This window comes from Leucopleurus acutus (assembly GCF_964270905.1).
Source record: "Leucopleurus acutus genome assembly, chromosome: 7".
In the NCBI taxonomy this organism is placed as follows: Eukaryota; Metazoa; Chordata; class Mammalia; order Artiodactyla; family Delphinidae; genus Leucopleurus; species Leucopleurus acutus.
In genome coordinates, this window is record NC_139150.1 from 88,497,228 (window position 1) to 88,569,316 (window position 72,089).

Here is a 72,089-nt window from a genome sequence, read left to right on the forward strand (position 1 = left end):
ACTAATCAAACCTGGAGCTATTTTACAGAGACAGCACTGCACATATGCAAGACGGGAACCCACGTCTCCTGAATGACCCCAGGACCAAGAATCTCCAGTCTACAAAACTCAAATAATAGAAATGTTGCCACTGGAGCCCTTTATGAAGTTAGAAGTCCTTCAGTAAGGAAAATCCAGCTTCCAGCAGCTGATTACCATATGTGGACTGATCTAAGACTCGCCAATTAGCTTATTCCCCTCACCCCTTAAATTTCACCTGGAACTCTGGAGGAGGAGACAGATTTGAGCCCTGCCTCCTGTCTCCTTACCTGCTGACTTTGCAATAAAGCTCTTTCTTTTCTCAAAACCCTGTACCATTGTACTGGTTTTTATGCAGGTCGGGCAGCCAGCCCTTGCTCGGTAACACTTTTTGTGTCATATCTAACAAATCTCTGGCTAATCTGAAGTCACATGTACTTTCTCCTAGAAATTTTATAGTTTTCGAGTTCACATTTAAAAGTTGATTTTTGTAGATGATGCAAGGTATGGATCCAAGTACTTTTTTTTTTCATACAAATATCCAAATTGTCCCAGCACAATTTGTGGGCAGACTATCCTTTCTCCATTGCATTGCCTTTCCACCTCTGTAAAAAAGCAGGTGTTCATGTATGGGTGGGTCTATTTCTGTCCACTTTTTCTCCTCCATTGATCTATTTGTACAAAATACCACTGTTTTGATTAGTGTAGCTTTATAATAGTCTTGAAATCAGATAGCATTAGCCTGTCAGTTTAGCTCTTTTTCAAAGTTGTTTTGGCTGTTTGAGGTCTTTGCCTTTCCATATAAATTTTGGTTTTGGCAGTCCTGGCATGCGGGATCTTAATTCCCTGACCAGGCATTGAACCCATGCCCCCTGCAGCAGAAGCACCTAGTCCTAACCACTGGAGTGCCAGGGAGTTCCCCTAAATTTTAGAATCATTTGTCAATTTCTACAAGAAAAGCCTACTTGGATTTTGGGTAGGATTGTGTAGAATCTGGAGGGAAATGACATTTTAACAATATTGAGTCCTTTGACTCATGGACAGGTATAACTTGTCTTAATTGGGTGTAAGTTTCTCTTGGCAATATTTTGTAGTTTTCAGTGTATAGGTGTAGTGAGCTGAATCGTTGCCCTTCCATCCCATCCCCCAAGATATGTCCACATCCTAATCTCCAGAACCTGAGAGTGTGACTTTATTTAGAAAAAAGTTCTTTGTAGATGTAGTTAAGGGTCTTGAGATGAGGAGGTCATCCTGGATTATCTAGATGGGCCCTAAGTTTAATGACAAGTGTCCTTATAAGAGACATGTAGAAGAGAGAGAGAGCGGAGGAGAGGGCAATGTGAAGATGGAGTGATACGGCTACAAGCCAAGACACACCAAGGGATGCCTGAAGCCAGCAGAAGCTGAAAGAGGCAGGAAGGATCCTCCCCTAGTGCTTTTGGAAGGAGCACAGCCCTGCTGACACCTTGATTTCAGACTTCTGGCCTCCAGAAGTGGGAGAGAACAAATTTCTGTTGTTGTAAGCCACCAAATTTGTGATAATTTGTTTTGGCAGCCTTAAGAAACTAATACAGCAGGTTGTTCACATCTCCTGTCAGAGTTATACCTTAGTATTTCTTCTTTTTTGCTGCTATGGCATTGTTTTCCAATTTCAGTTGCAGGTTGTTCATTGCTAATACATAGAAATGGAATTGATTTTTATATATTGATATTGTATCCTCTCACTTATTAGTTCTCACAACTTTTTTCTGCAGATTCCATCAGATTTTCTATATAGATGATCATGTCTAAGGATAAAAACCATTTTACGTTTATTCATGCACCTCAATGTTCATTGTAGCACTATTTAAAATAGCCAGGACATGGAAGCAACCTAAATATCCATCAACAGAAGAATGGATAAAGAAGATGTGTTACACATTGGTTCAACATGGTGGAATAGAAGGACGTGCTCTCACTCCCTCTTGCGAGAGCACCAGAATCACAACTAACTGCTAAACAATCATCGACAGGAAAACACTGGAACTCACCAAAAAAGATACCCCAAATCCAAAGACAAAGGAGAAGCCACAGTGAAATGATAGGAGGGGCGCAATCACAATAATATCAAATCCCATAACTGCTGAGTGGGTGACTCACAAACTGGAGAACACTTATACCACAGAAGTCCACACACTGAAGTGAAGGTTCTGAGCCCCACGTCAGACTCCCCAACCTGGGGCCTGGCAATGGGAGGAGGAATTCCTAGAGAATCAGACTTTGAAGGCTAGTGGGATTTGATTGCAGGACTTTGACAGGACTGGGGGAAACAGAGACTCCACTCCTGGAGGGCACACACAAAATAGTGTGAGCATCAGGACCCAGGAGAAGGAGCAGTGACCCCATAGGAGACTGAACCAGACCTACTTGCTGGTGGTGGAGGGTCTCCTGCAGTGGCAGGGGGTGGCTGTGTCTCACCATGAGGACAAGGACACTGGCAGCAGAAGTGTTGGGAATTACTCCTTGGCGAGAACCCTCCCAGAGTCTGCCATTGGCCCCACCAAAGAGTCCAGGTAGGCTCCAGTATTGGATCACCTCAGGCCAAACAACCAACAGGGAGGGAACCAAGCCCCACACCTCAGCAGACAAGCAGATTAAAGTTTTACTGAGCTCTGCCCACCAGAACAAGAGTCAGCTCTACCCACCACCAGTCCCTCCCATCAGGAAATGTGCACAAGCCTCTTAGATAGCCTCATCCACCAGAGGGCAGATAGCAGAAGCAAGAACTACAATCCTGCAGCCTGTGGAATAAAAACCACATTCACAGAAAGACAGGCAAGATGAAAAGACAGAGGGCTATGTACCAGATGAAGGAAAAAGATAAAACCCCAGAAAAACAACTAAATGAAGTGGAGATAGGCAATCTTCCAGAAAAAGAATTCAGAATACTGATAGTGAAGATGATCCAGGTCCTCGGATAAAGAATGCAGGCAAAGATCGAGAAGATGCAAGAAATGTTTAACAAAGACATAGAAGAATTGAAGAACAAACAAACAGAGATGAACAGTACAATAACTGAAATGAAAAATACACTAGAAGGAATCAATAGCAGAATAACTGAGGCAGAAGAACGAATAAGTGACCTGGAAGACAGAATGGTGGAATACACTGCTGCGGAACAGACTAAAGAATAAAGAATGAAAGGAAATGAAGACAGCCTAGGAGACCTCTGGGACAACATTAAATGCAATAAAATTCACATTATAGGGGTCCCAGAAGGAGAAGAAAAAGAGAAAGGACCTCAGAAAATATTTGAAGAGATTATAGTCGAAAACTTCCCTAACATGGGAAAGGAAATAGCCACCCAAGTCCAGGAAGTGCAGAGAGTCCCATACAGGATAAACACAAGGAAAAATATGTCAAGACACATAGTAATCAAATTGGCAAAAATTAAAGTCAAAGAAAAACTATTGAAAGCAGCAAGGGAAAAATGACAAATAATATACAAGGGAACTCCCATAAGGTTAACAGCTGATTTCTCAGCAGAAACTCTACAAGCCAGAAGGGACTGGCATGACATATTTAAAGGGATGAAAGGGAAGGACCTACAACCAAGATTACTCTAGCAGTCAAGGATCTCATTCGGATTTGATGGAAATAGCAAAAGCTTTACAGACAACCAAAAGCTAAGAGAATACAGCACCACCAAACCAGCTCTACAACAAATGCTAAAGGAACTTCTCTAAGTGGGAAACAGGAGAAGAAAAATACCTACAGAAACAAACAAAAACAATTAAGAAAATGGTAATAGGAACATACATATCGATAATTGCCTTAAACATGAATGGATTAAATGCTCCAACCAAAAGACACAGGCTCGCTGAATGGATACAAAAACAAGACCCATATATATGCTGTCTACAAGACACCCACTACAGACCTAGGGACACATACAGACTAAAAGTGAGGGGATGGAAAAAGATATTTCATGCAAATGGAAATAAAAAGAAAGCTGGAGTAGCAATACTAATATCAGATAAAATAGACTTTAAAATAAAGCATGTTACAAGAGACAAGGAAGGACTCTACATAATGATCAAGGGGTCAATCCAAGAGAAGATATAACAATTATAAAGATATATGCACTCAACATAGGAGCACTTCAACACATAAGGCAACTACTAATAGCTATAAAAGGGGAAATCGGCAGTAACACAATAATTGTGGGGGACTTTAACACCTCACTTACACCAATGGACAGATCATCCAAAAAGAAAATTAATAAGGAAACACAAATGTTAAATGACACAATAGACCAGATAGATTTAACCGATATTTATCAGACATTCCATCCAAAAACAGCAGAATACACATTCTTCTTAAATGCTTACAGAACATTCTCCAGGATAGATCACATCTTGGGTCACAAATCAAGCCTCAGTAAATTTAAGAAAATTGAAATGATATCAAGTGTCCTTTCTGACCACAACACTATGAAATTAGAAATGAATTACAGGGAAAAAATTTAAAAAACACAAACACATGGAGGCTAAACAATACGTTACTAAATAACCAAGAGATCACTGAAGAAATCAAAGAGGAAATCAAAAACTATCTAGAGACAAATGACAACGAAACCACGATGATACAAAACTTATGGGATGCAGCAAAAGCAGTTCTAAGAGGGAAGTTTATAGCTATACAAGCCTACCTCAAGAAACAAGAAAAATCTTAAATAAACAACCTAACCTTACACCTAAAGGAACTAGAGAAAGAAGAACAGACAAAACCCAAAGTTAGTAGAAGGAAAGAAATCATAAAGATCAGAGCAGAAATAAATGAGAAAGAAACAAAGGAAACAATAGCAAAGATCAATAAAACTAAAAGCTGGTTCTTTGAGAAGATAAACAAAATTGATAAACCATTAGCCAGACTCATCAAGAAAAAGAGGGAGACGACTCAAATCAATAAAATTAGAAATGAAAAAGGAGAAGTTACAACAGACACGGCAGAAATACAAAGCATCCTAAGAGACTACTACAAGCAACTCTATGTCAATAAAATGGACAACCTGGAAAAATGGACAAATTCTTAGAAAGGTATAACCTTCCAAGACTGAACCAGGAAGAAATAGAAAATATGAACAGACAAATCACAAGTAATGAAATTGAAACTGTGATTAAAAATCTTCCAACAAACAAAAGTCCAGGACCAGATGGCTTCACAGGTGAATTCTATCAAACAATTAGAGAATAGCTAACACCCATCCTTCTCAAACTCTTCCAAAAATTTGCTGAGGAAAGAACACTCCCAAACTCATCCTATGAGGCCACCATCACCCTGATACCAAAACCAGACAAAGGTACTACAAAAAAAGAAAATTACAGACCAATATCACTGATGAATATCGATGCAAAAGTCCCCAACAAAATACTAGCAACAGAATCCAACAGCATATTAAAAGGATCATACACCATGATCAAGTGGGGTTTATCCCAGGGATGCAAGGATTCTTCAATATACATAAATCCATCAATGTGATACACCATATTAATAAATTGAAGAATAAAAACCATGTGATCATCTCAATAGATACAGAGAAAGCTTTTGACCAAATTCAACACCCATTTATGATAAAAAGTCTCCAGAAAGTGGGCAGGGAGGGAACCTACCTCAACATAATAAAGGCCAAATACAACAAACCCACAGCAAACATCATTCTCAATGGTGAAAAATTGAAAGCATTTCCTCTAAGATCAGGAACAAGACAAGAATGTCCACTCTCACCACTATTATTCAACATAGGTCTGGAATTCCTAGCCACAGCAATCAGAGAAGAAAAAGAAATAAAAGGAATAGAAATTGGGAAAGAAGAAGTAAAACTATCACTGTTTGCAGATGATATGATACTATACATAGAGAATCCTGAAGATGCTACCAGAAAACTACTAGAGCTGATCAATGAATTGGGTAAAGTTTCAGGATACAAAATTAATGCACAGAAATCTCTTGCATTCCTATACACTAATGATGAAAAATCTGAAAGGGAAATTAAGGAATTGCTCCTATTTACCATTGCAGCAAAAAGAATAAAATACCTAGGAATAAAACTACTAGGGAGACAAAAGACCTGTATGCAGAAAACTATAAGTCGCTGATGAAATAAGTTAAAGATGATACAAAGAGATGGAGAGATATATCATGTTCTTGCATTGGAAGAATCAATATTATGAAAATGACTATACTACCCAAAGCAATCTACAGATTCAATGCAATTCCTATCAAATTACCAGTGGTATTTTTTACAGAACTAGAACAAAAAATTGCACAATTTTATGGCAACACAAAAGACCCTGAATAGCCAAAGCAGTTTTGAGGAAAAAAAACGGAGCAGGAGGAATCAGACTCCCTGACTTCAGACTTTACTACAAATCTACAGTAATCAAGACAATATCATACTGGCACAAAAACAGAAATAGAAATCAATGGAACAGGATAGAAGGCCCAGAGATAAACCCACGCACCTATGGTCAACTAATCTATGACAAAGGAGGCGAGGATATACAATGGAGAAAAGACAGTCTTTTCAATAAGTGGTGCTGGGAAAACTGGACAGCCACATGCAAAAGAATGAAATGAGAACACTCCCTAACACCATACACAAAAATAAACTCAAAATGGATTAGAGACCTAAACCTCAGACCAGACACTATAAAAATCTTAGAGGAAAACATAGGAAGAACACTTTGACATAAGTCACAGAAAGATCTTTTTTGGTCCACCTCCTAGAGTAATGGAAATAAAAACAAAAATAAACACATGGGACCTAATGAAACTTAAAAGCTTTTGCCAAGCAAAGGAAACTACAAACAAGACGAAAAGACAACCCTCAGAATGGGAGAACATATTTGCAAATGAATCAACGGATAAAGCATTAATCTCCAAAATATATAAACAGCTCATGCAGCTCAATTTTAAAGAAACAAACAACCCAATCCCAAAATGGGCAGAAGACCTAAATAGACATTTCTCCAAAGAAGACATACGAATGGCCAAGAGGCACATGAAAAGCTGCTCAACATCACTAATTATTAGAGAAATGCAAATGAAAACTACAATGAGATATCACCTCACACCAGTTAGAGTGGGCATCATCAGAAAACCTACAAACAACAAATGCTGGAGAGGGTGTGGAGAAAAGGGAACCTTCTTTCAGTGTTGGTGGGATTGTAAATTGATACAACCACTATGGAGAACAGTATGGAGGTTCCTTAAGAAACTAAAAATAGAATTACCATATGACCCAGCAATCCCACTACTGGGCATATACCCAGAGAAAACCATAATTCAAAAAGACACATGCACCTCAATGTTCATTGAAGCAGTATTTACAATAACCAGGTCATGGAAGCAATCTAAATGTCCATCGACAGACGAATGGATAAAGAAGATATGGTACATTTATACAGTGAAGTATTACTCAGCCATAAAAAGGAAGGAAATTGGGTCATTTGTAGAGACGTGGATGGATCTAGAGACTGTCATACAGAGTGAAGTAAGCCAGAAAGAGAAAAGCAAATATCGTATATTAATGCATATACGTGGGACCTAGAAAAATGGTACAGATGAACTGGTTTGCAAGGCAGAAATAGAGACACAGATGTAGAGAACAAATGTATGGACACCAAGGGGGGTAAGTGGCCGGGGGTGGTGGTGGTGTTGTGATAAATTGGGAGATTGGGATTGCCATATGTACGCTAATATGTATAAAATGGATAACTAATAAGAAACTTCTGTATAAAAAAATAAAATAAAATTCAAGAAAAACCCAGAGGATATGGTACATATATACGATGGAATATTACCCAGCCATAAAAAGGGACAAAATTGTGCAATTTGCAGAGATTTGGATGGACCTAGAGACTGTCATACAGAGTGAAGTAAGTCAGAAAGAGAAAAACAAATATTGTATAATATCACTTACATGTGGAATGTAGAAAAATGATACAGATGAACTTATATGCAAAGCAGAAATAGAGACACAGACGTAGAGAACTGACATATGGATACCAGGGAAGGAAGGGAGAGTGGGATGAATTGGGAGATTGGGATTGACATATATACACTACTATGTATAAAATAGATAACTAAGGGGAACCTACTGTATAGCACAGGGAGCTCTACTCAGTGCTCTGTGGTGAACTAAATGGGAAGGAAATCCAAAAGAGAGGGGATATATGTATATGTATAGATGACTCACTTTGCTGTACAGCAGAAACTAACACAACATTGTAAAGCAACTATACTCCAATAAAAATTAATTAAAAAAATTTTTTTTACTTTTTACTCTCGATGCCTTTTATTTCTTTTTGTTGTCTGACTGTACTAACTAGAACCTCCAGTACAATGTTGAAAAGGACTGGTAGGAGCAGCCCTCCCTGATTTGTTCCTAATCTTATGGGGACAGCACTGAGACTTTCATCCTTATACATGACATCTGCTGTAGGCTTTTTGTAGATGTCCTTCAGCAGGTTGAGGAAGTTCCTTTCTATTATTTGATGAGAATTTTTATTGGAAATGGATGTTGGATTTTGTCAAATGCTTTTTCTGTGTCTCTTGAAGATGATGGCCTGTTTTTTTCTTTTCTGTTTGTTTATATGGGAATTCCCTCATGCATGAAATGATCAGTACTCAGCTGAGCACCCAACGGGGCCCTCTGCAGATCTCTGGGCTCCTGCCTGTGCAGCTCTCTCCTGGGTGGCACTCTGTCCAGCAGCTCTAGCCACCTGGTCTCTCCTGACTCTCAGCTCCATTTCCTCCAGTGGGAAACTGCCAGGCTGTTCTCAGTCTCCTTTTCTCTGCCACAGTCTGGAAACTTTCTCAGGGCAGTAAGTTGTGGCAATATTGCGGCTCACAACATTTGTTTCCCATCTCCCAAAGGTCACTGTCTTTTGTTGTCTGAGGTCCAGTTTCTTAAATATTGTCATTGTTGTTGTTGGTGGTGGTGCTGGTGTGTGTGTGTGTGTGTGTGTGTGTGTTTTCTTGATTCAGGAGTGAGGTAAATATGGTCTCTTTTCCGTCTTGGCTAGCAGGGGAGGTCATATACAGAAATTTATGTAAATTGAAAAATAATACATTGTACATATTGCTTTTCTTTTTTAAACTTTGCATCATGGAAAATTTCAAAGATATACAAAAACAGAGAAAATGAATCCCTATATACCCAACAACCAGCTTTAACAATGATTAATTTATGACCAATCTTGTTTCATCTATAACTCTGCCCTCATCTTAGGAGACCCTTTCTCCCATTAGGTAATTTTGAAACAAATTACAGACATTGCATCATTTTATTTGTAAGTACTTCAGCTTATATCTTTTTTTTTTTTTTTTTTTTTTGCGGTACTCAGGCCTCTCACTGTTGTGGCCTCTCCCGTTGCGCAGCACAGGCTCCGGATGCGCAGGCTCAGCGGCCATGGCTCACGGGCTCAGCCGCTCCGTGGCACGTGGGATCTTCCCGGACCTGGAAACGAACCCGTGTCCCCTGCATCGGCAGGCGGACTCTCAACCACTGTGCCACCAGGGAAGCTCCCAGCTTATATCTTTAAAATATGACTTTTAAAAAAAGTAAATGACAATTCCATTATATCATCAACTATATAGATGTTGTTGTCATTGCTGTTTTATAATAGTTTGTTCATATCAGGATCCTGCCCAGGTCTATACGGTGCATTTGGCAGATAGGTCTTTTTAAATCTATAGATTCCCTCCCTTGTGATTTATTTACTGAAGAAATCTGGTCATTTGTCCTATATAGTTTCCCAGAGAATGGAGATTCTGGTTGCATCCCCAAGTTGTCTTTAATAACTGATGAGCTTAGACGTGATTCCATTTCCAGATTTTGGCAAATATTTAACAGGTTGTTGTGTATAGTAGCATCATGAATTCATAATCTGATTGTCCCTCTTTGTAGTGTTCTACTAGCCTCCTGTGCATACCCCTACGATAGTATAATCATACACCTCATATTAGTCTGCTGAGGCTGCCACAACAAAATTCCATAGACTGGGTGAGTTAAACAACAGAAATTTATTTTCTCACAGTTCTAGAGGCTGTAAATCTGAGGTTAAGTTCTGGCAGGTTGATTCCTGGTGAGGACTCACTTCCTGGTTTGTAGACAGCCAACTTCTCCCTGTGTCCCCACATGGCAGAGAGAAAACTCTGGTATCTCTTCCTTTTCTTATAAGGGCACCAGCCATGTCATATTAGGGCCCCACTTTTATGGCCTCATTTAACATTTATCATCTCCTCACAGGCCCTATGTCCAAATAGACACATTGGGAATTAGTGTTTCAATATATGAGTTTTGGGGAGACACAAATATTTAGTCCATAATACACTTTAAGATTGTCTTTTTAAAATAATAAACTTTTTTCCCCCATAAATTTATTTATTTTTGGCTGCATTGGGTCTTTGTTGCTGCACGCAGGCTTTCTCTAGTTGCAGCGAGCAGGGGCTACTCTTCATTGTGGTGCATGGGCTTCTCATTGTGGTGGCTTCTCTTGTTGCGGAGCATGGGCTCTAGGCGTGCAGGCTTCAGTAGTTGTGGCACCCGGCCTCAGCAGTTGTGGCTCACGGGCTCTAGAGCGCAGGCTCAGTAGTTGTGACGCACGGGCTTAGTTGCTCCACGGCATGTGGGATCTCCCCAGACCAGGGCTCGAACCCGTGTCTCTTGCATTGGCAGGTGGATTCTTAACCACTGCGCCACCAGGGAAGCCCCTAAAACAATAAACTTTTAAAGAATAGTATTAGTTTAACACAAAAATTTCAAAGAAAGAGTAGAATTCTTGTATATTCCTGACTCAATTTCCCTACTGTTAACATTCTATATCACCATGGTATGTTTGTCACAAGTAAGAAACCAACATTGGTACATTGCTCTTAACTAAACTCGACACTTTACTTGGATTTCACCAATTTTCTCCGTGTCCTTTTTCTGTTCCAGAATTCAATCTTGGATATCACAGTCATCATGTCTCCTTAGCCTCCCCTGGGCTGTGAGAGTTTCTCAGATTTTCCTGGTCCTTGATTAACTTGATAGTTTTGAGGAGGACTTCCCAGGTTTTTTGATGAATGTCCCACAGTTTGGGTTTGCCTGATGTTTTCCTCGTGGTTAGACTGGACTTATGGGTTTTGGGGAGGAACACCACAGAGGTAAAGTGCCTTTTTCCCCATGTCATGCCATGGAAAAATGTTATCAACATGACTTACGGAGGAGAGGGGGAAGATGGCAGAAGAGTAAGACGCGGAGATCACCTTCCTCCCCACAGATACATCAGAAATACATCTACACGTGGAACAACTCCTACAGAACACCTACTGAACGCTGGCAGAAGACCTCAGACCTCCCAAAAGGCAAGAAACTCCCCATGTACCTGGGTAGGACCAAAGAAAAAAGAATAAACACAGACAAAAGAATACGGATGGGGCCTGCACCAGTGGGAGGGAGCCGTGAAGGAGGAAAGGTTTCCACACACTAGAAGCCCCTTCGCAGGCAGAAACTGCAGGTGACGGAGGGGGGGAGACTTGGAGTCGTGGAGGAGACCGCAGCTACAGGGGTGCAGAGGGCAAAGAGGAGAGATTTCCGCACAGAGGATTGGTGGTGCCGACCAGCACTCACCTCTCCAGCCTGAGAGGCTTATCTGCTCACCCGCAGAGGCGGGCGGGGCTGGGAGCTGAGGCTCCGGCTTCGGGTTGGAGCACAGGGAGAGGACTGGAGGTGTGAACACAGCCTGAAGGGGTTAGTGCACCACGGCTAGCTGGCTAGCCGGGAGGGAGTCTGGGAAAAAGTCTGGACCTAACGAAGAGGCAAGAGACTTTTTCTTCCCTCTTTGTTTCCTGGTGTGCAAGGAGAGGGGATGAAGGGCGCTGCTTAAAGAGCTCCAGAGATGGGCACGAGCTGCGGCTATAAGCGCAGACCCCAGAGACGGGCATGAGATGCTAAGGCTGCTGCTGCAGCCACCAAGAAGCCTGTGTGCGAGCACAGGTCACTATTCTCACCCCCCTTCCAGGGAGCATGTGCAGACCACCACTGCCAAGGTCCCGGGATCCAGGGACAACTTCCCCGGGAGATTGCACGGCGTGCCTCAGGCTGGTGCAACGTCATGCTGGCCTCTGTTGCCGCAGGCTCGCCCCGCACTCCATACCCCTCCCTCCCCCTGGCCTGAGTGATCCAGAGCCCCCGAATCAGCGGCTCCTTTAACCCCGTCCTGTCTGAGCGAAGAACAAACGCCCTCCGGCGACCTACACTCAGAGGCAGGGCCAAATCCAAAGCTGAACCCCAGGAGCTGTGCGAACAAAGAAGAGAAAGGAAAATCTCTCCCAGCAGCCTCAGGAGCAGCGGATTAAATCTCCACATTCAACTTGATGTACCCTGCATCTGTGGAATACCTGAAAAGACAACGAATCATCCCAAATTGTAGAGGTGGACTTTGAGAGCAAGATTTATTACTTTTTCGCTTTTCCTCTTTTTGTGAGTATGTATGCGTATGCTTTTGTGTGAGATTTTGTCTGCATAGCTTTGCTTTCACCATTTGTCCTAGGGTTCTACCCATCCGTTTTTTGCTGTTATTGTTGTTTTTACTTTAAAAAAATGGTTTTTTCTTAATAATTTTTTTATTTTAATAACTTTATTTTATTTTACCTTACCTTACTTTATTTTCCTTTAACCTCTTTCTTTCTACTTTTTCTCCCTTTGATTCTGAGCCATGTGGATGAAAGGCTCTTGGTGCTGCAGCCAGGAGTCATTGCTGTGCCTCTGAGGTGGGAGAGCCAACTTCAGGACACTGGTCCACAAGAGACATCCCAGCTCCATGTAATATCGAATGGAGAAAATCTCCCAGAGATCTCCAACTCAACACCAACACCCAGCTTCACTCATCGACCAGCAAGCTACAGTGCTGGACACTCTATGCCAAACAACAAGCAAGACAGGAACACAATCCCACCCATTAGCAGAGAGGCTGCCTAAAATCATAATAAGTCCACAGACACCCCAAAACACACCATCAGACGTGGACCTGCCCACCAGGAAGACAAGATCCAGCCTCATCCACCAGAACACAGGCACTAGTTCCCTCCACCAGGAAGCCTACACAACCCACTGAAACAACTTTAGCCACCGGGGACAGACACCAAAAACAACGGGAACTACGAACCTGCAGCCTGCAATAAGGAGACCCCAAACACAGTAAGATAAGCAAAATGAGAAGACAGAAAAACACACAGAAGATGAAGGAGCAAGATAAAACCCCACCAGACCTAACAAATGAAGAGGAAATAAGCAGTCTACCTGAAAAAGAATTCAGAATAATGATAGTAAAGATGAACTAAAATCTTGGAAATAGAATAGACAAAATGCAAGAAACATTTAACAAGGACCTAGAAGAACTAAAGATGAAACAAGCAATGATGAACAACACAATTAATGCAATTAACAATACTCTAGAAGGAATCAATAGCAGAATAACTGAGGCAGAAGAACGGATAAGTGAACTGGAAGATAAAATAGTGGAAATAACTACTGCAGAGCAGAATAAAGAAAAAAGAATGAAAAGACCTGAGGACAGTCTCAGAGGCCTCTGGGACAACATTAAATGCACCAACATTTGAATTATAGGGGTTCCAGAAGAAGAAGAGCAAAAGAAAGGGACTAAGAAAATATTTGAAGAGATTATACTTGAAACTTCCCTAATATGGGAAAGGAAATAGTTAATCAAGTCCAGGAAGCACAGAGAGTCCCATACAGGATAAATACAAGGAGAGACATGCCAAGATACATATTAATCAAACTGTCAAAAATTAAATATAATGAAAACATATTAAAAGCAGCAAGGGAAAAACAACAAATAACACACAAGGGAATCCCCATAAGGTTAACCCCTGATATTTCAGCAGAAAGTCTTCAAGTCAAAAGGGAATGGCAGGACATATTTAAAGTGATGAAGGAGAAAAACCTACATAAAGATTCCTCTATCCAGCAAGGATCTCATTCAGATTTGATGGAGAAATTAAAACCTTAACAGACAAGCAAAAGCTGAGAGACTTCAGCACCACCAAACCAGCTTTACAACAAATGCTAAAGGATCTACTCTAGGCAAGAAACACAAGAGAAGGAAAAGACCTATAATAACGAAACCAAAACAATTAAGAAAATGGGAATAGGAACAGACATATCAATAATAACCTTAAATGTAAATGGAATAAATGCTCCCACCAAAAGACACAGACTGGCTGAATTGATACAAAAACAAGACCCATATATATGCTGCCTATGAGAGACCCATTTCAGACCTAGAGACACATACAGACTGAAAATGAGGGGATGGAAAAAGATATTCCATGCAAATGGAAACCAAAAGAAAGCTGGAGTAGCAATTCTCATATCAGTCAAAATAGACTTTAAAATAAAGACCATTAGAAGAGACAAAGAAGGACACTACATAATGATCAAGGGATTGATCCAAGAAGATATAACAATTATAAATATTTATGCACCCAACATAGGAGCACTGAATAGATAAGGCAAATACTAACAGCCATAAAAGGGGAAATCGACAGTAACACATTCATAGTAGGGGACTTTAACACCCCACTTTCACCAATAGACAGATCATGAAAAATGAAAATAAATAAGGAAACACAAGCTTTAAGTGATACATAAACAAGATGGAGTTAATTGATATTTATAGGACATTCCATTCAAAAACAACAGAATACACATTTTTCTCAAGTGTTCATGGAACATTCTCCAGGATAGATCATATCTTGGGTCACAAATCAAGCCTTGGTAAATTTAAGAAAATTGAAATTGTATCAAGTATCTTTTCTGACCACAATGCTATTAGACTTGATATCAATTACAGGAAAAGATTGGTAAAAAATAAAAACACATGGAGGCTAAACAATACACTACTTCTTAGCGAAGTGATCACTGAAAAAATCAAAGAGGAAATCAAAAAATACCTAGAAACAAATGACAATGGAGACACGACGACCCAAAACCTATGGGATGCAGCAAAAGCAGTACTAAGAGGGAAGTTTATAGCAATACAAGCCTACCTTAAGAAACAAGAAACATCTCAAATAAACAACCTAACCTTACACCTAAAGCAATTAGAGAAAGAACAAAAATCCGCGAAGTTAGCAGAAGGAAAGAAATCATAAAGATCAGATCAGAAATAAATGAAAAAGAAATGAAGGAAACAATGACAAAGATCAATAAAACTAAAAGCTGGTTCTTTGAGAAGAAAAACAAAATTGATAAACCATTAGCCAGACTCATCAAGAAACAAAGGGAGAAGACTCAAATCAATAGAATTAGAAATGAAAAAGAAGAAGTAACAACTGACACTGCAGAAATACAAAAGATCATGAGAGATTACTACAAGCAAGTCTATGTCAATAAAGTGGACTGCCTGGAAGAAATGGACAAATTCTTAGAAATGCACAACCTGCCAAGACTGAATCAGGAAGAAATAGAAAATGTGAACAGACCAATCACAGGCACTGAAATTGAAACTGTGATTAAAAATCTTCCAACAAACAAAAGCCCAGATGGCTTCACAAGCAAATTCTATCAAACATTTAGAGAAGAGCTAACACCTATCCTTCTCAAAGTCTTCCAAAATATAGCAGAGGGAGGAAAACTCCCAAACTCATTCTATGAGGCCACCATCACTCTGATACCAAAAACCAGACAAGGATGTCACAAAGAAAGAAAACTATAGGCTAATATCACTGATGAACATAGATGCAAAAATCCTCAACAAAATACTAGCAAACAGAATCCAACAGCACATTAAAAGGATCATACACCATGATCAAGTGGGGTTTATTCCAGGAATGCAAGGATTCTTCAATATGCGCAAATCAATCAATGTGATACACAATATTAACAAATTGAAGGAGAAAAACCATATGATCATCTCAATAGTTGCAGAGAAAGCTTTTGACAAAATTCAATACCCATTTATGTTAAAAACTCGGCAGAAAGTAGGTATAGAGGAAATTTTCCTCAACATAATAAAGGCCATATATGTCAAACCCACAGCCAACATCATCCTCAATGGTGAAAAACTGAAAGCATTTCCACTAAGATCAGGAAAAAGACAAGGTTGCCCACTCTCACCACTCTTATTCAACATAGTTTTGGAAGTTTTAGCCACAGCAATCAGAGAAGAAAAGGAAATAAAAGGAATCCAAATCGGAAAAGAAGAAGTAAAGCTGTCACTGTTTGCAGATGACATGATACTATACATAGAGAATCCTAAAGATGCTACCAGAAACCTACTAGAGCTAATCAATGAATTTGGTAAAGTAGCACGATACAAAATTAATGCACAGAAATCTCTGGCATTCCTATACACTAATGATGAAAAATCTGAAATTGAAATCAAGAAAAGACTCCCATTTACCATTGCAACAGAAAGAATAAAATATCTAGGAATAAGCCTTCCTAAGGAGACAAAAGACGTGTATGCAGAAAATGATGAAAGAAATTAACGATGATACAAATAGATGGAGAGATATACCATGTTGTTGGATTGGAAGAATCAACGTTGTGAAAATGACTCTACTACGCAAAGCAATATACAGATTCAATGCAATCCCTATCAAACTACCAATGGCATTTTTCACAGGACTAGAACAAAAAATTTCACAATTTGCATGGAAACACAAAAGACCCCGAATAGCCAAAGCAATCTTGAGAACGAAAAACGGAGATGGAGGAATCAGGCACCCTGACTTCAAGCTATACTACAAATCTACATTAAACAAGACAGTATGGTACTGGCACAAAAACAGAAAGATAGATCAATGGAACAGGATATAAAGCCCAGAAATAAACCCACGCACATATGGTCACCTTATCTTTGATAAAGGAGGCAGGAATGTACAATGTAGAAAGGATAGCCTCTTCAATAAGTGGTGCTGGAAAACTGGACAGGTAAATGTAAAAAAAAAAAAAGTATGAGATTAGATCACTCCCTAACACTATTCACAAAAATAAGCTCAAAATGGAGTAAAGACCTAAATGTAAGGCCAGAATCTATAAAACTCTTAGAGGAAAACATAGGCAGAACACTCTATGACATAAATCACAGCAAGATCCTTTTTGACCCACCTCCTAGAGAAATGGAAATAAAAACAAAAATAAACAAATGGGACCTAATGAAACTTCAAAACTTTTGCACAGCAAAGGAAATGATAAACAAGAGCAAAGGACAACCCTCAGAATGGGAGAAAATATTTGCAAATGAAGTAACTGACAAAGGATTTATCTCCAAAATTTACAAGCAGCTTATGCAGCTCAATAACAAAAAAACAAACAACCCAATCCAAAAATGGGCAGATGGCCTAAATAGACATTTCTCCAAAGAAGATATACAGACTGCCAACAAACACATGAAAGAATGCTCAACATCATTAATCATTAGAGAAATGCAAATCAAAACTACAATGAGATTTCATCTCACACCAATCAGAATGGCCATCATCAAAAAATCTAGAAACAATAAATGCTGGAGAGGGTGTGGAGCAAAGGGAACACTGTTGCACTGCTGGTGGGAATGTGAATTGGTACAGCCACTATGGAGAACAGTATGGAGGTTCCTTAGAAAACTACAAATAGGGCCTTCCCTGGTGGCACAGTGGTTGAGAGTCTGCCTGCTGATGCAGGGGACACGGGTTCGTGCCTCGGTCCGGGAAGATCCAACATGCTGCGGAGCTGCTGTGCCTGTGAGCCATGGCTGCTGAGCCTGCATGTCCGGAGCCTGTGCTCTGCGATGGGAGAGGCCACAACATTGAGAGGCCTGCGATGGGAGAGGCCACAACATTGAGAGGCCACAACATCCGAGAGGCCCGCAAAAACAAAAACAACAACAACAACAAAACTACAAATAGAACTACCATACGACCCAGCAATCCCACTACTGGGTATATACCCTGAGAAAACCATAATTCAAAAAGTCATGTACCATAATGTTCATGGCAGCTCTATTTACAATAGCCAGGAGATGGAATCAACCTAAGTGTCCATCATCGGATGAATGGATAAAGAAGATGTGGCACATATATACAATGGAATATTACTCAGCCATAAAAAGAAACGAAATTGAGCTATTTGTAATGAGGTGGATGGACCAAGAGTCTGTCATACAGAGTGAAGTAAGTCAGAAAGAGAAAGACAAATACCATATGCTAACACATATATATGGAATTTAAGGGAAAAAAATGTCATGAAGAACCTAGGGGTAAGATAGGAATAAAGACACAGACCTACTAGAGAATGGATTTGAGGATATGGGGAGGGGGAAGGGTAAGCTGGGACAAAGTGAGAGAGTGGCATGGACACATATACACTTCCAAACGTAAAATAGATAGCTAGTGGGAAGCAGCCGCATAGCAGAGGGAGATCAGCTTGGTGCTTTGTGACAACCTAGAGGGGTGGGATAGGGAGGGTGGGAGGGAGGGAGATGCAAGAGGGAAGAGATATGGGAACATATGTATATGTATAACTGATTCACTTTGTTATAAAGCAGAAAGTAACACACCATTGTAAAGCAATTATACTCCAATAAAGTTGTAAAAAAAAACACACCAAAAAAACAGAAAAAACTTGACTTACCAGTGATGATATTGACCTTGATTCCCTGGCCAGGACCTGTTTGCCAGTTTTCTCCACTGTAACCTGATACACTTTCCTGCCCCCTTCCATATTATACTTTCTGTAAGCAACTTACTAAGTGCATCTCACATTCTAGTGGGGAAGAGAAGAGTATCTACCTAAATGAATCTGGAATTCTTCATAGGAGATTTGTCTCATCTCCTCCACTTATCTATTGCTCACTTATTTATATAATTATGGTCTCACAGATATTTTATACTTTTTGTATGGCTCATGCATTGTAGAAAAACAAATGGTGGGCTGGATTTGGCCTGACCTCAAGTCTAGGAGACTCCTCAGGAAGGACTCATGTGAATAATATTCTCTGAGTTATTTTATGTTCATACAAATGTGTGGCCTTTATATATAACGGTTGCATTGCTTGGAAACAAAATCCTTTTTTCCATTTCTTCAAAAAAACAAAGGGGGGGCTGTTGGAATTGCATTGAATCTTTAAACAGCTTAGAAAGTAGCTTGACATTTTAACAAGCTACTCATGTATCATTTATATTTGGCATGGTGTTGCTTTTGAAAAGTCTGATGTCAGTCTGATTTTACTTCCCTTTTAAATGACTTGGTCTTTTTGTCTGATTCTCCAAAGAGGCTTTTCTTTTTCCTTTAGAGTCCAATCATTTTACTAGAATATGTGTCACTGTTGGCCAGTCTGGGTCGATTTTCCCATGTATTGATAAATGGAGTGAACTTTTAGTATATACTTTTAAGTCTTCTTTTACTGAACAATTTTTTTGGTATTACAGTTTATAATTTGTTTTTTCCATTATTTTGGCTTTCTTTTTTGGATATTCCTATTATACTTACGTTGAATCTTCTTTGACTGTCTTCTGTATCTATCACTTTTCTCAAATCTTTTTAATCTTTGTAAATTTGTTTTCCTCCTTCCCACCTTTGTTTCTCTTGGATTTATTTGCTCTTGTGCTCCATCTAGTTTAATTTGCAGTTTCTCAAAGCTTTCCTTATTTCTAATTTTCTTGAGTTCATCTGCTTCCTTTCAGAACTTCTTTTTATCCAATCATGTCATTTCTGAGTTTTTCATATTCTAATTTTTTGCTATCCTATCATAGCTTCTATAATCTTAATTTTTAAAGCTCATTTAAATATTAGGTAAGTATTTGCAAGCGTATTTTTCTGGCATCCTTTCTTTATTCATAGAGATGTTATTCTGCACCTAATCCATTAATCTTTTTTATTCTTTTAATAATTTTATATGGGATTGTTGCTCATTCTATGTGAGATGGGGCAGAACTGCTTCCCTACCTTCATGGTTTCAGGGCTTCTTTCTCTGTGGTTTTTGAAAAGTGATGAAAAAAAAAACCAAAACGACAACTCATACTTTCTGTTCCTCTCCCAACTTTTAAAAAGATCTTCTCTTTCCTTTGTCCTCAATTTCTCCCTCCTTGTCAAATTGAATTCTACTTCCAGCAGCATCTCCTTAGTAGGAGTCACAAAGATATTTATGTTAAGAAGTACAGAACAGGTTTGTGTTCTTCTAAATGAACTATTTTAGAAATTTTTCAATTACTGATATATATAAATATCAATAAATACAACACAACTAAGCAAAACCTCTTTGAGGAACTTAATGATTCTTAGGAGAGCAAAGGGGTCCTGAGATAAACCAGTCAGAATTGCTGCAGAGGAGCCAGTGTTTGTTGTGTGCATTTGTGTTTGCAGAATCCACTGTCACATGCATGTATGTGTGTATCAGTGACTCTACAGCTTTGCTTTGTCACATAGTGTCTCAGTTGCTGAGAATGGAATGCTGAAGTCCCAACCCTAATTGTGGCTTTGTCTATTTCTCCTTTCAGCTCTATCAGGTTTTGCTTCATGTAACTGGACGCTCTGATGGTTGGTGTGTACGTATTCAGCATTGTGTGTCCCTGGTGGGTTGATCCTTTTATCACTGTGTAATGTTTCTGTAATTTTCTTTGCTCCAAAGCCTACTTTATCAGATACTAATATAACCATTCTGTTTTTTAAAAAATAGTGTATGCTATAACCTATCTATAACATTGTATTTTAATGTTTCTGGCAGACAGGATTTATTAATCATTTTTTATCCACTTGGCCAATCTGTCTTTTAATTGGTGCATTTAGACTATCTGAATTTAGGTAATTGTTAGAACTTAAGTCAGTCATTTTATTATTTGTTTGCTTGCTTTGTGTTCCTCACTCTTGTTTCTTTTCTTTCCTGTTGTAGTTATTTGAACATTAAAAAAAAGTCCATCTTGATTATAGTTTGTGAGAGTATCACTTTGCATAGTTTTCCTAGTGCTTACTGTAGGTATGACATATGTAACTTGGCACAATCTACTGGCACGGATATTTTACTACTTTGAATGAAGTGGAGAAATATTACTTCCATTATGCCCCTATACACTCCACTCTCTTGTTTTTAAATATAATTGCCCTAGCTATTTTTTCTATATACACAGACATCAGGGCTCTCCCCTCCTTTCCTCTACACCCTTCCCTTTCTTTTACCCTCATTTATTGAATCCCTTTTATGTGCCCAGTGTTACACTAGGAGTAGTTCTATGGATGAAAAGAATATCAACAAATCCAGCATCCTATGTTTAAGTCCTGTGAGAGACAGAGATGCATGTGAACACACACGTGAGAGAAGAGGAAACACAAATGTCCCCAAACATGTAATAACACATTGGAACACTATCTCCATCAACTAGATCTGGCAAAAATCAAGCATTCATCAGACAGTACTAAGTGTTGACAAGGATGCAGAGCAATGGGAGCTCTCATTCATGGCCACTGGGAGTGTAAACAGGTACAAACATTTTTAGAAATGCTTTGTTATTGCATAGGAAACTGGACATGTGCATACCTTAAAGCCCATAAATTCCACTCTGAGCTACACAGGCTAGAGAAACTTGCGTGTGTGCACTCATGTGTTTATATTAATGTACAAATATAAACCACCAAGTGTCTATCACAAGTCAAAGGGATAAATGGTGGTATATCCACACAATGAAATACCACTCAGCAGATAACACACAGATCACACATCAACACGCAGAAATATGAGCATGTTGAGCAAAAAAAAAGCAAGTCACAGGAAAATACATACTGCATTCTTCAGTTTACATGAAGTTTTTAACCAAGCAATGTGTTATTTGAAGTAAAACTATAAACACACACAAGGTACACTGTAAGCACTGAGGAGGAGCAGAGATTTTGCTTTCTCCTGTGTCAGTCAGCTCAGGCTGCTGTAACAAAATACTACAGATGGGTGGATTAAACAACAGACATTTATTTTCCCACAATTCTGGAGGCTGGGAGTCCAAGATGAAAGTATCAGCAGCGTGGGTTCCCCAGTGACCTCTCATTGGCTTGAAGATGGCCATATACTCTGTGTCCTCATATCTTCCCTTTGTGCATGTCTGTGTCCTGATCTTTTCTTCTAAGGACAGCAGTCAGATTGGATTAGGGCCCATACATATGGGCGTCCTTTTAACTTAATCACCCCTTAAAAGGCCCTATCTCCAAACACAGTCACATTCTGAGGTACTGGGGATTAGGACTTCAACATATGAATTTTAGGACATAATTCAGCCTATAACACCTCCCCACCTCCTTGGTCGTCAGGTAGTTGAATTTTACACTTAACAAAGAGTTAATTAGAACATATTCTGTTTGAAGGAATCAGAGCTGAGTTTTGAAGGACATCCAGAATTAACTGAATAACGAGTGTTGAGAATTAGTCTTTCAGCATTGTATAGAAAGAGTGCAAGTGTGGACTGAAGGGGGTAGCGAGGTGGCATACAATGCAGAACTCAGGGTGCTGATGGAAGGAGAAGATAGCATGGACAAGTGACGTGGCAGATATAGACTTAGCTCCTGATGGCGGGATGAATGATGGAATGATTCCTGGGTGTCCCCAGCATCAGCAGAGTGCAAGCACAGAGTAGCACAAATCAACTGCTGAAAGAATAGGAGTTTCATATTAGCCTCTTCCAATTGTATTGGAACTCTAATGTGAGCATACAAGATATTCTTAGAAAATAATTGATCATCTAAACTTTGCTAAAATAATTCAGAAAATGTCACCTACCAGTCCCAGGTACATTAAATTTAGTATTTGGTTGAACCATATGAAATGGCCCATATTTGATAATTCTTGACTTGCAGAAATGGCCATTCAATATGGTTCAACCTGATTCAAGTCTGAGTAGTCTTGTTTTATTTTTAAGAGGAGAAAGAAAATGATAAAGCAATTCACTAAATCAAAACCAAGGAATATTTGAAGACTGTAATCAAATGGTCATGTAAGTAGGAAAGTATTCTAAAAACATAACTTCTCTCCCAAAGAGGCAATTTTAAAACATGTTTTCATTTGCCTCCCAGAGGCAATCTTAAAACTTTTCATTCTTAAAACATCTTTTCATCAAAAAAGCCAGGAGGCAAGAGCGTAACAGCCTTCTATTGTGATATAAATTGCAGTGGATGTATGAAACTTATTTTGAGTGCAAAAGGTTTTATGATATTAAAGTCTTATTGGGACATTATTTTTAGTGACTGGATATTTTAATTGATGGCTTAGAACGAAGGTTTGCCACAGCTCCACTACTGAATAGCTCCATTGTGATTACTTATAAATCAGTTTTATTGTCAGCGTTGGGCTAATCAGAGATCAGCTCATGCTTAAAAGCATAACTAAAAAATAATGCACCACTGTGTAACAGGATTTGTTGAATTTTTCTCCTGCCATTTTATCTGCAAATAATTTTCAACACCTAACAATGAAAAGGGCTCCTTTGGTAAGGTGCTAACCTTGGGCCACATTCATAAAAATAAAAAGCACCAAAGGGAATGTGGTTCTTGGTTCACTTGCACTGAAAATATATCAATGCTTATTAATTTTGAACAACAAAGATCCTATGAGTAAGCTATCACTTTTAAACAATCACCCAAATTATTTGGGGGCCTTCAGATATCAAGAACTTGGGGCAGGCACTGTTTACAACATAGCATCTCTGGAAATTTTTTTAGACTTCTAGAGAACAGCCAGAAATAGCACTCAAGCATATGAGTAAGTGTCCTCCACTTAAGAGAAAATAGAGATACTTTCTCTCTATTGAAGTATGATATATGGCTACTTTCATGGAATCCAGAGTGATGAAAGCACATACTCTTTCTCAGATGGAAATGGGAAGCTGGCGGAAGCTATGAGAAAGTAGATCAGCATAGCATTTCTGAGTTATGCAAATAGATGAAGCAGTCTCTAAAACAGCAGCACTTCATCTCAAAGAGCATCAGCAAATTCTCTGAAATAGGAAAAAACTAAAAAGTGTGATATGCTAGAGATTTTATATATATATATACACGTGTGTGTATGCATATATATATAAAACAGTAACAGAGTGAGCTCACTCTTTTTCAGAGGACAAAAAATGTGGGATATTTTTGCTGCAGTTATGGATAATGTGATGTTCTATAATGCCATCGTGGAGTCAAGTGCTGAAAGGGCCTCAAGAGGGAGGTGAGCATGGTTCAAAGTCAGTCAGAGGGGAATTCTTTCATCAGCCAAGTGTGAAAAATACATCTCTCTTGGTCTTGTAAGAGAAGTAAGCAAGACAAGCATGTGCTCAGCCATGGTAGTTAAGTTCTGAATGTGTGCGCTTTTGGCCCTTTCCACTCTGCTGACCTAAATTTTGCAGCCCTGTAACTTCTTCCAGTAGGTAGATTTCTATCCTCCGGGCTACAAAGAACTCCCCACCATTTCAAAGACAGGAAGGCAGGAATCTTGCTGACCTTGAGATTTTCCTCACACATTCCTCTTAGAACCCTCGTATCTGCTGGCCTCCACTCCTTTGTCATTCTGAACCGACAGGGTGGGGACTGACTAGAGCCTGGCTAACTGACTATTCAGCCTGCAACTCAGGCTGCCCATCAGGATACTCTAATCACAAAGCCACATCTTTATCATCGGGACCTCAGAAGCACCAAGCTAAAGAACTACAAGACGAAGGTTATGGGTTTTTTTTTTTCCCACTTTTATTCAAATTAATACAAAAACTGTATACAGTCTAATTAATTTCTCCCACCATCTCTCTTTTTCAGGCTGGTGCACTTAGATTTTAGACATGCACTGCTGCGGCCACATCATGGCTGTGCAGGATCTATCCTCTAATTTGAAACGACCATTTCAGACACACAAGCCAAAAGCCACTTGTCAAATAAGCCATGGGTGGTGCCTGCCCACGTGAGACTGACTGAGATGAGGATAAACACCTTTTTAGGTAAAAAACATATTTTTATAATGTACTTTTGGATAAACGTAACTGTTTTCTCCCCTTCTTTCCCAGATCAGGCACTTGAAAATAAGAAATTTCAGGAATGGTCAATCCAGTTCATTAAAATTCACTGGATTTGATTTCCTAAAAAATTCAAACAGCGTGGCATTTGGCATTTGCCACTAGAGTTAGTAAGACCGATAATGACTAAAATATTTTTGATGTGCTAGAGCTTGATTCAGAAATGCACAAGTTGGAGAAATTTCATTTGTTGTAAATTAGCCTTATTTCCCCTGAAATTCTGTCTTTAAGATTAAGTAGTAGCTTTAGTTAGAAACTGGTTTAATATCACTTTTATTGGGAAGAACTACTATCTGTTCTGTGGCTTGGCCTCTCGTGCCCCACATATTCATTTAAATAATATTTAATGGCTTCAATTGCTGATAGTTTTGTTTATAAGGAACTAAAATATTTTGAGCAATTACTTCCTCTTATCCAAATGAATGCAACCTACGTTGAGTCAAATTCAGTTTAAAAGTCTTAATTCTCATAGAAGTAAAGCAGCCAAAGATAGGGCCCTGAGGCATCTGGGTTTATGGAACGATAGACTTAGGAGGTGTGGGCTGGTGCTCGAGCTATCACAACATCGGCATGAACAGAACTGCCTCTGGGGAGAGGCTATGGCTAGGGTGCCCGCCCCTGTAAGACAGTTCTTTCTGCTGGAGTCCTGCAGCTTCCCATACTGCCTGTCACTGATCTCACTTTCTCTGTAAAGATGCTGCTCAGCTTAGCAACAGCCCAGGGGAGTGGGAATAAGGTTTGATGTGTTGAGAACTGTTCCTTCCGCCTGTGACAGCAGAGGTCAGTGAGGTTGTCTGGAAGCCTGACAAAGAGCAAGTCTATTTCCTACAGTAATAAGTCCCAAACACTGCACTGTCAATCCTTTAACGTAAAACTAAATCACTCTGAAAAATAATACATTTGAGATCCTTTGCCACACTTATAAAAAGAAAAAACAGATTCAAACAAATATTAAAAAATCCTTTAAAAATGTTGAGTCAATTGCCTTCTTATTAACAAATATAAAACCGTTTAAGACACTTGGTGACTTCCTTAGGTCGTGTATTGGGGAATAGACACACAGTGAAGTTTTACTACTAAAATTATCTATTTGGTAAAAACTCTAGGAAGAGTTCCATCAATAAGATAATTGTTTTGGAAAGAAGAGTTAAAACTTTTTCCAAAATGTCAAAAAGAATAAGGATGTAAACACCACATTCTTAAAATATTAATACAACAATATTAATCCAGTTAAATAAATAAAAGAAGTGGCACCAACTTTATGTCAATTTTTCAACACAAAAATGTAACTCAAGGATATTTTAAAATAAATAATTGCTCCAAACAGGAACAAGCATTCTTAGCACAAACCAAGAGCATGTGAAATAAAGTGCTATGAGACGAAGCAGTTCCACATTTCAGCTTGTTCATCTATGAGCAGAAATGCCATCTAGATCTTCAGGTCTGAAATATTCACGAGGGGAAAGTCAGCTTCACTAAATAGCAGGCTTAGGGCCGTCTTTTGCCATTTTTCTTTTTTCTTCCAGTGTGTGCTTAAATATTTTCTTCAGGGTGTTGTAAACTATTGGTCCATTTTCAGAATCAAAATTAACCTGGTAACAAAGAAAATTTATATTCAGGATACTATAACAAGGATTTTAACTAGTCTTTATTTTGGGAGAAAAGGGGGTGGAGAAAAAAAAAGACTTATAAACCAAATTATATACAATTAAAATGCACACACAATGCATTTCACACACTAGTTTTAATTAAAATACTATATTAGAACTGCCAATCATGTCAATACCAAATTTATGAATGAAAACTAAAAAAATTAAATCTAGTGCCTGGATATGTACAGTACTCATGAAGCAAGTCAACAGTGAGTGTGATGGGGGTTTTGAATGCAGAGACTAATCATGGATGGTATAAGGGAAAGGTCTCCTTATTAAAACAATGCACACCAGCTTAACTGTTGGACTGAGGTGACCTGAGGGGGAAGCCTAGCTTTCTACCTGTCAGCAATTATAGCCTCAGGTCATACCTAATCTTTCTGTAAAATGAAGACCACAAGATCCATCTCCTTAGGATTTCTCTGAGTACTAAATATGAGGCTCTAACACAAGCTTGGCACATGTAAATACCTCCATAAAGTTAATTTCCTTTCCCATTGGTGGGAAGGCACCACATATACATATTTGGATTGTTTACCCAAGTTCACCGTATTGCAGGGTTAGGAGTGATGTTAGGACAGAGAACCAGAGCAATCACCACACCTCCACCCCACTCCCATCGCCAAAGCCATGTGTGACTCCTTAGGAAAGGATCAGGATCACTTGGCCAGTGATCCCTTCCCTCCTGGAGAGAGAGAGTGAAGGCTGTTCCCTTATGAAGGGCTGGGAAGAGTCTGAGATTTCACCCTGATAACACACCTTATAGATGCTAGCAGAAGACAGGAGATTGCTGGGTCAGAGACAAACAACTTTATGACTGAAGGCAGCACATGCTCCGTAATCACATGGGTTCCCTTGCCCTCCAACCCCCCTGGGGATGATGCAGAGGGGCACAGGTGGAGTCTGCATCACAGCTGAGGAACTCCATGCTTAGGCAATCCCCCATGTTTGATGAGGGAGCTGTGGCAAGACTACTAAGCTTTGGCCTGAAGGAAACATGATCTTTGTTACATAGGAAGCAGATGCTACACAGATTTCCTTGAAGAGCTAGCCTGGAATAGAAGCTATCAGGGCCTTTGCTCCTAAGACTGTGCACAAGGGGAGAGACCCAAGAACGGTATTCTAATATTTTTACAGACAGATTTGGAACAACTGGTATATTTAACTTTTCATTAGTATCCCCCTAAAAGGTCAACAGAAGTTGTAAAGAATTCCTACCACTTTCAGAGAGACCAGTATTCAGGATTTTTTTCCAGTTAAATTCAGAAATTTAACTTTATCTTAATCATTATTTTGTCTGTCCTATCTGCAAAAACTTATTAACAGTTTGAACTGTATACTTTGTTAAACACCAAATCACAACCATCCCCACACAGCAGTGGCCTCTGGGTCTATGAAAACATAAACAGAGACGTAAAGGATCACATGACTTTGGTTTTGAGGCGCTGACTCTGGAAACAGTCATGAAGAGACTGAGAGGATGCAAAGTGGTTACTGCTGTAAAGCATCAGATGAGGAACAAAGAAACCTGCCAGAAGGACATCACTTTGGAAAGAGTGGATGGGGAAAGAGATTGGTGAATGAGTACAAATAATAAGTGCTATTATCATTAATGTTTGCCACAGATGCTGTCATCGAAAAACTGGGTTCTTTGTTTAATGACATTTTTGTATCACATACGAAAGATACCAAACAAATTGGTTTAAGAGGTATGGGGAACATTTTCTTTCTTTCAATATTCATTTGGCTGCACCAGGTCTTAGTTGTGGCATGCGGGGTCTTTTGTGTGGCAAGCGGGCTTCTCTCTAGTTGTGGTGCACGGGCTCCAGAGTGTGAGGGGTCAGTAGTTGCGGCACGTGGGCTTAGTTGCCCCATGGCATGTGGGATCTTAGTTCCCTGACCAGGGATCGAACCTGCGTCCCCTGCATTGGAAGGTAGATTCTTAACCACTGGACCACCAGGGAAATCCCAAGGGAACCTTTTCTCTTGGTATGAAATCTGGCGTGTTTTTTCAGCCAGGAAAGACTGCTGCAGGCCAAAAGGATGTGCATGGAAAGGAAACATTATTTTACTTTTTGCTTAGGATTTGCCAACCAGACACGGTACCGAACTGCTAACGTTGGATGTTAAATTCTCAGCAGACAGTTTCTTGTTCAGAACCAAGGTAGAACTGGCTCAACAAGAAAAGATTCTCTGAGTTCTACTAGGAACATGATTTAAAAATATTTTCTCAACACTCAATTTTTTCTCTCTACACAAAACTTCTTTGTTCCAAAGTTTTCCTTCAAAAAGCCCACAGTTCAGCCTCTTATATCATTGTTAGGAAACTGATATTTTTTAGCCAAAAGTTTGCAACTATTTTCGAGAAATGTCAAACACATTTCCATTAAAGGGAAACATGGCCAAAAGGTTTATTTTAGAGAAGGCTGGTAACCCTCGGATTCTGATTTACAAAGATTATACTGAGTGTGGTCTGCAGGGGGAAAGAGAAGTGCCACCAACCTTAGTGAAGGCTTTAATGGCACGTGCAAGAACGGCTTCCTCCACGTGGGCAGGAATCATCTGCAGGCTCACTATGCAATGCAACACGCAAAGAATAGTCTGTTGCTGCCCCTGTTTTTGCAGAAATCAAAATCAAACAAGTTAGGGGTGGGATGGGGAGGGTGGGAGGGAGACGCAAGAGGGAGGGGATATATGTATACATATAGCTGATTCACTTTGTTATATAGCAGAAACTAACACAACATTGTAAAGCAATTATACTCCAATAAAGATGTTAGGAAAAAAATGCCTCAAGAAATAAACTTAAAACAACTGCTAAGCCAAGAACTGGTTTGTGACCAAGTAATCATTACCTCAAATACTAAACAATCTACCAAGGGCTCTACCAGTGTTTAGGGTTATGTGTTAACTTGAAAAGCTTTCAGTAGATAATATCAAAGCTGGTTAGTTATTACACAAAGTAGAGTTGAATCTGAAGATAAGTGCAATTTAAAATCAAATGCCTTCCATGCAGTGAACTGAGGACGATCCATTCTTGTTGTTTCTAGACATAATCGTTTCAGTATGGCCAGTAGATGCTGACACGTCACAGCAATACGTGGACTAGATGGCTGGGTACTCAGTGCTCAGTACCTTCATCATGTCTTGCCAGTGGCAGACAATACTGAGTGGGGAGGGGCAGAAGAAGAAAGACAGCCACAGCCCTCCAGGAGCATGCCATAACATAAGGGGGAAGGTCCCTGAAGAATGTGTCCCCAACTTGACTCCTGCGGGTTGCTTACTTTGGAGAAACAAAGGAGAAACTCCATCACTGGAGCAATTCGCATTCAATACACGTTGCCCCCTGAGAGCCACTAAATTCACTTCTGGAAATCTACTCTAAGGACATGATCTGAAATGCAGAAAAACCTGCAAGCACAAATTATCATTACAGTGATGCCTATAAAAGTAAAAAACTCTAAATAAGGTAAATGCCCTGCATGTGAGGGTTGGAGTGAATGATGAGGAAACAGGACAATGTGACAGAAAGTACATGACCTTTGTGCCGGAGTTTGTATCCTGCTCTGACACATGCTGCACACTGTGGGCAGACTGCTTCACATTCCCTTTTATGAAAAGTGGGGCCTCTACCTCTCTGAGTTATGGAGATGAACAAAGGTGAAAATATAAATTATGACCTAGCGAGGGCCTGGCTCATTGCCACCCAATGAAAGTTAACTGCCTTCCTTATCCACCCTCCTGTTTCATCTCTAAAATTTAAATGCTCAGAAAATAGCCTAAGAAAGGGACTGCGGATACAGGAAAAACCTTATCTTTAAAGACATGCATCACATAACTGTGAGCAAGTGCCTGTCTGTATCTCTGTGTGTCTATATGAAGTAGTAATAGTAGTAGTAGAAGATTTGGAAGCAATGAGGTGTTTACACCACAGCGTAGTAACTCAAGGCTGATTATAACATTGTTTCCTAAAACAAAACAAAGCCTATTTATAAATGAAAATTTAATATCTCTTCAGGGTTAAAAATATTAAATTGTATAAAAGAATCTACAATGAAAAGTCTCTCTTGCTTCTTAGATCCACTGTCTCCTACTACTATTCTCTAAAGCAGGGGTCCCCAACCCCCAGGCCACGGACTGGTAACAGTCCATGGCCTGTTAGGAACCAGGCCGTACGGCAGGAGGTGAGCAGCGGATGAGTGAGCAAAGCTTCATCTGTATTTACAGCTGCTCACCATCACTCGCATTACTGCCTGAGCTCTGCCTCCTGTCAGCATTATGGTGACTTGTATAATTATTTCATTATATATTACAATATAAAAATAATAGAAATAAAGTGCACAATAAATGTAATGTGCTTGAATTATCCTGAAACCATCCTCCCCCCAACCCACTCCATGGAAAAACTGTCGTCCATGAAACCTCTTCCTAGTGCCAATAAGGGTGGGGACTGCTGTTTTAAAGGCAACCACCATTATCAGTTTCTTATTTTTCCCTCTATATTTTATATATACACAAATTATATACATAAATGTATATATGTGACACACACCCTTTTTAAGGAAATACAAATGAATGCATATTCCAACCTACCTCAGTTATTCACATTATATGTTCACAGTAAATAAGTAGAAACAAATACTTGAAAATGAAAAAGTGGTTAGTTATAACATATCCCCATGTTAGAGCATTACCTACCCATTAAAGTTAACATTAATGAAAAACTTAAACATGGAAAAATACCTATGTTACAATTTTGAGCAAAAATGAAGTATAAAGTTGTATGTGAAATAATTTTTACCAAGTTAACATATGCATCAGTAAGATTGAAAGAAAAGACTTGAAAATGTTTAAAGTAGTTCTCCTGGGGTTATGGGTATTTTCCCTTTTTATTTTTTGTATCTTCTAAATGTTTATACTGGGAATGCATTTCTTCTCTTACCTTGGAAAAATATAAATTAGACCCCGATAAGGAATTCTGTGTGAATTCTCTTTTTTTTTTTTTTTTTGTGGTACGCGGGCCCCTCACTGTTGTGGCCTCTTCCATTGCGGAGCACAGGCTCCGGACGCGCAGGCTCAGCGGCCATGGCTCACGGGCCCAGCCGCTCCGCGGCATGTGGGATCTTCCCGGACCGGGGCACGAACCCGTGTCCCCTGCATCGGCAGGCGGACTCTCAACCACTGCGCCACCAGGGAAGCCCTTCTCTTTTTTATAATGTTTATTTTTAGTCTGTAAAACTTGTATTGAGGGCCTTAGTTAACTTCATCAACTGTTCAACAGCTACTTTACCTTCTCTAATAAAAACAGTGCTTCTGCGGCATCCGCAGATCTGTCAACCAACATGTCCACGTCCTCTTTGGTTATCACAGGCTCCTTCAGCTGCTCCACCCAAGACCACATCAAACTGCACAGGATGAAAGGATCCCTTTCGCCACATATTCTTTCCCAAGCTCCATCTCGGGAATTTAGTTCTTTCTAAAAAGGAAGGAAGAAAGAAAGAGAAAAAGAAAGGAGAGAGGAGAGGAGAGGACAGACAGGAAAGGAGGGAGAGGAAGAGAAAGAGAGAGACAAAGTGAGGGAGAGAAGAGGAGAGGGAGGCAGGCACGGTTTGACATCTGATGATCCTTAGGCTGTCCAGGAGAGTAAACTCTTAGGCTCTGGGGTGTGGAATGGGACCCCTCCCAGTGACCCCACTTCCAGCCGGTACCTTGGGCTAAGACATGCAATTTCTCTAAGTCTCAGTTTCCCTCTGTAAAGTTCATCTCCACCCCACAGGTAGACTGACTAACTGAGAGGGCTGTTAAAGCTCTTGGTACAAAGAAAGGCTTAGCTAACCTGAGTTCTCCACTTTGTTTAGAGACCACAGAAACAGTTCAAGAAGAGGGAACCTTCCTTTTCAGGCTCCTTGGAACAAAACAAATATTTACTGCAAGGAAGTAGAATGGTAGATGAAAAAGTGTAAATGAAAAAGTGTAAAAGTGCCAGAAAGTCAGTAAATGTGGTATATGTATTTCTTTCAAATTCCTTTTTAGAATCCTATATAGAATTTAACAAACAAGCCCTGTATTCTGAAATTTGATAGGGTAAAATAACTAGGAAGTCTTGCCAATACTCCAAATGTCTGGAGATAATTTAAGATTTTAAAACTTTACCTCACAGAGATCAGGGGAAAAGTGAGATAAGAATTTTAATTTCTGACAGGGTTCAGATTTGTTTTTAATAAATAAAATATGTGTTTGCAATAGTAATAAGCAGAATAACTGCCGCCATCCATTCATTCACCCATCCAATATTCATAGAATACTTATAGTATGACAAGAACGATGATACAAGACCTATCTCTGATTCTTACAGCAACCCAGCAAGGAGGTCTCCTTTACAGATAAATGTACTGGGGGGCTCAGGAAACATGAAGTAACTTGCCCAGTAGCCCAAAGTGTGAGAGCGCATTCCCAACCCAGATCTGCTCTATCCCAGTCTGTGATGTTTTTCTCATGCTACCAGGGTCCTCCAGCAACTGGGTTTCTCTTTATTATGTCATAAATAAGCCAAAACTTTTAGTTGTGGATAGTCCTTCATATCCCATAGATCATGTACATAGCAGAGTAGCTTTTACTCAATTTTTATGTTGGGCAGAAACAACATGACTCAAAGACCCTCTTAGTAGAACAACCATCACATCATTGTTGTTTTCTGAAATCTTCCCGCTGGGTTAGGAAAAACATCAGGGATGATGGAAAGTATTAAACACATGAAATGTATCCTGGCCCTGCTGCCTTTGGACCACATCGCCTCAAGCACATCACTTGACCTCTGTGACCCTTAGTTTCCTGACCTGTGATACTTAATTCATAAGGACTGAAAAATTAACAAAGAATCTGTAAAAAACATCATCTGTCTCACAGGATTTCTGTGAAAATCACGTGAAATAATAGATGTGAAAGGGCCTAATAAGGGCACAGGCAGCATTATGCTATTCAAATCATGTTCATTTTACTTTTTCCAGAATTCAACTGATTTGTTTTATTACTGAAAGACCCACAATAAAATCTAGAAAGGAAAAAAAAGGCAAACCTATCCAAATGATAGGGTAGTATCTACCTCTAGGAAATGCTTTCGTTTATATTATGTGTTCAAACAGTCTGGCCCATGTGGGGCTGACCCACGAGGGGGTGGTGAGCTCTCAAGCCTGAACCCAGAGGTCCTGCCACTAGCTACTGTGGCTCACAGCGACACAGAGGAGACCTGCCCACTGAGTGGAAGGCTTGTTCAGTTTGGAGTAGGAAATAAAATACTTCATGTTGGAAGAAAGCAATACATTTAACAGTTCATTAAACAAAACACTACAATTCTGATGGAGAAATCGTGTGTGGAAGCGCTCTCCTCCTGTCACACAGTTGCAAGTGAGGGTGAGGCTCCACGCCTACCCTTCCCGCCTCTGCATCTGGAAGGTCTGGCCTCCTGAAAAGTGTACACACCTTGTTTGATTAATGGTAGGATATGGAAAAGTAGCTACACAAATAATTCATGGTAGATTATGGGCTAACAAGCCAAAATTTCACTGAGCCAGGCCTCCCCAGGTCAGCCCCACATTTGGGCAGTTTACTTGTTTCTGATAACTAGGTTTATAAGGCCTGCCTTTTCTCTAGACCAGCTGCTTATTTTGGGCAGAGAGCAAGGCTAATTTAAGACTGTCTTCCTAGTGAAAGTACAACACAAGAAGGCATTAAAATTTAAAATTTCACATTCTAATTTAAGTAAAGGCTAAGAAATAGACCCCAAGAACCCAATCTCAGATAAAACCAGTGGCACAAAGGTACGCTGTGGCCATTCCCATTTGCCTTCCGGAATCCAACACCTGACTTATTGGGGTGGACTGGGAAGTCTGCAGGAGGGAATGCTGAGCAGACAGCATCCATCACTCATCCTTCTGGCTTTACTTGATAGTTGGGTTAATGAGCTTTGGAAAAGAATTGTCTCTATTTCATTTATATCTCTGTCACTGGTTCTCAGAGAGTGGTTCCCTGCTAGGTCTCAGGTTAGAGATACTTCGGGTCAGTTCCTACAGCTGTCTGCTGTGGTCTGTTCATCTGTCCATCAGTCCTGCAAGCCCAGTGAGAAAGAAGGAAACTATCGACATCAATCAATATCATTGCCTTGCTCAGTCAAGCACACTGCTGAGTGCTAAGCACTAAGGGCTTTCCTTCACAGAGACTGAAATGAACCTACAAAACAGCCCCGTGTCTGCTGTTTCTATGACAGCAAGCTGGTGTCATAGCTGAGTAACTTGAAGTTCAAAAGTTACGTATTATACAAACATGTCTTCAAATTCCTGTAACAAATGAATTTGGGAAAATGTATTGTTTTTGCTCTTACACAAATATTTCCCACTCATATATAATTAAATGAAATACAAGTACCTGCCACATTTCTACCTTCTTTTTCACTTCCTCCTTTTCTGCAATCTCATTTAAATTTGCCAGGGCTTTGGCTGCCAGTATTCTCCTTGCTTCAACACTCAAGTCAGAATGTAAAGCCGTGTATGGAGCAACTTCAGACAGGTATTTGCTATCCTGGGTTTCAGGTCCAACCAAGAACTGTGCTTTGGGACTGGACGCACAGTCCACGGGGTGGTGGCAAGTCTCACTGTCCTCCGTAACGGAGCTTGGGCTACAACCACCACGAGTTTCACACTCACAGGGGGACATTTGCTGGTGAGAACAGTTTAGTTCCTTAGGGATATTTGCAAAATTTGGTGTAACTTGTTCCCCAGGGTTGTATGAACCTGAAATACCGGAAGAGAAGGTTCTACTTCGCTGTACTTCCTTTGGAATGTTCGTCCTATGAAAAATTGATGACCTGTCATCTTTGAGTCCTTCCAGGCCTCCCAATTTAGCGTGATTCCAGAAAGAAAATGTACTGCGGACCAGCGTTTCCTTATTTAAATCTAGCTGTGGAGACTGTGGGGAGTAACAATGGCTTATGTGCTTCTGCTGCCTGGGGTTATGGCAAAGCAAGGCCTGGGCAGGCACTGTCCACGGAGTCCTCCCTTGCTCCAGAAATGACTCGGCTCTCTTTAAGTCCGAGTCACTGTAGCTGAGCTGCCTTTTCAGACGACTCAGGGGCTGAAGGCACTCAACATTCCGCCTCTTCCAAAGAGGGTCAAACTCTTGCTCACTGGAAAGAATCACATCCTGATTCTCAAAATCTGCCACCACTGCACTGGGGGTGAAAGAGTCCGATGCATCACTGTCATGTCTCAGTAACTCTTTATCCAGCTGCATTGTGACCATCTCAGAAACAGTCTTTTCAATTTCAGCAGAGAGGCCAGGTACTTCTGCCACTTCTTCCGTCACCACTGGCCTGTTCTCAGCTAAGTCCAGCAACAATTTGCACACGAGATGGATAATTTTGGGTACATGTTTCAGAAGTCGTGCCTCATAGCCATGAAGCAGATGCCGCTGACGAATGAGATACTGTGCTAAGGTGACAGCATGTGCCTTGGGGTCACAGCAAGAGAATATATTGCGAAGAGGAATCAGAAACTGAGTAAATTCCCTTACACATAGTAGCTGTCCTCGGGTTTGTATGGAATTAGGTCGCTTTGCCCGAACAAATATAATTGCTTGGTCAGCAGTCATTCTTGTTGCAAAAACTAAGTAACATGCTATTAAAACACCTGAACAGTGAAGAAGAGAATATTGATATGAGAAAAGCTTATATTTTTATTTATACTCTTTGGTGATTTAAAATTTGAATATCTGTTAGGAAACCATATAAATACAGAAACATTTTAAGGACAATGATAACTTTTTGTACAGGTGTTCATCTATTTACTAAGTCTATGTGGCAACCCTCCCCTTGACTGAGAACACTTGGTCACCTCTGCACTCCAGGGCAAGCACCAAGAACTGTCACAGTGAAGCTGAGTAGGTGTGGAGTGAGGGGGGATGACTGAGTGTGGAGGGTGATGACTGAATAAACTGATGACCTGGCCCATTGACCGTCATTAATGCCCAGCTCCAACATGGAAGAAAGCCAATCCTGCTTTCCACGCTGAACAGCTTTTAAAAATTTCTATCCAATCAGTCTGTACACTCTACTTGGAACTTCCCACCCCTGCCATCTTTGACATCAACTGGTGGCACATTCCAGACTGGCATTTTTCCTACTTGGGTATTTTTATCTTTGGCAATTATTCACATTCACAATCTATTTTTTTCCCCTGATGATTCTTATTTAAGACTAAACTAATGCCTAAACTAATATGTATTTTCCTTTAGACCACAACTATTTTTCTATAAGCACTTAATATTAAGGAAAATAGCCTTAACAGTATAAACATTATGTATTCTTGTTAATTAATACTAAATTAAAATGAATAATAAAAAGTCAAATATAAAAGTTAATTAACATCAAGTAAAAGGCAATTCAAAAGACATCTGTGTAAATCACCAAGTTTGTGAATCTCGTTACACATGAAAATCAGAGCCTCTGAAAAATGCATGTTTTCCTAGTACACGGCAAGGTCCAACCTATCTTTCTCACTAGGATATGGCAGTTCTTTAGGGTAAGTATGAAATATCTGCAGAGCTATCATGTGGAATCCCTAGAACAGTGAGATTTTGGCTCAACCATGAGAGCTGACAGTCTGGGACAGAACTGAGTCTCTACCCTAAAGATGCTCCCCAGAAGGTGGAAGACCCAGTGGTAGGTATATGGGTACACTGTGGACAGAGTCGAGCTCAGGTGTCTGGCTAGATTACATGACAATGAAGATTCCAACTCTTTTTTTTTTTTTTTTTGTGGTACGCGGGCCTCTCACTGCTGTGGCCTCTCCCGTTGCGGAGCACAGGCTCCGGACGCGCAGGCTCAGCAGCCATGGCTCACGGGCCCAGCCGCTCCTCGGCATGTGGGATCTTCCCGGACCGGGGCACGAACCCGTGTCCCCTGCATCGGCAGGCGGACTCTCAACCACTGCGCCACCACGGAAGCCCAATTCCAACCCTTTTTGTGCCTCAATATCAGTATTGCACTGATATTCTGCAGCATTTTTAAGTAAAATCATTGATTTTTATATAGAATTCTAGGTACAGGTAACACTCTCCTTTATAAACAAAATTCTTACAGCCATGGGTTTTAAATCATGGCCCTGCCACTTACTTGATGTAGCAAATTAACCTCCTTCAAAACTCACATTGTTGCTAAAGACTTAAAAAGATAGGTGAAACAATGCTTGCTATTTTCATTATTAGTTTGGTTAAGGAAAATTACATTTTAAAAAGACACTGCATATTAAAAACAAAATGTTGATTTTTTCCTTTAAAAAAGAAAATCAGAAAGATCATTTAGCTGGCTTTGGAAATCCACCTATTTATTACTCAATATGATGAGGTTTTAGCACTAAATCATTCAAAAATACTCTTATGAATATATGGTCACTGAAGCTATCTAAGATATTTCAAGTATCTTTTACTGACTTGTTCCATTTGACTTAAAACTTTGATAGGAATCTGAAAACTATCCTCTAGAATTAGGAAATATTCCTTATATGTTTAAACATGTAGAAGGACAATAAAACCACCTCCTAGAATTTACCTGTTCGACCAAGCCCTGCATGACAATGGATAGCTACTTTTCCTTCTTGTAAGGCAAATGTCATCACCTTCACCATATCTAAGATGGTGGTAAGGGATGCTACACCATAATCCTTCCATCCAAAATTGTAGAAGTAAACTGGACAATGAGAAAGAGAACAAGAAGAAAATCAACATACAGGAAAAGTACTTGTAAAGACATTTGAAAAAAGTGAGTGAATTCATGAAAAGTATAAAGCTGTAAGGCATGTAGATCTCACTGGATGAGTAGACCTAAAATAATAGGCTTTTTACATTTCCAGTAAATTTACTGTTAACATTTCTTAAAAAGAACATTCTATATTACTTAACACATTTCCTGCTGAAACTCAGTCAGAAAGAATTAAGGAAAAGCAGGATTGCAAATTAAAGTCAATGATCTATGCCAAAATTACTCAACCATGGAGGGAAAGCATGCAACCTTGTTTAGCATGGAAACATGTCTAACTGACTGATAAATGGCATAAGGTAGTACATATAGATTTTCTAACTAGTGGGATAAAAAAGCTAACATACACTTCTTAAAAACAAGTTGTAGATTGTCACATACAGAATCCCTGCATCCTACCCAGGGGCAGAACTATGCAGTAGGTAAAAGCATGAATGAGTCCTGGGTTCCAATCCTGCTGCCATGTTTAAGCTGTGTGATCTTGGGCAAGTCAGAACTTCCTCAGCCTGTGTGACCTCATGTGTGAAGCAGAACAACTATATTATGTGACTGCTTTAAGGATTAAATGAGATGACAGGTCTGGATACTGTTTATATTAATTATACAGGCATTATTTCTACAGTCTCCTCTCAAGTCCCCTCTCACAGGGAAAAAGAAATCTTATACTTTCAACATCAATACCACAGAAGAATGATAGCATTATTTAAAGTCAAAGTTAGCTCATCTTCACTTTTTAGAAGCCCTACTACACTACTATGCAGTAACTGTTTATTTCCATCACCTTTTTAACCTAAGAGCTGAATAGACAGAAAGTCTCTGAGTTCTGTCCTTGGTAACTCATGGAGAAGAGGATGGAAGGACTTACTGCCAGCCTCCATGAAGGCTTCAGGAAGGTATGTGAAGCCACTTTCTTGTTCCAGAGGGTTCCCACAGCTGGCATGCTCACCAGGACGCTGCAGGTTGATGATACTTTTTATGCCATGGCTTAAAGGAAAAAGAAAAAAAAATTAGTCATATTGGGAGGTAGTGTTAAAAAAATTAACCATTTTTGGCATTAATAAACATTATTAACTACTTTCAAAACCTTAATTGTCTTATTTGAAATAAGTTCTTCACACTCCTGTTGGTAAAATGAAAGCACCTTTCCATTTGAAGTCAAAAGCAATAGAAGAGAAAACACAAGCTGGCTTGTTAAAGTGTGTAAACACGCAACGTTTACCTTCGGAACTGCTCGATGATGCAGTACTTCTCGAGGAGCTCAGTGGATGGGCGTGCCATGGCCAGGATATTATCAGTGACCCTACAGATGGGAGGAGGGACTGGTGATATGCACAAAACTGAGAAAGCAAGATTTCAAGCCCTTACTTTTTCTATGATTTCAACAATGCTATAAGGTAAGAATCTCCTTATACAAATCCGACTTCAATTCTGTATTATGATTAGGGCTCTAAGAAACCCTAGCTTCTTAAATCCCTGGAAAAAATTCCAGGACATTAAGTATTTATGGACTCCAGCAAAGTACTTTCAAGGACTTTCATGAGATTATAGTGGACATGATGGAATGATGGAGAAACCTCAGCTGGCAGCAAAGGACATCCTGGATTAGTTATCCAAAGGTTACTGACTAAATGAGGAGGGCCAGCTGGGAGGCATTTTTAGTTACATAGCTACCTGTACCTCAGTTACCTAATGTATTGAGTAGGGATAATGCCTGCCTCACAAGGTTGGTGTGAGAATTCAATATGATGTGAATGTAAAGACTTTAGCACAAATCCTAGCATGTGGTTATGAATAAATGCTGAGTTATTGTAATTTTGCAAAAAATATGGCTTTGGAGTCAGCCGGACCTGGTTTCAAACGCTGGCTTTTCTACTTTCTAGCTGTGTAGCAAATTACTTAGTCCCTCTGGACTTCAATTCCTTCACCAATAAAATGACATTAATGATGCCTACTTAAAGAGTTTTATGAAGATAATAATTTGAGAGTGTTCAGCACCGTGCCTGGCTTTTAACCAAATGGATGTTTACTGAGTGTACAAATGGATAGAAACCCAGTAAATGGCTATCACTCTCACTAGGGCTCTGGCTTCACTCTGTTCTGATTACATTTCTCACCAGTGGCCTAGTGAAAGATACACAAGGTAGACTATTGCAAGCTGTGGGTCACAAGAACCTGAGAGGAGTAACAGAGACATTAGATGAACAGGTCAGGATTCAGAAAGATACTATCCCTCATGCCTGGGGCAATGTCTAAAACTGTTTAACAGGGACCCCCAAAGGTTTGGGACCCCCCAAATTTAATAGCACTTAGTGTAGGATTGAGAGAGATGTAACATGAAATCAGTAGAGGCGAAAAAAGTTCAGATAGTTTAGTCAACAATAAACCAAAAATATGAATGTGACCTTAAGCTTCATTATTAGAAATTTACTTGTCTGACCACACCTCAGGAATAGTGTTTGCTTTTTCACAACATTCTTCAAGAAAGATAGTGATAAACTAGAACATGATCTGTGGAGAACAACAGTGACAGTGGGCCCCAGACTATAGTACTACACATGTATCCAGAAAATCCAATATGACAAGGTACAGGGTTGCAAGTTAGTAAGCTGGTTGACAAATATCTAATTTGTAAATGAATTCTTGCTCTATAAAATGATTCACAAGCAGAGTTCTTTGAATAGTGAATTCCTCTTAGTGCATTCCAAATGTGATTTGGTTTTGAATATCAGAATTTTTTAGAGATATCACTACATCAAAAAAGGTATACTCGACAGTTTACTATTAATAATAAAAGCAGTATGATTCAATAATGAATGAATTACACTTACATACCATAAACAAAGTAAGCATCTTATATCGTCTACTGAACTGACAACTCGTACCACCTTCTGCTGAGGCGACTGGAAGTGTATGTATTTGTATGAAAATGTATCCTTTTATACAGAATACAGGAACAAAATAAAAACGAGGCTAAAGCTTACCTGTATGAAACTGAAAAACTACCTATGTACCTCATAATTTCTCAAACTTATAGTTGAACATTTAAATTATTTTTACCAATTTCTGAAATTTAAGAGCTATCTAGTTACCATTTCTTTAAGATACTTTACATACAGTATACCATTCAATTAAAAAAAAACCCTATAGGGTTGGTTTCATTATTTCCATTTTACAGATCAGGAAACTGTGGCTCCGACTGCCTGTGTGAGTAGACCAAGATCACACAGCTTGTCAAGTGGCAAAGCCAGGGATGGAGGTGAGGTCCTCCGATTTCAGAACCCCACATTCTTCTACAGCCCACTGCCTCCTGGTCATCTCCTACACGTCCATTCTGTTTTCCCACTTAGCAGTAGGTGGGAGCTACCAAAGACAGACAGAATCACTTACCAGGATGAGTAGACCCCCTTAATAGCTTGCTCCTGTTCACTCCAGCGAGCTGCATTTTCATACTTGCAAGCTTTGCCACCACATGCCATGGAACAGGCCATATGTCCAGGAATGACATGCCGTAAACGCTCTCCAACTTTTGTATACTTTGGTGTTGGACGTCCTGAATTTCCTAGAACATTCAAAGGGACGATTCAAAATCCTACTCTCCGAACAGAATAGTAACATGGGAAACAGCTTCCATTTTCTCTCAGGATTGTAGATGACAAGCTGGTGCTAAGTCCCCTTCACTCTGTCAGGAATAAAACTGTTTCCCTTTCGTGTAAGTACACTATCCTTTACTACAGAAAAGGCTTTTGCACACAATAATCTCCACATGTCACATTGGTAATGAAAAGGAAGAAACTGTAAAAGCAGATCTTCTACAAGGGAATGAGTTTTGTGCAAAAACTACATTTTTAATGAAAAAACATAAAACATTCAATCATTTTTATCTCCTATTACATGTCTACTGAATCTCTTAGCATAACAGACAATAAAAAGTATAATGCAGGATTAATTGTCAAAAATTTAAAAAGTATCAACACAGTATAACCTCTTCACAGTTCTTATATTTAAACTCAAAGCTGTGGCAATCTTTAAGAAGAAAAGGAGCTTTACTTTTTCTCTCGGGGCAAGTTGGGTTTCTCTCAGCACAGCTGACGGAGGACATGGCCACCATCACCTGGAGAGAGGATGACGAGAGCATCTTGGCAGTGGAGCTGCGCCGCCCCTGCTGCAGTCGCACGATGGGGTCGGAGGCAGAGTGTCGTCGGCCCTGGAAAAAGGAGCTGAGGAATGGCACAGCAGAAAGCCTCCGGGGTGGATCCTGCATGGCGCTGAGCTTCCAGGAGGGAAGAGCTGGAGGCAAGATGTCAGCGCCAGCCTGCTCCATGATGAAGTTACACTGAAACATGAGCATCACTCTGCGTGATCTAACCGCCATTCAGGATAGGCTGACTTGTTTCCATAGTGACAAACAAAGAAACTACTGATTCCCACTCAGATCTGTACAAGCAAAATCCCATATGAATGGATTGTTTTGAACAGACTGTTCAAATGTAAGGAAGAATAACATGTATTTTAAATAGATTATACTTAAAATGTGACTTTTCTATTGTTTCTCAAACACATTTTAAAAGATCTGACTGCTCAAAGAATTACATCTAAAATACTGTAATTAATTTAGAAAAATGTCTTTCTGATGTAAACACACACATATTAAAATATTTAAATTTTGTTATTCCTTTCATATCTATTCTTTGAACAGTTTGAAAAATATTCTCTTTCTACTGCTCTCTGGAACAGGGCTGATAAAAAGTTAATTGTAACAAAGTGAGAGAGTGGCATGGACATATAGACACTACCAAATGTAAAACAGATAGCTAGTGGGACGCAGCACAGGGAGATCAGCTCGGTGCTTTGTGACCCCCTAGAGGGGTGGGATAAGGAGGGTGGGAGGGAGACGCAAGAGGGAGGGGATATGGGGTATATGTATATGTATAGCTGATTCACTTTGTTAAACAGCAGAAACTAACACAACGTTGTAAAGCAATTATACTCCAATAAAGATGTTAAAAAAAAGTTAATTGTAATAAAGTGGGATATACTAGATACCTCTAACACTATTAAAACACCATTTAATTTTTCAAAATAAAAAGAAAAACCTGTTTTTTTTAATAGAACTATTAAAGAAATGCTTGGATAGAACAAATAAAGACATCTGTAGGGCTGATATATTAATCAAAAGACATTTATATTCATATTCTTATTTTCAGAATGTGAAAACCCAATTCTTGGTTATTGGATAGTAATAGTAGTCATAACTATAGCCCTCAAAAACTCAAAGACACGATTCTGTGCCTTTTGTTGCTGACTATGGGGAAAAGAAAAGCTTCAGTAATGTCTTGGCAGAGGCATAGGAAGAAAATTCACTAAGTATCACATTTTTTAAAGGAACTGGATGAGGGGGAGGTTGCAACTTGATGATCAAGGATATAAAGAACACAGAAACTATAACAACCACCAACTGTCTGCCTCCTCTCTTGTTAATGTCAAGCTGCACACCCTAACCCCACCCCCGTGTCTCTCTCCCTCTGTCTCTCCAAATGGTATTTCAGCCATGTGCAGGTGGAAACAGTCTACTGTCATAGATAGGGTTCTTCTTTGTTTTGTTCTGTTTTATTTTAACAATTAATAATGCTTTAAAGCGTGCTCCTTTTAAAACACAGCCCCCATCTCCCCAAATGGATGTGCTTTGTCAAATAAGACAGAGTAGCTCAATTTGGTGCCCAAATTCCTACGAGTATAGCATCCTGCCCCTGTTATTTTGCATACAGCAATGGAAAAGAATTCCTTTTAACATACCTAACCCAGAAGGCACAGCTTCCACACAGTTTTACAGGAAAGGAAAGAGTAGAGGATGCGGTGTGGAAGGCAAGTTGGAACCTGATGGCAAGAGACCCTAAATGCTCAAACTAAGGGGTCTGAGTCTGCTATCTGGGGAACAGGGAGTCTGACTCAAGTTTCTTAGTGTTAACATTCCCTGCAAAGATAGGGCCGGGAGCCAAGGACTAGGGGCCTGCTGGGACTGTGACTGTGTGAACGGAGCTAAGCATGGAAACAAGACAGTACAGGGGCAGACACTGCACTGGGTGCTGAGACTTCAAGCCTAAGTGAGCAGCAGCAAGATACTGAAGCAGGTAAATATGGAAGTCCATGAGAAGAAGGTGCGAGAGAAAATCCGGCAGGCAAGTTCCATCTGAGATGAAAGGCATGTGAGGCAGCAACTAGGAGGTCTCAACCAGTGAGTAGGAAATGCGTGATCTGTGCAGCTCTAAGGACATCCACAGAGGAGAGTCCAAGTGACTCTGTTCTCAACAGTTCTGAAAATGAGAATGAATTTGATGAGGATAGGACTTGTCTGGACCAGGCTAAGGAACGAAAGGTTTATGTATTAAAATACAATGTCTTACAGATGTGTGAAACAAGAAGTGTGAGTATATGTAACTAAACTGACCCAAAAAATGAATAAAATAACTATTTTCAAAAAGAATACAAAAAGAGACCAATTTGGTACAAGTTCTAATATCTTTTATTCCATGAATTAGAAGATAATCCCTATAAAGTCATGGCATGATTGTTTTTCGGCAACATTCTGTGAACAAAAATGTGGTTATGTGGAGATGTGGATTTCTGAGGTCAAGGAGTTTGGCACAATAGCCTAAAAATCAATTTAAAAATTTAAATTGGGGTGAATTATAGATTTCTAATGATGAATTGTTCAGACTTTTAGAAATAACGTTTTAATATTTATTTAAATTACCAATAGGGAAAAAAGAGAAGCCTTATCTTTAGATAGAAGGAGGAACAAGACTATTTTATTTTCTATTTCATGTATTATATAAGATGGAAGTATTTTAGAGTAAGAGTAATTCTATGAAGGGCCATACTTTCAACAGAAACTAAAAGGTAAAGAACTGAGTTATTTGTAGTGAGGTGGATGGACCTAGAGTCTGTCATACAGAGTGAAGTAAGTCAGAATGAGAAAAACAAGTACCGAATGCTAACACATATATATGGAATCTAAAAAAAAAAAAGTTAGATGAACCTAGGGCCAGGACATGAGTAAAGACACAGACATAGAGAATGGACTTGAGGACACGGGGAGGGGGAAGGGTAAGCTAGAACAAAGTGAAAGAGTGCATGGACTTATAAATACTACCAAATGTAAAATAGATAGCTAGTGGGAAGCAGCCGCATAGCATGGGGACAGCTCAGTGCTTTGTGACCACCTAGGGGGTGTGGGATAGGGAGAGTGGGAGGGAGACGCAAGAGGGAGGAGATATGGGGATATATGATACGTATAGCTGATTCACTCTGTTATAAAGCAGAAACTAGCAGAAACTAACACAACATTGTAAAGCAATTATACTCCAATAAAGATGTTACAAAAAAAAAAGGTAAAGAAACTTTTTTTCTGGCAACCACAGAGAAAGTCTATAGAACCTCGTTATTATAAGCTACATTCACCTCTCTGCTCTCCTTCCCTCCTTCCTCCATAGTTATAACTTGAGGCCACAAGAAACAACACTACTGTTGTTTCTCCACTTACCTGCTAATAGGATCTATATTTTCCTTCTCCGACAAAGTGTTTTTCTAAATACATAAGAAAAAAAATATCAGTTTTCTATATTCCATGAATATAAAATCATAGGGGACCCTGCCTCATTACTATTTTTACCCTTTTTCTTCCAAATATGCTATCTCTAAAAAAAATCAGGCTCCAAGAAAAAGTAGGAAAACAAAAGATAATCCCCATGACCAATCCTATACTCCCCCCTAAGATGCTGTCATCATCAATGCATAAAAGACCCCTCTCAAAGCATAAAGAATATGGGTGCTGCACTCTAAACACAACAATACCTTTGTGGCCAATGGCCTGTTTGTAGGTAGGCAATCAGACCTTCCCAAATTCAGAATAATATTTAAGGAACCAAATGAGATACTGGTCATTGCAAATGTGAAATTAAGCACAGTAAACAACAAAGAAACCTACCTAAAGTTACTGATGAGCCCTTGGTCTTTCCTCTTTAATTTCTACATGTGGGTGGTTAGATCACTAAAGAGTCTAAAGAGATATGGAGCCTCGAGAACTGGTAATTCCCTTTTATACTCAAGAAAGGACTAATAACTTCCTATTTAAACAAACTCATGCAACAATAGGCCCAAGAATGCAGTGGGAGATGGAGGTCCATCTGGGCTCAGTCCTAAGTCAATACAGGAGTCATTTCCAGGAACTGGAAATGGACTAGAATGCTGACTTTACAGCTTCTTGTTTTCCACTTTTTGTGACAGGAGGCTCACTTCTCACAAGGCAACTAACTATTCAACTGTTTGACAGCTCAAGATGTTTTCTAACGTTGAGTCAAAATCCATTTCTCTGTAAACACTGGTCCTGGTTCTTCCCTCTAAAAATTAAAAATAAAGCATCTCCTTGACTTGCAAGGTTTTCAAATATCTGAAGACAGAACTTCTCTAAGTCTTCCCCTATTCAGGTCAAATCTTCTTAATTTTTCAAACATTCCTAGTATACGTCATTGTTTCCAGATCCTTCACTATAATTTCCCTTCTTCAGAGAGCCCTCCCTCTCCCCTTTACAGCTAAACTTCTAAAAAAGTTGACTTCATTTGCCATTTCCATTTGTCACCTTCTCATCCTCAATCTATTCAACTCTGGTCTCTGTCTTCAGCATCCACTGAAAATTGATCTTGATAAGGTCTCTGATGCCTTTTTATAGTTTCTGTCTTATTTTGACTGCTTAGCACATTTAACACAGTTCAACAATTTAGTTTTTTTTTATTAACAACTTTATTGGAGTACAATTGCTTTAGGATGGTGTGTTACCTCCTGCTTTATAACAAAGTGAATCAGTTATACATATACATATATCCCCATGTCTCTTCCCTCTTGCGTCTCCCTCCCTCACACCCTGCCTATCCCACTTCTCTAGGTGATCACAAAGCACTGAGCTGATCTCCCTGTGCTATGTGGCTGCTTTCCACTACCTATCTATTTTACGTTTGGTAGTGTATATATGTCCATGCCACTCTCTCACTTTGTCACAGCTTACCCTTCCCCCTCCCCATATCCTCAGGTCCATTCTCTAGTACGTCTGTGTCCATATTCCACTCTTGCCCCTAGGTTCTTCATGACAATTTCTTTTTTTTTAGATACCATATATATGTGTTAGCATAAGGTATTTGTTTTTTTCTTACTGACTTACTTCACTCTGTATGACAGACTCTAGGTCTATCCACCTCACTGTAAATACCTCAATTTTGTTTCTTTTTATGGCTGAGTAAAATTCCACTGTATATATGTGCCACATCTTCTTTATCCATTCATCTGTTGATGGACACTTAGATTGCTTCCATGTCCTGGCTATTGTAAATAGAGCTGCAATGAACATTGTGGTATGTATTTTTTGAATTATGGTTTTCTCAGGGTATATGCCCTGTAGTGGGATTGCTGGGTCGTATGGTAGTTCTATTTATAGTTCTCAAAGGAACCTCCATACTGTTCTCCATAGTGACTGTATCAATTTACACTCCCACCAACAGTGCAAGAGGGTGCCCTTTTCTCCACAGCCTCTTCAGCATTTATTGTTTTCTCCACAGCCTCTTCAGCATTTATTGTACACTTTTTGATGATGGCCATTCTGACTGGTGTGAGATGATATCTCATTGTAGTTTTGATTTGCATTTCTCTAATTAATGATGTTGAGCATTCTTTCATGTGTTTGTTGGCAATCTGTATATCTTCTTTGGAGAAATGTCTATTTAGGTCTTCTGCCCATTTTGGGATTGGGTTGTTTGTTTTTTTGATATTGAGCTGCATGAGCTCCTTGTAAATTTTGGAGATTAATCCTTTGTCAGTTGCTTCACTTGCAAATATTTTCTCCCATTCTAAGGGTTGTCTTTTTGTCTTTATGGTTTCCTTTGCTGTGCAAAAGCTTTTAAGTTTCATTAGGTCCCATTTGTTTATTTTTGTTTTTATTTCCATTTCTCTAGGAGGTGGATCAAAAGGGATCTTGCTGTGATTTACAACATGGAGTGTTCTGCCTATGTTTTCCTCTAAGAGTTTAATAGTGTCTGGCCTTACATTTAGGTCTTTGAGTTTATTTTTGTGTATGGTACTAGGGAGTGTTCTAATTTCATTCTTTTACATGTAGCTGTCCAGTTTTCCCAGCACCACTTACTGAAGAGGCTGTCTTTTCTCCACTGTATAGTCTTGCCTCCTTTATCAAAGAAAAGGTGACCATATGTGCATGGGCTTATCTCTGGGCTTTCTATCCTGCTCCATTCATCTATATTTCTGTTTTTGTGCCACTACCATACTGTCTTGATTACTGTAGCTTTGTAGTAAAGTCTGAAGTCAGGGAGCCTGATTCCTCCAGCTCCGTTTTTCTTTCTTAAGATGGTTTTGGCTATTCAGGGTCTTTTGTGTTTCCATACACATTGTGAAATTTTTTGTTCTAGTTCCCTGAAAAATGCCAGTGGTAGTTTGATAGGGATTGCACTGAATCTGTAGATTGCTTTGAGTAGTAGAGTCATTTTCACAATGTTGATTCTTTCAATCCAAGAACATGGTATATCTCTCCATCTATTTGTATCATCTTTAATTTCTTTCATCAGTGTTTTATAATTTTCTGCATACAGGTCTTTTGTCTCCTTAGGTAGGTTTATTACTAGATATTTTTTTCTTTTTGTTGCAGTGGTAAATGGGAGTGTTTTCTTGATTTCACTTTCAGATTTTTCATCCTTAGTGTATAGGAATGCCAGAGATTTCTGTGCATTAATTTTGTATCCTGCTACTTTACCAAATTCATTGATTAGCTCTAGTAGCTTTCTGGTAGCATCTTTAGGATTCATTTTGTATAGTATCATGTCATCTGTAAACAGTGATAGCTTTACTTCTTCTTTTCCAATTTGGATTCCTTTTATTTCTTTTTCTTCTCTGATTGCTGTGGCTAAAACTTCCAAAACTATGTTGAATAAGAGTGGTGAGAGTGGGCAACCTTGTCTTCTTCTTGATCTTAGTGGAAATGGTTTCAGTTTTTCACCATTGAGGATGATGTTGGCTGTGGGTTTGTCATATATGGCCTTTATTATGTTGAGGTAAGTTCCCTCTATGCCTACTTTCTGCAGGGTTTTTATCATAAATGGGTGTTGAATTTTGTCGAAAACTTTCTCTACATCTATTGAGATGATCATATGGTTTTTCTCCTTCAATTTGTTAATATGGTGTATCACATTGATTGATTTGCGTATATTGAAGAATCCTTGCATTCCTGGGATTAAACCCCACTTGATCATGGTGGATGATCCTTTTAATGTGCTGTTGGATTCTGTTTGCTAGTATGTTGCTGAGGATTTTTGCATCTATGCTCACCAGTGATATTGGCCTGTAGTTTTCATTCCTTGTGACATCTTTGTCTGGTTTTGGTATCAAGGTGATGGTGGCCTCATAGAATGAGTTTGGCAGTGTTCCTCCCTCTGCTATATTTTGGAAGCGTTTGAGAAGGATAGGTGTTAGCTCTTCTCTAAATGATTGACAGAATTTGCCTGTGAGCCATCTGGTCCTGGGCTTTTGCTTGTTGGAAGATTTTTAATCACAGTTTCAATTTCACTGCTTGTGACTGGTCTGTTCATATTTTCTATTTCTTCCTGGTTCAGTATTGGAAGGTTGTGCAATTCTAAGAATTTGTCCATTTCTTCCAGGTTGTCCATTTTATTGGCATAGAGTTGCTTGTAGTAATCTCTCATGATCCTTTGTATTTCTGCAGTGTCAGTTGTTACTTCTCCTTTTTCATTTCTAATTCTATTGACTTGAGTCTTCTCCTTTGTTTTCCTGATGAGTCTGGCTAATGGTTTATCAATTTTGTTTATCTTCTCAAAGAACCAGCTTTTAGTTTTATTGATCTTTGCTATCGTTTCCTTCATTTCCTTTTCATTTATTTCTGATCTGATCTTTATGATTTCTTTCCTTCTGCTAACTTTGTGGATTTTTGTTCTTTCTCTAATTGCTTTAGGTGTAAGGTTAGGTTGTTTATTTGAGATGTTTCTTGTTTCTTAAGGTAGGCTTGTATTGCTATACTTCCCTCTTAGAACTGCTTTTGCTGCATCCCATAGGTTTTGGGTCATCGTGTTTTCATTGTGATTTGTGTCTGGGTATTTTTTGATTTCCTCTTTGATTTCTTCAGTGATCTCTTGGTTATTAGGTAGTGTATTGTTTAGCCTCCATGTGTTTGTATTTTTTACAGATCTTTTCCTGTCATTGATATCTAGTCTCATAGCGTTGTGGTCAGAAAACATACTTGATATGATTTCAATTTTCTAAAATTTACCAAGGCTTGATTTGTGACCCAAGATATGGTCTATCCTGGAGAATGTTCCATGAGCACTTGAGAAGAAAGTGTATTCTGTTGTCTTTTATTATGTCCTATAAATATCAATTAAGTCCATCTTGTTTAATGTATCATTTGAAGCTTGTGTTTCCTTATTTATATTTTCATTTTGGATGATCTGTCCATTGGTGAAAGTGGGATGCTAAAGTCCCCTACTATGATGTTTCTGTCGATTACCCCTTTTATGGCTGTTAGTATTTGCCTTATGTATTGAGGTGCTCCTATGTTGGGTGCAAAAATATTTACAATTGCTATATCTTCCTTGTTAAATTGATCCCTTGATCATTATGTAGTTTCCTACTTTGTGCCTTGTAATAGTCTTTGTTCTAAAGTGTATTTTGACTGATATGAGAATTGCTACTCCAGCTCTCGTTTGATTTCCATTTGCATGGAATATCTTTTTCCATCCCCTCACTTTCAGTCTGTATGTGTCCCTAGGTCTGAAGTGGGTCTCTTGTAGACAGCATATATACGGGTTTTGTTGTCATGTCCATTCAGCCAGTCTATGTCTTTTAGTTAGAGCATGTAATCCATTTACATTTAAGGTAATTATCAATATGTATGTTTCTATTACCATTTTCTTAATTGTTTTGGGTTTGTTATTGTAGGTCTTTTCCTTCTCTTGTGTTTCCTGCCTAGAGAAATTCCTTTAGTATTTGTTATAAAGCTGGTTTGTGGTGCTGAATTTTCTTAGCTTTTGCTTGTCTGTAAAGGTTTTAATTTCTCCATCAAATCTGAATGAGATCCTTACTGGGTAGAGGAATCTTGGTTGTAGGCTCTTCCCCTTCATCTCTTTAAATATGTCCTGCCATTCCCTTATGGCTTGCAGAGTTTCTGCTGAAAGATCAGCTGTTAACCTCATGGGGATGCCCTTGTATGTTATTTGTTGTTTTTTCCTTGCTACTTTTAATATTTTTTCTCTGTATTTAATTTTGGATAGTTTGATTAATATGTGTCTTGGAGTGTTTGTCTTTGGATTTATCCTGTATGGGACTCTCTGTGCTGCCTGGACTTGTTTAACTATTTCCCTTCCCATATTAGGGAAGTTTCCAACTATAAGCTCTTCCAATATTTTCTCAGTCCCTTTCTTTTTCTCTTCTTCTTCTGGGACCCCTATAATTCGCATGTTGTTGCATTTAGTGTTGTCCCAGAGGCCTCTGAGACTGTCCTCAATTCTTTTCACTTTCTTTCTTTATTCTGCTCTGCAGTAGTTATTTCCACTGTTTTATCTTCCAGGTCAGTTGTCCGTTCTTCTGCCTCAGTTATTCTGCTATTGATTCCTTCTAGAGAATTATTAATTTCATTTACTGTGTTGTTCATCATTGTTTGTTTGCTCTTTAGTTCTTCTAGATCCTTGTTAAACGTTTCTTGTATTTTCTCCATTCTATTTCCAAGATTTTGGATATCTTTACTATCACTATTCTGAATTCTTTTTCAGGTAGAATGCCTATTTCCTCTTCATTTGTTCGGTCTGGTGGGTTTTTACCTTGCTCATTCATCTGTTGTGTGTTTCTCTGTGTTCTCATTTTGCTTAACTTACTGTGTTTGGGGTTTCCTTTTCGCAGGCTGCAAGTCTGTAGTTCCCGTTGTTTTTGGTGTCTGTCTCCATTGGCTAAGGTTGGTTCAGTGGGTTGTGTAGGCTTCCTGGTGGAGGGGACTAGTGCCTATGTTCTGTTGGATGAGGCTGGATATTTTCTTTCTGGTGGGCAGGTTCACGCCTGGTGGTGTGTTTTGGGGTGTCTGTGGCCTTATGCTTTTAGGCAGCCTCTCTGCTAATGGGTGTGGTTGTGTTCCTGTCTTGCTAGTTGTTTGGCATAGGGTGTCCAGCACTGGAGCTTCCTGGTCATTGAGTGGAGCTGGGTCTTGGTGTTAAGATGGAGATCTCTGGGAGATTTTCACCGTTTGAAATTACGTGGAGCTGGGAGGTCTCCTGTGGAGCAATGTCCTGAATATGGCTCTCCCACCTCTGAGGCACAGCCCTGACACCTGTCTGGAGCACCAAGAGCCTGTCATCTACATGGCTCAGAATAAGAGGGATAAAAACAAGAGAAAGAAAGAAGAAAATAAAATAAAATAAAATAAAATAGTTATTAAAATAAAAAAATATTTAAAAAATTTTTTTAAAGTAATAAATAAAAAACAAAGAAGAGAGCAACGAAACCAAAAAACAAATCCACCAATGATAACAAGCCCTAAAAACTATACAAAACAAAAAAAAGGACAGACAGAACCCTACAACAAATGGTAAAAGCAAAGCTATACAGACAAAATCACACACAGAAGCATACACATACACACTCACAAAAAGAGGAAAAGGGGAAAATATATATATATATATATATCGTTGCTCCCAAAGTCCACCTCCTCAATTTGGGATGATTCGTTGCCTATTCAGGTATTCCACAGATGCAGGGTACATCAAGTTGATCACGGAGATTTAATCCGCTGCTCCTGAGGCTGCTGGGAGAGATTTCCCTTTCTCTTCTTTGTTTGCACAGCTCCTGGGGTTCAGCTTTGGACTAGGCCCCGCCTCTGCGTGTAGGTTGCCTGAGTGCATCTGTTCTTCACTCAGACAGGACAGGGTTAAAGGAGCAGCTGATTCGGGGGCTTTGGCTCACTCAGGCTGGTGGGAGGGAGGTGTACGGAGTTCGGGGTGAGTCTGCAGCAGCAGAGGTCAATGTGACGTTGCAACAGCATGAGGCACGCCGTGTGTTCTCCCGGGGAAGTTGTCCCTGGATCACGGGACCCTGGCAGTGGTGGGCTGCACAGGCTCCCAGGAGGGCAGGTGTGGACAGTGACCTGTGCTTGCACACAGGCTTCTTGGTGGCTGCAGCAGCAGCCTTAGCGTCTCATGCCCATCTCTGGGGTCTGTGCTGATAGTCACCCGCCTCTGGAGCTCCTTGAAGTGGTGCTCTTAATCCCCTCTCCTCACACACCAGGAAACAAAGAGGGAAGAAAAAGTTTCTTGCCTCTTCGGCAGCTCCAGACCTTTTCCCGGACTCCCTTCCAGCTAGCTGTGGTGCACTACCCCCTTCAGGCTGTGTTCATGCAGCCAACCCCAGTCCTCTCTCTGGGATCTGACCTCCGAAAAACGAGCCTCAGCTCCCAGCTCCCAACTGTCTTGGCGGGTGAGCAGAGAAGCCTCTCGGGCTGGTGAGTACTGGCTGGCACAGATCCTGTGTGTGGGAATCTCTCCGCTTTGCCCTCCGCATCCCTGTTGCTGCACTGTCCTCCGTGGCTCCGATGCTTCCCTCCTCCGCCACCCGCAGTCTCCGCCCATGGAGGGGCTTTCTAGTATGTGGAAATCTTTCCTCCTTCACAGCTCCCTCCCACTGGTGTAGGTCCCGTCCCTATTCTTTTGTCTGTTTTTTCTTTTGCCCTACCCAGGTACGTGGGGAGTTTCTTGCCTTTTGGGAGGTCTGAGGTCTTTTGCCAGCATTCAGTAGGTGTTCTGTAGGGGTTGTTCCACGTGTAGATGTATTTCTGATGTATTTGTGGGAGGGAAGGTGATCTCCATGTCTTACTCTTCTGCCATCTTGAAGCTCCCTCTGCCAACGATTTAGTTTTATTTAATTTTTAAAACATTTTGGAGAGGATTTTATTTTTTTTGGAGCAATATCAAACTTACAGAAAAGTTATAAGACCAAGACTATTGTTTCTTGAACCATTTGAGAATAACCTGCAGACATACTGCCCCATAACTCTAAATAACTTAGTATATATTTCCCATAAACAAAGACATTCTCTAAAATTCCCCGAAATCAGAAAATTGATTGATACATTATTAGTTGCCCACTATTCCTCAGACCTCACTCAAGCTTCACTGATTATCTCAATGTTCCTTATGGTAAAATCATACTACACAATGTTCAGAATCACACACTGAATTTTAGTTGTCCCCTCATTTATTTCACTTTAGAACAAGTTCCTCAGTCTTTCCTTGATATTGATGCCTTTGACTTTTGAAGAGTATAGGCCAGTTATTTTGTACAACATCTCTCAATTTGGGTGTGTCCGCTTCCTCATAATTAGATCCAATAAGTCCTGGTGTTTATTGGTAAAGAATAATATTTAGAAACCAAGTCCAGATGCTAGGTGTGCTCATTACTGTTAACAGTGTTGTTGCTAGCAGGTCCTCTCAGTGGACACAACTAAAGAATATGTGCACTATATACATGCATACACACACACATCACACATTTAAATTAATATTTACATATGCATGCATATATGTTGAAAACTTATTCGAGTTCACCCTGACATTACCAGTTCCAATCCAAGAGCACAGGTTTCCTCCTAATATCCCCCTTTCCATAATTATAACTCCCGTCTCTGATGGTGAGAACCCTGCTATTATCCTTTACTTCTCTGACTAGTCCCCCTCTATGTGACCAATCTCCCCTCACTGCTGATGGCCCCCCTTACCTAAGTGGATGCCTCCCTTCCTCCAACTGAACTCTAAGATCCTGAGCTAGGCTGCTGTTGCCACCCACATGTGTGGATGTCTCCTCACTCTGCTTGTGTTCTGATACACTATGAGGGGTCACTCTGCCATGAGGAGCTCTCCTAACCTCATTTGAGCTCTGACGCCTATTCTAACACCCAGGAATCAGGTCAGCCTCCCACATGACATCATCCTGCTCAGGAATCATGACTGCCAGGCTGCCCCCATATATGGATCCGCCTCACCCTGTTTGGCTTCCAGTGCTGCAGCCTTACTCACCCTCTGGTGTGGATGCCTACTTTTTATGGTCCCGCCCAGTGGCTTTTGGACTGTTCAATTCAGGAAGGGAAGGAAAAAGATGAGGAAGAGAAAGTTCCTTCCTTTTTTCCCTTGTTAATGGTGGCAAAATACACATAACATAAAATTTACTATTTTAACCATTTTTAAGTGTACAGTGCAGTAGCATTACATACATTCAGATTGTTGTGCAACCATCACCACCAACCACCTCCAGAATTTTTTCATTTTCCCAAACTGAAACTGTATACCCCCTAAACACTAAGTCCCCATTTCTCTCTTGCCCTAGTTCCTCGCAACCACCATTGCGCTTTCTGTCTCTAAGAACTTGACATTCTAGGTACCTCATGTAAGTGGAACCAAATAATTATTTTTGTCTTTTTGTGACTGGCTTATTTCACACAGCTTAATGTCTTCAAAGTTCATCCATATTGTAGCATGTGCAGAATTTCCTTCCTTTCTAAGGCTGAATAATATCCCTTTGTATGTACATGCCATATTTTATCCATTAATCTATTCATGGACGTTCAGGTTGTTTCCAACTTTTGGTTAGTGTGAATGCTGCTATAAGTACGAGTGTACGAATATCTGCTCAAGTCCCTGATTTCAATTCTTTTGGTATATACCCAGACGTGAAATTGCTGGATCATATGGTAATTCTATTTTTAATTTTTTGAGGAACTACCATACTGTTTTCAATAGTGGCTGTACCACTTACACTACCAGTAATACAGTAATATACTAGAGTTCCAATTTCTCAACATCCTTGACAACAATCATTTCTGTGCTTTTGATAATAACCATCCTAATGGATATGTAGTTGTATTGCACTGTGGTTTTGATTTGCATTTTCTAATAGTTAATAATGTTGAGCATCTTTTCATGGTTATTGGACATCTGTGTATCTTTTCATGAGAACAGTCTATTCAAGTCCTTTGTCTGTTTCTGAATAGGGTTGTTTGTTTGTGGTTGAGTTTTAGGAGTTCTGTATAATTCTGGATATTAGTCCCTTGTTAGATACATGATTTGCAAATAGTTTCACCCATTCTGTAGGATGACTCTTCATTCTGTTGATAGTGTCTTTTGATGAACAAAAGTTTTAAGTTTTGATGAAGTCCAATTTATCTATGTTTTTCTTCTGTCACCTGTGCTTTGGTGTCATAATCAAGAAATCATTACGAAATCCAATGTTATGAAGATTTTCCCCTTATTTTATTCTAAGAGTTTATACCTTGAGCTCTTATGTTTAGGTCTTTTTTAAAAATTGAAGTACAGTTGATTTACAATTTTGTGTTAATTTCAGATGTACAGCAAATTGATTCAATTTTATATATACTTATATATGTTAATATATAACGATTCAAATTTGTATGTTAACATATATATATTTTTTTCTTTTTCAGATTAGGTTATTACAAGATATTTGTAATAGGTTATTACAAGCTATTACAGTTCCCTGTGCTATACAGCAGGTCCTTGTTGTTTATCTATTTTATATATAGTAGTATGTATTTGTTAAGCCCAAACTCCTAATTTATAACTTCCCACTTTCCCCTTCGGTACACAAACAAGTTAATTTTCTATGTGAGTCTGTTTCTGTGAGTCTGTTTATGTTTTGTAAATTGTAACTGTTTATTTGTATCATTTCTTTAGATTCCACATATAAGTGGTATCATGTGATATTTGTCTTTCATTGTCTGACTTCACTTAGCATGATAATCTCTAGGTCCATTCATTGCTGCAAATGGCAATATTTCATTTGTTTGTATGGTTGAGTAATATTCCACTATGTGTGTGTGTGTGTGTGTGTGTGTGTGTGTGTGTGTGTGTGTGTATATACATATAGCATCTTCTTTACCTGTTCATCTGTGAATGGATACTTAGGTTGCTTCCACGTTTTGGCTATTGTAAAGAGTGCTGTAATGAACATTGGGGTGCATGTATCTTTTTGAATTAGAGTTTCATCTTTTCCTGATATATGCCCAGGAGTGGGATTGCTGGATCATGTGGGAACTCTATTTTTAGTTTTTTAAGGAATCTCCATACTGTTTTCCACAGTGGCTGCACCAATTTACAATCCCACCAACAGTGCAGGAGGGTTCCCTTTTCTCCACACCCTCTCCAGCAATTTATTATTTGTGGACTTTTTGTGGACTTATGAGGTGGCACCTCATTGTAGTTTTGATTTGCATCTCTCTAATAATTAGCGATGTTGAGCATCTTTTCATGTGCCTGTTGGCCATCTGTATATCTTCTTTGCAGAAATGTCTATTTAGGTCTTCTGCTCATTTTTTTTTTGATTGGGTTGTTTATTTCATATTGAGCTGTATTTAAGTCCTTAAACCATTCGAATTTATTTTTGTGCATGGTGTGAAGGAGTGTTCTCATTTCATTGATTTACACATGGCTGCCCAGCTGTCCCAACACCACTTGCTGAACAGACTGTCTTTTCTCTGTTGTATATTTTTGCCTCCTTTGTCAAAGATTAATTGACTGTTGGTGTGTGGGTTTATTTCTGGGCTGTCTCTTCTGTTCCATTGATTCATATGTCTGATTTTGTGCCAATACTCTGCTGTTTTGATTACTGTAGCTTTGTAATATTGTCTGAAGTCTGGGAGGGTTATGCCTCCAGCTTTGTTCCTTTTCCTCAGGATCGCTTTGGCAACTCTAAGCCTTTTATGATTCCATATAAATTTTAGGTTTATTTGTTTTAGTTCTGAAAAAATGTCATGGGTAATCTGATAGGGATTGCAGTAAATCAGTAGATGCTTTGGGTAGTATGGACATTTTAACAATATTAATTCTTCCAATCCAAGAGCATAGGATATCTTTCCATTTTGTTGAATCATCTTCAATCTCCTTTATCAATGTTTTATAGTTCTCAGCATATAAGTCTTTCACCTCCTTAGTCAGGTTTATTCCTAGGTTACATGGTGACCTTTCCTGGAGTTTTGGTTGTATGAGATCTTCTGCCAGCACTCAGTAGGTATTCAGTGAGAATTATTCCAAATATGGATGTATTTTTGATATATTTGTGGGAAGAGGTAAGCTCCACGTCCTTCTACTCTGCCATCTTGATCTCGCTCAGATTCTTGATTTTGAGTTAATTTTGGTATATGGCATAAGGTAAAGGTTCAACACCATTCTTTTCCATGTGCATACAGTTTTCCCAACAACAACTGATGAAAAGATTATCTTTTCCCCACTGAATAGTCTTGGCACCCTTGTCAAAAATCATTGACCACATTTGCAAGGTTTTTTCCTCCTGGGATCTCTTTTCTGTTCCATTCATTTATATGTCTTTGTTTATGCCAGTACCACACTGTTTTGATTACTGTATCTTTGTAGTAAGTTTTGAAATCAGGAAGCAAGTCCTCAAACTTTGTTCTTCTTTTTCAAGATTATTTTGGCTATTTGGGGGTCCTTTGAGATTCCATGTGAATTTTAGGGTGAGTTTTTCTATTTCTGCAAAAAACATCATTGGGATTTTGACAGGGATCACATTGAATCTGTAGATCCTGTTGGGTTGTACTGACATCTTAACAATTCTTCCAATCCATGAACACAAGATGTCTTTCCATTTATTTAGATCTTTAATTTCTTTCAGCAATGTTTTTTAGTTTTCAAATATGTAACTATTGGTGGAAACTGAGTAAAAGGTAAATGAGATCTTTTTGTACTATTTCTTACAATTGCACACTAGTATACAATTATTTCAATATTTTAATTAAAAATGTATATATAATCAAAGAAAAAACAGTCACAAGGCAGGCCTAAGTGAGGGTCATTTAGCAGAGGTCAGGGCCAACACAGGGAAGACAACTAACAGTGTATGGTATGTGACCTGGCAGGGCGTGGGCTCCGTGTGGAAAAAAGAGCTAAGATGGATGATGGCTGGGCAGGGCTGGGAGGGCAGGGCTGAAAAGGAGGGCTGAATAAATAAGGAAACATATTGGGGATAATAAGAGCCAGGTTTCTCATTCTTAGAGAAGAGAATTATAAACAAAAAATGGGAAAAGCTAGAATGATGGTAAAGTGTTGGATTAGAATAGAAAGTACCAATATGAAGTCATGGTTTTCAATATGTATAGACAGAAACAAAAATAAATATATATGTAAAAGTAGACATATATATATATATATATATAAACATATATTTTCTAGCTTTGTCCCCTAGGGAGCTTGGGAACTGTGACATTTCAGTGGTAGTTAGCACATCCAGTAGTGAGTACATCTTGGTTTCTAAATACCATTCCCCACTAAAAGGGGTCCTTGGAGAAAAGATTGATTTCAGGGCTAGGATAGGGAAAGTGCAACATGAGACTGGAAGATCTTGCTGTGCTAGAAAGCAAGGACTGCTGGAGTGGTGGGGACTTGTCAAAATGATACAGCTGAGGGCCAAAGATTAAAGTATCATACTTGAGCATCAAACAAATGATGGTAAAAGATGATATTCCACTGAACAAAAGAGGAATCTACACCGAAATAAATAACTGAGCAAATAAATGGAAAGGGAAAGTTCTTCCTCACAGAAGAATGCCAACTAAGAAATGCCTACGGAATGATGGAATTAGAAAACCTCCATTTAGTTATCTATCATAGTAATAATTAATAGCTGAAACTACTGGGTAAAAGCTGGACGAGGACCAGGATATATATATAAGGTCTCAAAGCATCTCTCCATAAAATATTAATTATGAAGGGAGAAAGAATAATGTATAATAGGTAAATCTTGGCAGACACCACTTTACTAACGTGATCAAACTTAACATTTCCAGTTTTATGGCAAAATGATATCTTGCGTCACTTGACAGGATGTATAAGAAGTGTAGAGTCACTTCTGTGATGTTTCTGCCAAAAATGCGTAACCTCAGTCTTATGATGAAACAGTAGATAAACCCATATTGAGAAACATACTGCAAAATAACTGGGCTGTAATGTTCACAAAGGTCAAGAAAGGACTAACTGTGATCATTGAAAGAAACTGAATAAACATGACAAGTTTCCTTTTGTTATTAAAAGATATTATTGACACAGTTGATAAAACTTGAATGGGGGTCTCCGGTTGAAAATACATAGAAATTTTTTGTGTGCTTTTCTGTAAGTTAGGAAATTATTTCAAAAATAAAAGAATATTACAAAAAAAGGGACAGTCAGACAATATGGGAATCCTGATGGAAGAATATAGCACAGTCAATGAAATACTGTGCCAATAAAAAAAATCTGACTAGACTCTACAACAGTCTATGAATCCAATTTATAGGAACACTATGAGGGTATAATCAGCAAATACGGATTGTGACAAAATCTACAAGGTAAAATTTCTGGTTTCTTCAACAAATAAAGTGTAAAGAAAAAGAGACAGGGGGAAACCCAAATTTAAAAGAGATGTAAGATACATATCAACCATGTATGATATATGAAACCATATATATTGTCGGATCTCAATTCAAACAAAGATACATCCATCTATGAGACAATTAGAAATCTGAGCAATGTTTAGATACCTAAGCAATTATTGTTAATTTTTTTAAGTTATTGCAATGATGATATATGATTAACGAATGAAATGAAGTAATATGGAAGTAGAGAAAATGAGTGGAGGAAGTGAGTGAGCTGAAATTGTTAAAGTTGGGTGATGGTACCTATATAGGGGATGGTACTTCCATGGCAGGGGGTGGTACCCACATGGGAATCTTTACTGTATTTTGTATACTTCTGTGAATGTTTGAAATTTCCCAAAATAAGTTTTTTTCCCTCAAAAGTAGTAGAACCAAGATTTAAATTGGGGTCTAATTCCAAAGCTAATTCTTCCTGAGTTTTCTATTTTCCTTAGTATTTTATTTATATATCCCCTAATTAAAATTTCCCATGACCCATTAGTCAATGTTTAAAAAATATACTAACCCCATCCCAATGTTAACCTAATAAAGTATAACTGACTAAATGAAGATGCACTTTAAGAAAGTTAAATATAAAGTAAGTTTTTTTATTTTTCCAGATTTTTTTTCCTAATTAAAAATTAGCTACACTTATAAAATGAGGAAAATTTTATTTTAAAAAATGTTTTTGGAAAGGTGAAAATCAGCTTACCTAGTGGATTACAATAGGGGTTACAACCTTCCTGGGGGCACTTGTAAATGTATATGGTTTTTTTGGTTGTCATTGTAATCTAGGGACATTACTAGATGAGCGGGGCAGGGATACTAAATGTCTTCAATGCTCAGGGCTCTCCTGTACAGTGAACAGTTGCTCCGCCTCAAAAGCCAACAGAATCCCAGGTGAGAAACACCAACTAAGAGGTAACATTCCAACAGAAGAAAGGATAGAGAAGAAGGCTCATCTGATTCTTACATTCGTCAGGCTGGAAAGTACTCAGGGGAAAAAAACCCCCATTATTCTACAAGAGAAGCAGCAAATAGACACCATTATTGCATTTGTTTTAGACAGCACTGCTTTCTAAAACCAGGTAAATGAAAATGTATTGTAAATCTGGCACATAGAAGTTGTCCACAGATGGTAATTATCAGAAGTATTAGTCCCTCTAGAGTCCCTCTAGAGTCAGACACAGCACAGACAGATGAAGGAGAATCCACAAGGATCTGGAATTTAGACAAGGTCACAAGTATAAAACACTGGTTTTCCTGATGAAAGAGAGCACCCCCTGGTGGAGTGGTTAGTTTCCAATAAGAAGCATAAACAACTTTGTGAACCAATTATTCCCAGCAAGCATTTAACTCCAATACCTTTAGACCTTTACTCCTTTACTTTTCCTTATATTATCTAATCCATACTTAGAGGGGAAAAAACCCTATAGAGGAGCTCTGAAGTGAACTTGGGCAAAATCCAGAGTAGGCAGTAAGAAAATCATGCAAAGGGTACTGCCAAGAAAAATTATTCAACATGTCTATTGGCTAACTGCTGGTGGTAGCAGCAAGACTAGTGGTGCCAATGTGGCAGGAAATCAGGGTGTACTTCCAGCTTAGAACTTTCAACAGAAAGAAACAGTGAGGGTGAGTGTGGTAGTAAGAGTCCAAGTCACAGCACCCTTCCTTTCCTGGGACACCTTGTAAAAATCAGAACTGTAGGACCATGAGAGAGGAGAGAAAAAAAAAGAGGAGGAGGGCTAGCGTGCTTCTGAATGTGCTTTATAAGTGACACTTGCGAATAACAAAAGAAGAAAAAACTGAAAGGTCGAATTGCAAGTAGGCATTTGATGAGAGGAACAACCAGATAATTTAAGTCTAAGAGGATAATGAAGGAGACAAACATTGTTTTCAATATTCCTTCTTAAAAGGCTAAGGAGAGAGTGGCCAAGATGGTGGAGTAGAAAGACTCTGAGGCCACCTCCTCTCATGAACACACCAAAATCACAACTATATGCAGAAAAACCATGGATGAAAAAGACTGGAACCTACCAGAAAAGATCTCCTACAACTAAGGACCAAGAAGGAAACAACAGATGGGTAGAACAGGTGGACTCAACGATATAATCAAATCCCGTACTCTCCACAAACTGGAGAATAATTATATTGCAGAGTGAGTGAGAATTCTGAGTCCCACATCGGGCTCCCTAGCCCTGGAAGACAAGCCTCCAGAGCATTTGGTTTTGAACTCTAGTGGGGCTTAATTTCAGGAGCCCCACAGAACTGGGGAAACAGAGACTTTACTCCTAAAGGACACACACAAAATCACACACACCAGGACCCAGGGCAAAAGCAGTAATTTGACAGGAGTCTGGGCCAGACCTACCTGCTTATCATGGTGAGTCTCCCGGAGAGGTGGGGGCAGCTGGGGACAAAAACACTGGTGGCAGCCACATTTGGGAACATTCTGCTGGATGAATACTGCTTCTGGCAGCTGCCATCTTGGCTGACTAGCGCTAAGACCTGGCCTCATCCAACAGCCTATATGCACTAGAGCTGGGCAGCCTCCAGCCAAACAACTAACTAGGCAGGGACACAGCCCCACCCATCAGTACACAGGCTGCCCAAAGACTTCCTGAGACCACAGCCACCTCTAAGACACGCCCCTAGACATGGCCCTACCCACCAGAGGGCCAGGACCCAGCTCCACCCACCAGTGGGCAGGCACCAGGCCTTCTCCCCAGGAAGCCTGCACTAGCCTCTAGAACAGTCTCACCCACCAGAGGGGGCAGACACCATACGGAAGAAAATGACAATCCTGCAGCCTGCGGATCCAGGCCACTCACAGCAGGCCAAACCCTACCCTGGGACCAGCTGGTTCCTGGCCCTGTCCACTAGCAGGCCAACGCAACCTTCGGGACACCCCAGACCCCATACTCAACTGTGACAGGAACCACTCCCCACCCCTGACACCAACTATCCGAAACGAGCTCTGGGATCCCAGAGAGACTCCAACAACTGGCTCTGCCTACCAGTAGGCCAGCACTAACCCCAGGACCTGGCTTCAACAACCAGTGGGCGGGCAACAGCCCTGGAGTCTTCAGGACCCTGACCCTGCCCACCAGTGAGCCAGCACTAGCCCTGGGGTTCCCTAGGATTCTGTAGCCAGCCGCCTTGTGACCAGGCCCCGCTAAACAGCAGCCAACAGCACCTGCACAATGCAGGGCCTGGCAACCAAATGGGCTAGGGGTCAACCAAGCTTAAATGACCGTCCACATAGCCCCCATAACAGAAGAACCCACACATTCCCTTTAGGGGGAAGCTCTAGAGCATATAGCTTGGATGATGAGAGAGGAGTGCACTGCTGTAACACAGGACATCTCCTACAGAAGGCCACTTCTCCAAGGTCAAGAAACGTAACTAACCTACCACATACATAAAAAAATAAATAACAACTTAGACAAAGTGAAGTGGCAAAGGAACATATTCCAGAAGAAGGAATAAGAGAAAACCCCAGAAAAAAACTAAGTAAAGTGGAGATAGGCAATCTACCCGAGAAAGAGTTCAGAGTAACAATCCTAAAGATGATGAAAGAACTCGGGAGAAGAATGGATGCACACAGCAAGAAGTTAGAAGTTTTTAAACAAAGTCTTAAAAAATATAAAGAATGACCAATCAGAGATGAAGAATACAATAATTGAAATGAAAAGTACACCAGAAGGACTCAATAGCAGACTAAAAGATAAAGAGAAATGGATCAGCGAGCTAGAAGACAGAGTGGTGGAAATCACTGATTCTGAACAGAAAAAAGAAAAGAAATGAGGACAGTTTAAGAGACCTCTGGGATAATATCAAGTGCACTCATTTTGGCATTATAGAGGTCCCTGAAGTAGAAGAGAGAGAAAAAAGGCCTGAGAAGATATCTGTAGACACAACAGCTGAAAACTTCCCTAACCTGGGAAAGGAAACAGTCACCCAAGTCCAGGAAGCATAGAGTCCCATGTAGGATTAACCCAAAGAGAAACACACCAAGACACATGGTAATCAAAATGACAAAAGTTAAAGAGAATATTAAAAGAAGCAAGGAAAAAGCAACAAATTACATACAAGAGAACTCTCATAAGGCTATCAGCTGTTTTTTTTAGCAGAAATTCTGCAGGCCAAAAGGGAGTGACAACTTGTTGATGTGGTGTATCACACTGATTGATTTGTGGATATTGAAAAATCCTTGCATCCCTGGAATAAATCCCACTTGATCATGGTGTATTATCCTTTTAATGTACTGCTGGATTCGGATTGCTAGTATTTTGTTGAGGACTTTTGTGTCTATGTTGATTAGTGATATTGGCCTGTAATTTTCTTTTTTTTGTGGTATCTTTGCCTAGTTTTGGTATCAGGGTGATGATGGTGGCCTCACAGAAAGAGTTTGGGAGTCTTCATTCCTCTGCAATTTTTTGGAACAGTTTCAGAAGGACAGGTGTTAGCTCTTCTCTAAAGGTTTGATAGAATTCACCTGTGAAGCCATCCGGTCCTAGACTTTTACTTGTTGGGAGTTTTTTTGATTTCAGTGCTGTGATTGGTCTGCTCATATTTTCTATTTCTTCCTGGTTCAGTCTTGGGAGATTGTACCTTTCTAAGAATTTGTCCATTTCTTCCAGATTGTCCATTTTATTGGCATATAGTTGCTTATACTAGTCTCTTATGATCCTTTGTATTTCTTGCAGTGTCAGTTGTAACTTCTCCACTTTCACTTCTACTTTTATTGATTTGAGTCCTCTCCCTTTATTTCTTGATGATTCTGACTAAAGGTTCATCAATTTTGTTTATCTTTTCAAAGAACAAGCTTTTAGTTTCACTGTTCTTTGTTACTGTTTTCTTCATCTCTATTTCATTTATTTCTGCTCTCATCTTTATGATTTCTTTCCTTCTACTAACTTTGGGAATTGTTTGTTCTTCTTTCCCTACTTGCTTTAGGTGTAAGGTTAGGTTGTTTACTTGAGATTTTTCTTGTTTCCTGAGGTAAGACTCTATTGCTTTAAACTTCCCTCTTAAAACTTCTTTTGCTGCATCCCATAGGTTTTGGATTGTTGTACTTTTGTGTTCTTTTGTCGGTACGTATTTTTTGATTTCCTCTTTGATTTCTTCAGTGATCCATTGGTTGTTTAGTAGCATGTTGTTTAGCTTCCACATGTTTGTGTTTTTTACAGGATTTTTTTCATGTAGCTTATTTCTAATCTTATAGCATTGTAGATGGAAAATATGTTTGATATGATTTCATTTTTCTTACAAATTGAAGAATAAAAACTATATGATCATCTCAACAGATGCAGAAAAAGCTTTTGACAAAATTCAACACCCATTTATGATAAAAACTCCCTAGAAAGTGGGCATAGAGGGAACATACCTCAACATAATAAAGGCCATATATGACAAACCTACAGTTAACATCTTACTCAAAGGTGAAAAGCTGAAAGCATTTCATCTAAGATCAGGAACAAGACAAGGATGTCCTCTCTGGCCACTTTTATTCAACATAGATTTGGAAGTCCTAGCTGTGGCAATCAGAGAAGAAAAAGAAATAAAAGGAATCTAAATTGGAAAAGAAGACATTACACTGTCACTTTTGCAGATTACATGTTACTGTACATAGAAAATCCTAAAGATGCTACCAGAAAACTACTATAGCTGATTAATGAATTTGGTAAAGTTGCAGGATACAAAATTAATACACAGAAACCTGTTGCATTTCTATACACTAGCAATGAAAAATCAGAAAGAGAAATTCAAGAAACAATCCCCTCCCCAAAAAAGAAACAATCCCATTTACCATCTCATCAAAAAGAACAAAATACCTAGGAATAAACTTACCTAAGGAGACAAAAAACCTGTACTCCGAAAACTATGAAACGCTGATGAAAGAAATCAAAGGTAACACAAACAGATGGAAAGATATACCATGTTCTTGGATTGGAAGAATGAGTATTGTCAAAATGACTACATTACCCAAGGAAATCTACAGATTCAATGCAATCCCTATAAAATTACCAATGGCATTTTCCACTGAACTAGAACAAAAAAATCTTAAAATTTGTGTGGAGACACAAAAGGCAATGAATAGCCAAAGCAATCTTGAAAAAGAAAAACAGAGCTGGAGGGATCAGGCTTCCTGACTTCAGACTACTACAAAGCAATAGTCATCAAAACAGTATGGTACTGGCACAAAAATAGAAATATAGATCAATGGAATAGGATAGAAAGCCCAGAAGTACACCCATGCACCTATGGTCAATTTACCTATGAAAAAGAGGCAAGACTATACAATGACAGAAAGACAGTCTCTTCAATAAGTGGTGCTGGGAAAACTAGACAGCTACATGGAAAAAAAAATGCAATTAGAACATTCTTTCATATCATACACAAAAATAGGCTCAAAATGGATTAAAGACCTAAATGTGAGACCAGACATTATAAAACTCTTAGTGGAAAACATTGGCAGAACACTCTTGGACATAAATTGCAGCATTATCTTTTTCGATCTGTCTCCCAGAGTAATGAAAATAAAAACGAAAATAAAAACAAAAATAAACAAAGGAGAACTAATGAAACTCAAAAGCTTTTGCACAGCAAAGGAAACCATAAACAAAACAAAAAGACAACCCACAGAATGGCAGAAAATATTTGCAAATTATGTGACTGATGAGGGATTAGTCTCCAAAATTTACAAACAGCTCCTGTGGCTTAATATCATCAAAATGAACAACCCAGAAGACCTAAATACACATTTTTCCAAAGAAGACATACAGATGGCCAAGAGGCACATGAAAAGATGTTCAACATTGCTAATTATTAGAGAAATGCAAATCAAAACTACACTGAGATATCACCTCACACAAGTCAGAATGGCTATTATCAAAAATTCCACAAACAATAAATGCTGGAGAGGGTGTGGAGAGAAGGGAACCCTCCTACACTGTTGGTGGGAATGTAAATTGGTACAGTCACTATGGATAACAGTATGAAAGTTCCATTAAAAACTAAAAATAGAGCTATCATATGATCCTGCAATCCCATTCCTGGGCATATATCCAGAGAAAAACGTGGTCCAAAAGGATACATGCACCCCAATGTTCATTGCAGCACTGTTTACAATAGCCAAGACATGGCAGCAACCTAAATGTCCATCGACAGAGGAATGGATAAATAAGATGTGGTACATATATACAATGGAATATTACTCAGCCATTAAAAATAATGAAATAATGCCATATGCAGCAATAAGGATGGACCTGGAGATTATCTAGGTCCTAGAGATAATGAGTGAAGTAAACCAGAGAAAGTGAAATATTGTATGATACCACTTATATGCAGAATCTAAAAAAAAATGATACAAATGAACTTATTTTCAAAACAGAAAGAGACTCACAGACCTAAAGAACAAACTTATGGTTACCGGGGGAATGGTGGGGTGAAGAGATAGTTAGGCAGTTTGTGACTGACATGTACACATACTGCTGTATTTAAAATGGATAACCAACAAGGACCTACTGTGTAGCACGGGAATGCTGCTCAATATTCTGTAATAACCTAAGTGGGAAAAGAATTTGAAAAAGAATAGATACATGTATATGTATAAATGAATCACTTTGCTGTACACCTGAAACTAACAGAACATTGTTAAACAACTATACTCCAATATAAATTAAAAAGTTAAAAAAACTAAGACAAAAAACAAAAGGGAGTGGCAAGATATATTTAATGGGATGAAGGGCAATAACCTACAACCAAGAATACTCTACCCAGTAAAGCTCTTGGTTCTGATTTGATGGAGAAATCAAAAGCTTTACAGACAAGCAAAAGCTAAAAGGAGTTCAGCACCACCAAACCAGCTTCACAACAAATGTTAAAGGAACTTCTCCAGGCAAAAAAGAAAAATCCACAACCAGAAACAAGAAAATTACAAAATGAAAAAGCTCATAGGTAAAGGCAACCATACAGTAAAGGTAGGAAATAATCCACACACAAAGCTAGTAGAGGGGTTAAAAGACAAAAGTAGTAAAATCATCTATATCCACAATAAGCAGTTAAATGATACACTAAACGATTAGATGTAAAATATGACCTCAAAAACAGTAATTGTACAATATTGTAAAGCAACCATACTTCAATAAAAAAGGAAAAACCAGTAATCATGAGAAGAGTACAAATGCAGGTTTTTTTAAATGCATTTGAAATTAAGAGATCAAAAACTTAAAAGAATCATGTATATATATAGACTGCTACACGAAAACCTCATGGTAACCACAAACCAAAAATCTATAATAAGTATACACTCAAAAGAGAAAAAGGAATACAACATAACACTAAAGACATTCATCAAATCACAAGAGAAGAAAACAAAGGAAGAAAGGGAATAAAAGACCCATAAAAGCAAATCCAAAATAATCAACAAAATGGCAATAAGAACATACACATCGACAATTACCTTAAATGTAAACTGACTAAATGCTCCAACCAAAAGACACAGGGTGGCTGAATGGATACAAAAGCAAGACCTGTGTATATGGTGCCTACAAGAGCCTTGCTTCAGATCTAGAGACACATACAGACTGAAAGTCAGGGGATAGAAAAAGGTATTCCAGAAAAATTGAAATCAAAAGAAAGCCAGAGTAGCAATACTTATATCAGACAAAATAGACTTTATTTATTTTATTTTTAAAAAATTGTTTTATTATTCTTATTTATTGATTGATTTATATTTCTTGGCCAAGCCATGTGGCATGTGGGATCTTAGTTCCCCAACAGGGATCGAACCCACACCCCCCGCACTGGAAGAATGGAGTCTTAACCACTGGACTACCAGGGAAGTCCAGACAAAATAGACTTTAAGATAAAGACTGTTACAACAGACAACGAAGAACACTACACAATGTTCAAGGGATCAATCCAAGAAGAAGATATACAGATTGTAAATATATATGCACCCAATATAGGAGGCACCTAAATACATAAAGCAAATATGAACAGACATAAAGGAAGAAATTTACAGTACCGCAGTAGTAGTATGGGACTTTAAAACCTCACTTGCATCAATGGAGAGATTATGCATACAGAAAATTAATAAGGAAACACTGCCCTTAAATGACACATTAGACCAGATGGATTGTATTGATACATATATATATATATATATATATATATATATAAAGCATTCCATCTGAAAGCAGCAGAATACACATTCTTTTTAAGTGCACATGGAATATTTCTCCAGGATAGATCACATGCTAGGCCACAAAACAAGCCTCAGTAAATTTAAGAAAACTGAAATCATATCAAGCATCTTTTTTTAAAAAAATTTATTTATTTATTTATTTATTCATTTATTCATTCCTGGTTGCACTGGGTCCTCATTGCTGCATGTGGGCTCCATCTAGTTGCAGCGAGAGGAGGCCACCCCTAGCTGTGGTGCACGGGCTTCTCACTGTGGTAGCCTCTCCCACCATTGAGCACAGGCTCCAGGCGCGCAGGCCTCAGCAGTTGCAGCACATGGGGTCAGCAGCTGTGGCTCAAGGGCTGCAGAGCACAGGCTTAGCAGCTGTAGCACATGGGCCCAGCCGCTCCGTGCCACGTGAGATCCTCCGAGACCAGGGCTCGAACCTGCATCCCGTGTACTGCCAGGCAAACTCCCAACCACTGTACCACCAGGGAAGCCCTCAAGAATCTTTTTTGACCACAATACTATGAGACTCGAAATCAACCAGAAAAAAACTGCAAAAAACACAAACACATGGAGGTTAAACAATATGCTACTAAACAAGTAACGGATCACAGAAGACAAAGAGGAAATGAAAAGAAAACCTAGAGACAAATGAAAACAAAACACGACAATCCAAAACCTATGGGATGCAGCAAAAAGTTCTAAGAGGGAAGTTTACACTAATACAAGCTTATCTCCGGAAACAAGAAAATCTCAAATAAACAACCTAACCTTATACCTCAAAGAACTAGAGAAAGAAGAACAAACAAAACCTGACGTTAGTAGAAGGAAAGAAATCATAAAGATCAGAGCAGAAATAAACAAAATAGGGATGACAAAAACAATAGCAAAGATCAGTGAAACTAAAAGCTGGTTCTTTGAAAAGATAAACAAAATTGATAAACCTTTAGCCAGAATCATCAAGGAAAAGAGGGACAGGACTCAAAACCAATAAAAGTAGAAATGAAAAAGGAGAAGTTATAACTGACACCACAGAAATATAAAGGATCATAAGAGACTACTACAAGCAACTCTATGCCAATAAAATGGACAACCTGGAAGAAATGGACTAATTCTTAGAAAGGTACAAACTCCCAAGTCTGAACCAGGAAGAAATAAAACTATGAACAGCCCAATTACCAGTAATGAAACTGAATCAGTAATGAAAAAAAAAAACTCCCCAACGAGTAAAAGTCCAGGACCAGATGGCTTCACAGGTGAATTCTATCAAACATTTAGGGAAGAGTTAACACCTATCCTCCTCAAACTATTCCAAAAATTTGCAGAGGAAGGAATACTTCCAACTCATTCTATGAGGCCAGCATCCCCTGATACCAAGATCAAAGAAAATTATAGGCCAATATCACTGATGAACATAGATGCAAAAATCCTCAACAAAATACCAAAATCCAAACCAAATCCAACAATATATTAAAAGGATCATATACCATGATCAAATGGGATTTATTCCAGGAATGCAAGGATTTTGCAGTATCTGCAAATCAATCAATATGATATACCACTTAACAAACTGAAGAATAAAAACCATGTCATCATCTCAATAGATGCAGAAAAAGCTTTTGATAAAATCAAACATCCAGTTATGATAAAAACTCTCCAGAAAGTGGGAGTAGATGTAACATACCTCATCTTAATAAAGGCCATATACGACAAACCCACAGCTAACATCATACTCAATGGTGAAAAGCTGAAAGCATTTCCTCTAAGATTAGGAATAAGACAAGGATATCCACTCTCGCCACTTTAATTCAACATAGTTTTGGAATTCCTAGCCACAGCAAT

General features: G+C 39.2%; 1 protein-coding gene across 1 annotated transcript; it reads right to left on the reverse strand.

Moving 5' to 3' along the window:
• Positions 1 to 26,549: 26,549 nt before the first annotated feature.
• Positions 26,550 to 42,880, reverse strand: PTPDC1 (protein tyrosine phosphatase domain containing 1; the record flags this gene model as incomplete). Its single annotated transcript, XM_082842591.1, has 9 exons — positions 26,550 to 26,666; positions 29,229 to 29,339; positions 32,017 to 32,202; positions 35,148 to 36,406; positions 38,326 to 38,463; positions 39,398 to 39,516; positions 39,752 to 39,832; positions 41,920 to 42,091; positions 42,580 to 42,880. 9 exons carry the CDS (start codon positions 42,878 to 42,880, stop codon positions 26,550 to 26,552), a joined length of 2,484 nt encoding a protein of 827 aa, XP_082698717.1.
• Between the last annotated feature and the right edge of the window lie 29,209 nt (positions 42,881 to 72,089).